Source organism: Nicotiana attenuata, chromosome 11, assembly GCF_001879085.1.
Source record: "Nicotiana attenuata strain UT chromosome 11, NIATTr2, whole genome shotgun sequence".
Taxonomy (NCBI): domain Eukaryota; kingdom Viridiplantae; phylum Streptophyta; class Magnoliopsida; order Solanales; family Solanaceae; genus Nicotiana; species Nicotiana attenuata.
In genome coordinates this window covers 20662808-20726463 of record NC_031999.1, presented here as the reverse complement: position 1 = coordinate 20726463, position 63656 = coordinate 20662808, and the positions used below count along the sequence as shown (strand labels likewise).

At 36.4% G+C, this 63656-nt stretch overlaps 2 protein-coding genes, 2 long non-coding RNA genes and 1 other non-coding gene across 5 annotated transcripts; 4 read left to right on the top strand and 1 right to left on the bottom strand.

The window, feature by feature from the left end:
• Positions 8590–10821, top strand: LOC109234222. The gene is made up of 3 exons (XM_019400110.1): positions 8590–8933; positions 9083–9332; positions 10311–10821. Exons 1-3 carry the CDS (start codon positions 8635–8637, stop codon positions 10638–10640), a joined length of 879 nt encoding a protein of 292 aa, XP_019255655.1. The 5' UTR covers positions 8590–8634; the 3' UTR covers positions 10641–10821.
• TRNAT-UGU lies at positions 11478–11549 on the top strand. Its single transcript has one exon. It is a non-coding gene; the product is annotated as a tRNA-Thr (tRNA).
• Positions 11526–14582, top strand: LOC109234221. Its single transcript, XR_002069165.1, has 2 exons — positions 11526–12078; positions 14041–14582. It is a non-coding gene; the product is annotated as an uncharacterized LOC109234221 (long non-coding RNA).
• On the bottom strand, positions 20961–21646 carry LOC109234997. The gene is made up of 2 exons (XR_002069288.1): positions 21574–21646; positions 20961–21149 (listed from the first exon to the last, which is right to left on the bottom strand). It is a non-coding gene; the product is annotated as an uncharacterized LOC109234997 (long non-coding RNA).
• On the top strand, positions 31876–38237 carry LOC109234220 (katanin p60 ATPase-containing subunit A-like 1). The gene is given in 9 exon segments (XM_019400109.1): positions 31876–32447; positions 32957–33496; positions 33624–33752; positions 34130–34321; positions 35044–35288; positions 36139–36212; positions 36215–36290; positions 36400–36487; positions 37712–38237. Coding segments are annotated over 9 exon segments (1959 nt in total). The 5' UTR covers positions 31876–32114; the 3' UTR covers positions 37994–38237.

The following is a 63656-nucleotide window of genomic DNA, read 5'->3' as shown; positions in this document are numbered from 1 at the left end:
TAAACCGGGAAAGTGCCATTTCATGGTACGTGAAGGTGATGTCTTGGGACAGCAAGGTGTCCAAGAATGTTTGCAAGGTGGACAAGAAGGTGGAAGCATATGAAAAACTGACCTCCACCGAATATCCGTCAAGGCATCCGCAGTTTACTTGGCTGCAGGTTTTTTCTGTCGTTTTATTAAAGATTTCTCGAAATTCATCTCCCTTGTGCAGGTTTGCTTGAGAAGGTGTTGCTTCACAATTTGTGATGCCTGTCCTGAAGCATTCGAGCAGGCTGAAGGCAGGTGGTGGACTGCATGCGATCATAGTTTGTCTCCGCGATTGGGAGCAACCATTTGAATTGATGTGGACGCAGAGCGACTTAGCTATGGAGTTGTCCTTGGCGAAAAGGAGAGAAACAAGATCTTCATTCCAGTGCTACTAGTTCGAGAAGCCATGAACCCAGCTCAGATGAACTATACGCTCACTTGAAGAAAGTTATACTGCAGTGGTAGTGGGCGTTTGACCAAGTTTCGGTCATATCTTGTGGGACCAAAGTCATGTACTACGATACATCAGCCATCAGGTACTGTTGTTTGTAGGAACTAAAAGACGCCAACCGAGATGATTCGGTGGGTCTACTGTTGCAGAGAGTTTTATTTGGTAGATCCGGGATCGTTAAAGGGACAGAAATCAAGTGCACGACACCTATCCAAGATTGAGAAAAATCCGAAACCATGTCGGCTGAAAGGGGGTGCAATACTAAAGAAAATTCCCGATGAGCAGTTATTGCAATCACCTCTAAGCACAGCTTGTGGTAATGCAGACTAATGTGAACTTTATTGAAGGGGGTGACCACACCAGAATGACACCAGACATAGAAGGGTTCTTGTCATGACGTGAGGCTTTTACATGTAGGGATGAGCCATTTTGTACGGGTTGTGCTGATCACTTGGTGCGAGATGTGTTCCTAGGTGAAGAAATGAGCTCTATACATTATAGTTGTCACTCTCGCCATTAATGGGGTCATTCACGGTGGAGACAGAACCGCTCAGAAAGTGCGCAATCAGTATTTATTGGCCCAAAATGATTCAGTGGATGCACACGCCTTTGTTAAAATGTGTGACAGTGCTAGAGAACCGGAAGATCCACGACAGAAGCAGGAGATTGCCTACTAACAAAACATTCTGGTAGTGATGCTGTTTCGAGTTTGGGGAATTGACTTTGGTGACGTTTCATACATTGAAACTCTATTACGGCTCATAGATACATTCTTTGGTGCATGTTGACTACGTGTCTAAGGGTGGAGGCCGATTGCATCTCCGACTAACGATGTCATGAGTGCTGGTGGTAACTTTGTCAAGATAGCACATCTTACTCGTTTTGGGAACTCAGAGTGATGATCAGCTGAGAGGTACGCATATTTCTGCAATAATAACTTGTATGAACAATTCTTGCAAAGTTAATGGTCAACATAAAGTCTCCACCTCCTATCACCTATAACGAGTGGTCAAGGAGTGTTTAAACCGAGAGGTCAAGCAAATTGTCTTGAGAAACGGTGAGTGCAAATAGAAAAGATTCGGGCCGGAAAGTTGACGATGCAATTATGGGCGTTACCGAATTCAGCATACAGCAAACTCCCATAGTGACTCATGCCGATAATAGAACTTGTGTATGGGAAGGCTGTCACTTGCGTCGAGCTTGAGCACAAGGCTATTGGGCAATAAAGAAAGTTTGAATATGGATGGGGACTTGGCTGGAGAGGAAGAGGTGTCTGCACTAGATGAGCTTCGATGAAGTTTCATCTTACATGCAATAATGAGAATCGCCTAAATGTACAAAGAGAGACGTAAGTAGGTGGATGACAAGACATTCAATTCGAGGAGCTTCGAGCCAGAGGCAAGAAGTTTTTTGTGTCATTCGAGATTGAAACTTTTTTCTGGAAGCTTAAATCTCGTTGTGTCGGGCCCTTTTGTGTGGTAAGCGTAACCTCATGGAGCGTGGAATTGAGAGATATGAGTTCAACTAGCATCCTTCTTGGGAATCGTCAGGGATAAAAAGATCACTGGGGTGTACTTTGCACGTCACAAGACCTTCGTGGATTTGAAGGATCTTGAGAAAACATGTTGATCAGTATCTGGACGTTTAAATCAGGCAGCCTGGATGGTGAGCAACCCATTTGAATATGTTATGAACCTTCGGCCTACGACATTAAATAAGAGCAGCTGAATGTGGGGGAACCCAACATATTTGTAGGTATTCAATTTTGATGTGTTTAGGAAGAGCTAACTCAATGCAGGTGAAGAGGGTGATGTCAACAGGCCATTAGAACAAAGGTAAGACTGTGAAAAAATGAAAGAAAAATTGCCCAGCGCCGAGCAGCGCACTTTGGACGCGTACTATGGGCCGCGCTATTGAAAGAAAACATTCTGCCTGGTCCGCGCATAAAAAAATGCGCGGCAGCGCATCTTTGGACCGCGGCTAACTAGGCTGCAATGCGCATTTGACGCGTATCTGGGTCGCTGGCTAAAATGAAAACTGTCTATCTTGCGCGGCATTTTGAGCGCTGCATGCGCTCTGACCGCGATGCCCATGAAATTCGGCGTTTTAAGTGTAGAATTTTTTTCTTATTTCTTTATTTTAGTTTTCTTTTCTTTTTCACTCTAATTACTTACGCCTCAATATATTTAACCACCTCCCAATTCACTCAACTCTCTCCCACCTCCCCACCATTCATACGACAAAATCCCAACCTTCACGTCAAATTCTTCCAGCGTTTCTCCCCCACATTCACCAACTTAATCACCCATCTTCTTCTCCACTATCCCTCTCCACAGGTATGAACCCTAGTCTCTCCTTCTCCTTCTCATCTCTCTGTTTTTCTATTTTTTTTATTTTTTTTTTATTTTTTTTCTTCATGGTTTGTGTATATATACACCTTAGTTTTAGTAGTTGTATGTAGTTTTAATGTAGAGATTTTGGTGCCATATGTTGTGGCGTTAGTAGATGATAAGTGTGGGGTGGAATCCCCCGTGATTGGTAATGTTAGAGAATGTAGGTGGGTGTGTCTTGCTCTATCATGCTTAAAAAAGAGTTGTGAAGGCCTAATGCCCACAATGTGTTTGTGGAAAGGTCCCAATGAACATGAGTATATAGTTTGTGACCCCGGATGCGTGTGAAGTCTGAGTAACCGCATTGAGTCACAAATTTTTGTTGGGCTGTGATAATGTGCTATTGTTTTACAGGTATCATGACTCTTTCCAAGAAACGACGTACCACAGGTGCTTCATCGAGCAGTCAAGCTGGCTCAGCTAGGTCGCGAGGGGCTGCCCCTGCACCCTCTTTTGATGCTACTAAGTTTGTATCGCCCAAGGCTCAGGCCCTATTTGCGGAAAAGGCTCGTCGAAAGCCTATTCCGGAGAGAGGTGTTGACATTCGATGGCTTCAGAAATTTTGGCCTCGTATGTATGATGAGTTGATGAGGCGGGGATTGCAAACATTCCTCAATGAGCCCGGTGAGGCCAATGCCATGGTTGTAAGGGAGTTCTACGCCAACGTGCCAGATCATAATAATGGGATAGTCACGGTACGCCGGCGAGCGGTGAATGCCTCTATTGAGGCAATACGGGCGACCTATCAACTGCCTCCTCCCCCGGAGACTGGTGATTACTTTCATGAGTATGGGCGCCACCCAATGACCGACAGAAAATGGGAGAGATTCTTTGAGACTATTTGTGTACCCGGCAAAGAAGTAACCTGGATGGACTATGGGGATAAGTTCCTTTCCTCATCACTCACCTATGAAGCCAAGTGTTGGCTGCACCTCATTAACAACCGCCTAACCCCGTCGCTCAATAAATCGGAGGTCAATGGGCCCCGAGCTGCTCTTATCTGGTGCTTTATCAATGGCTACGACTTTGATGTGGCTAAGGTTATACACGACGAGATGTTCGTCCGCAGCCAGGTAAAGAGGTATGGATTTTTTTTCCCTTCTTTAGTTACTCAACTATGCAGGGATGCCCATGTGCCAGAAAATATAGCTGTGGATGGGCTGGTCAAAAAGGAAGGCAAGTTCCGTGCGGATAAAGTAAAGACGGGCAAGGAGCCGGCAGTGAGAGAGGCAGCAGCATCAAGCAGCTCTGATGATGAGTCCGACGATGAGGATAGTGATGAGGAGTCTGAGGGAGCCGCACCACAGGCCCAGGAGCAAAATGTGGCAGCTGCCGGAACTTCTGCGCCTGCAACATCTTCAGGGGCTGCCCGGGTGTCTCGTTTTACTGCTATGGAGCAGGATATGGCAGGTCTACGAGCCTTCATGACTGAGTTGGGCACCCGTGTGGACTCTATAGCTGACCGACAAGTCAAGTCGGAGAAGAAGTTTATGGGTTGGCTACGAGCTTTGGGGCGTGCGTGCAACGTGAACCCCGAAACCGTCTCCGACCAGGAGTAACACCTCAGGGAAGTCCTTCACCTCTCTGCTCTTTCTAATTTACAGCCATGGGGACATGTCTGCAGTTTTAAGTGTGGGGTGGGGATTTCTTCAGTGTATGTTGTATGTAGTTGTATGAATTATTTCTTCAGTGTTTGTTGCATATTGACTTGAAAGTTTTGTCTGAGTAGGAATCGTTTGTTAATTTAGGTAAATGGCTCGGCCCGACGACGGATCCCTTTCGACAGGGTTCTTGAGGGATTGAGTCGAGAAAAAAAAAACTGAAAAATTGTAGGCTCTTCCTGATGACGGATCTTTTAGACGATTTTCTTGAGGGAAGTGAGTCTAGAGAAAATACCAAAAAGATTTTTTTCTTCTTAGGTAGTGTATCAACTCCCCCTTGGTTTTTCTTTAGGCCGCGGTTCTTTTCCAAGGGTTTTGACTTGAACCGGGCATAGGTAGTTTTTATTTTTGTTTTCTTTTTGATTTTGTAGATTAGGGTAATGGGCCACGAGCTATAATTGAAAGAGACCCTAGAGTGTAACACTTAGTCTTAATTGTTGAATCTTACTGAAGGTGCCGTAATTTGTATGTTTGTACTGAATTGAATGCTCGTAACGGAGCGTCTTGATGAGCTAATCTGAATGAGTCATATGCCATGTGTGGTGAGATTTTTGTATAGTCCATGCATTGTACTTGTGTCTAGATCTTGCCCAGTATGTGAATTGAAGCGAAATCTTAGGTGATGCTCGGTTTGAAAAATGATCTTAGGCTTTCTTTGACCTTTTTGAGCTTAATTGCTTATCACAAATAAAATCTATCCCTAGTTAACCCTTTTGAGCCTATAGACTTTTATTTGGCACCCACATTACAAGCCTATACCCTTTTTATTCTTAATTGACATTGTTTTGATCCTTTTACCTCTTAAAGCACTTTAATTGAAAAATGAGCGCTAACAGAAGTAAGAAGGAGCTAAAAGTGGGGTGGCTTTTGAGTGGAACCAATAGAAGGAAGAAAGGTGCACTTGTTTTGTGAAATAATACACCACTATCAAAAAAAAAAAGAGGTGAATAAATTGTCTTGTTCTTGCTAGTGGGTATAAACTAAAGTAGTGCTTAAAGAAAGAGGGAACAGTGTTGGGAGTGATTTTAGTTATGAAATTGAAGTAGGGATTGAAGAAATTGCGCTCAAAGTGATTATGTGATGTGTTAAAGTGCTTAGGAGGGTGAACCACTATTCCTGGATATATTCTACCCGTCCCTTAGCCCACATTACAACCATGAAAAAGTCCTAATTGATTTTAGACCGAGTGAGCCTACATTAGTAGAGATTTACATTAAGGGCAAGCTTATGGTACCATTTGCATACATGTGACTTCTTTTGTGAGTGTGAGTGATTATTCATTGATAATATCATGAAATTCGATTGGGTGAATTGATCTATATAATTTTGCTGTGATTATGAGGGCGTATGATTCGTGACGGAAAAGCAAATCTTGACTTCTGTGTAGAGTACTCTGAGGAAGTGTGAATATTGCAGGGCACTTGAGAGTCGGCTTTGAGGCTAGGGTTGTTCACTGCTAGGCGTAATGTATGTACATTATTCTAGGTGTAAGGCGTTAGGGGAAAAGGTTGAGTGAATGAATCTCTAGAGAGTATAGTTTGATTGCTCGAGGACTAGCAATGAATTAAGTGTGGGGTATTGATAATAGGCAAAATCTAGATGATTTAGCTATTATGTATGCTTTCGCTTGATTATATTCCAAGGTCATATTATGATTAATTGATGAAATATGGGCTCTAATTGTGAATTGTATATATCTCAGGGTAAGAAGCTTATATTATGCTAGAAAATGTGATTTGGAACCATTTTGGAGCAACAAAGATCCCTCGGAGTTTTGTATGGTTGAAGACAAGGCAAAATATTAAGGCCACAGCACAACTGGGCTAGCGCGCCCAAATGCGCTGCAGCGCTAATAAATGCGCGGCCAAGACAGAACCTCAGCAAACTAGCGCGGTCAAATGCGCTGCAGCGCTAGTCCAAAATCCGGCGATGGTTCATTAGGGGCAAAAGTGGAAATCTGGAAAAAAAATTCACTTAACCTATATAAGATCAAGCTCGCCCAAGGAAGTTTTTATCAAGATTTTCATAGGCTAAAGCAAGACAGAGAGAGGCAAGAGGCAAGGAGGAAATTGGATCATCAAGTTTTTCTTCTCTTCTCTTCGTTTTTGCTAATTATGATGAAATTGAATATACTTGTGATGAACAATAGTATGAGTGGCTAAAACCCATTGTTCTAGGGTCATGGGTAAAACATGAATGTTGTTGTTTGAGGTTTAATTTGACAAAGTTGGTTCATCATATTGGGTTGTTTATTTAATTCTGTTATTAATTATTTTGCTGAGTAGCTAACGGTGAAACACTATCTATGAATCTAGAATTGAACTCGAAAGTGGGAATTCTAGGTTGCATATAGGATTAAATAGAGCAGGTTCTTGAACCCGGGCCTCGGGGAACGGATTTGCAATTGGGATAGACATATACCCACTTGCCTTGCTTGGTTAAAATACAGGAATTGTAAATGCGTTCTTGTTAATCTTAATTCCATAGAAATATAGGCATTGAGTTAACTTGAGCAGGCGAGTAAGAACTCGACAGATTCTTACGAGTAATATAAACCTTGTCAATCAATAACCCAGATAAATCGATTAGTCATCTTAAGTTAAGGACACAACAAGATTGTTAACTAGCCCGTGACCCTGGAATATCCTCTCCTACTGTGTGTTATTCGAAACTGCTATTCGTTTGGTTAATTGCTTTAGTTAGATTATTTCTTGATAATTTAGGTAGTGAAATAAATATATCTTTATTTTGTGACACATCTCTTGAATAAGTAAAGTAATTGGGTTTGAATCAGTCAATAGTTGATCACAAGTCTTCGAGGGAACGATACTCTACTCACTACTCTATTACTTGACGATCACGTGCACTTGCGTGGGTATTTTTGGTCGCAACATCATTCAAAATAGCCAGAGTTTGCAAAGTCATTGAAATATAGCCACTATTTTGCTGCAACACTGAAAGTTCCAACATAATATACTGGAGATCGGTGCACCTGTGTATGCACTTCCAGCATATTATGCTGGAACTCCAACACGCGGAAAGTTCCAGCATAATATACTGGAGATTGGAGCACCTGTGTATGAACTTCCAGCATATTATGCTGGACCGGTATATTATACTGGAACTCCAGTATACTTATGCTGGAACTCTAGCATATTATACTGGAGTTACTGGAGTTCCAGTATAATATACGGGAATTCCAGTATATTTATGCTGGAGTATTTTTCGGATTTTGAATAGTGTTTTCGTTCAGATTTATCTTTACATGAAAAGTGGCTAAATTTCGATTACTTTTGAAACCGTGACTATTTTTGAATGACCACTTGTAAATCTGGCTATTTTTTGAATTTCTCCCGTATTTACGTGATTATAAAAGCTTCTCATTAAAGGTAGAATTGGAAGTTTAAGCTAAATTGTTTCCAAATTTAGAAATTGGTCCTTCTTTCTGGAACGGACCAAAAAAGAAATAGGTTCACATAAACTGGAACGGAGAGACTAGTAGTTACGGAGCCGATGGAGCTATGAATGTGAAACTAAGATAAAACGATTTGATTCTTTACCCAAACAGTCAACCAAATTTATTGTTTACTTTTCCTAACCAGCATATATCGACTATACACATAAAATCTATGTATATATTAGTAACATTTGTAAGCTATCTTTTAGTTTAAATGGTTGAGTGAACGCATGGGCGGACCTACATATGAGATAGAGAGGTCACCGAAACTCGTTAGTCTCGGCAAAAATAATGTATATATCTCTCGTATATCAGTGTATACATGAAGGGCCCTTTTAATAATTTACCGATGCCCAAAAAAATAAAAGGCTGGATGGCAGCTTTGGTTGAGTTTATTAACATTTTTGCTTCACTTTAGTGCCCCGTCATGCTCAAATCCTTGATTCGCCTCTGTGATTAATTTTTCAAAAATTTTTAGCTAGTGCAGATATCATGTGGGCTGAATGGAAAATGGTCGAAATTACGTGCAGCCACCAGTCCAGTTCCCTATGGGCCAACAAGTAATTTCAGCCATTGGTGAATGTTAAAATTAAAGATCCAAAAGAAAAATCATAAATTGATTTCTATGTTCATCTAAGCAAACGAGTCATGTCGTTCAGTGTAGCACCAAACTCCCATCCTAAAACATGGCAATTTACCAATTCATCAAACTTACAATTCTTTTCTCTTCCAACTAAAATCAGAGCTCTTCCCTCAATAATTCCCAAAGCCTATAATGGAGATGATAATTCAACAGAATCAGCAGCAGGAAAAATCAAACGTATGGTTCTTAGTCAAGAGGGAAGAACCAAACTTAACATTTTACCGGACAGGGAATTCTATGCCTACCCAAGATTTGTTACACACGTCGATGATCGTTTCATTTCCTCTTTAACAAATCTTTACAGGTACGAGCGTCAAATTTAGCCCATAAAAATATAACCCGCCCAAGTTTGAGTAAGTTAAGTTGGTATATGATTGATTCATTTATTGATTCAGTCCATTTTAAATCGCCTTTATTTAGCCCAACTCGACCATTTGACACATATATTTATAGGGAACGCCTGAGACCCGAGTTTGAGATTCTTGACCTTATGAGCTCATGGGTCAGTCATTTACCACAAGAGGTGAAGTACAAAAGGGTGGTGGGTCATGGACTTAATGCTCAAGAGTTGGCCAAGAATCCCAGATTGGACTATTTCTTTGTGAAGGATTTGAATCAAGATCAGAAACTTGAGTTTGAAAATTGTAGTTTTGATGCTGTATTGTGTACAGTCAGTGTGCAATATCTTCAACAGCCTGAGAAGGTCAGTAATTTAACCTAATTGATCCCTTAATTAGATGATAAAGATGGATGAATAATCCGAAAATGTCTAGATTTTTTGCAACTAATTTGGAAGAGAAGGATAGAATCAAGTGATACTACAACCACATAGAGGTAGCAAAATGTGTGGTTGATTATAAGCCACACATGTGCCAAATCGTAATATTTTTTTTCAATTTTCTTTTTTAAAATTCCCTTCCCAATTAGGAGGATCTATAGTGTTTCACTTCCCCTCCAGCGTGACTCGAACTCAGAATCTAACGGTCGTGGGTGGAGGTACCAAATCGTAATGTATTGTAAAATCTTTGGTGAAGCGTAAGTTAGCAAATCGTAACATGACTAAGGGATTGATCGTCACATATATTAGTACTACTAAATTTTGCATTAACAAGACGAGGCTTAGTTTATATTTTGATCATTATATTAATAATTATGTTGCATATTGTTTTTTTGTATTTTATTAACTTTATAATATAAAATAACAATATATATATATATATTCGAATCAAGTAAACGAAAAAAATTCTCTTGAGAATATTACTATTGCTTGTTTAGTTGATCAACCCGTGGGTATTACTTCTAAATTCTAATTTGTTTTAACTATTAATTAAGACTATGAGAATTAGATTGTTTTTAATAGAGCTTGCATATTTGTAAGAGGAGTACAAGTTTTATTTATGTGCCCTATTTTAGTATCCGTCTTCTTAATTTTTCAACATCAGGATTTATTAATCCATATAGGTCATGGGTATTAAAAATTCAGAACCAAACACATGTTTTAGATGATACACCAATATCTATAATTTAAACATATGATATGAACACGATACTAATCATCTGATAACAAATACAACGCTCCAATGATCTTTTAATAGAATTACAATTCTTGCATCAAAATTCCTAGACAACTCACTCACAAATTAACCAAACGATCTATAATAGTATTAATTAAAATTTTCAGGTGTTTGCGGAGGCATTTCGTGTTCTAAAACCAGGAGGAGTTTTTACTGTAAGTTTCAGTAACAGACTATTCTACGAGAAAGCAATTAGTGCATGGAGGGACAGTACAGGGTATGGTAGGGTGCAACTTGTGGTGCAATATTTCCAGTGCATTGAAGGATTTACACAGCCAGAGGTGATTCGAAAATTACCAACCGGAAAAGATGCTGCGGCTCCACAAAATAAATCGCCTCTAAATTGGATAATGCAGTTGACAGGGTTGTTATCAGCTTCATCTGATCCTTTTTACGCAGTTGTAGCTTACAGAAACTTCAAACCAGTGCACGAATGAATAATTTGTATTCAAATGTAAAGCTCCAAAGTACAATAGCTTAGCTTGAACCAATTAATTGATTACTTGAGAAGAGTTATAAGTTCTTTGTACTAGACTCGGTGTATTATAGTAACATTTAGTTTGTTGTATAGCGCAATCCGTAATCAGTAACCACAAATGATAAGCTAAAATTTTGTAACCTTCACTCCTAGCCTGGTTTACTAATCACAATGAATATATGACAAATGTCTTTCATATTCACTTGTATCACTTGATTATGGTTAACTAAATATATACTTTCACTTCAATTTCTCACTTAACCATATCAAATTATATGATTTGGTGTAATTACATACCATATGTGAGTAACTTTGATTACCGCGAATATGACTCAAGTTAGTTTTACCCTTTTACCCAATTTGACACGAGAGAACTGATCTTTATGAGTGACAAAAGAAAAGTGCAAACATCCTATACTCAAGTAATCAATTAATTGGTTCAAGCTAAGCTCCGTATTGCAGATTTGTATCGTTGCGATAAAATTAATGTGATTTTGATAATATAGAGGCTTTAGAGCCCATTTGGTCATGAAAATTGAAGATGAATTTTGGAATTTTTTAAAAATTTTAAAAATTCAAAAAATCTATTTTTCAAAATTTTTACTCAGATCACTCACTAAAATTTAAAAATAACCCAAAATTATAGGCATGCTCAAACACAACTCTAATTTTCAAATATCATATTTACTTGAATTTTTGGAATTTTTTAATTCTTCCAAACGGCCACTTAATAACTTAAATTTCAATTTACAGTCACAACAAATTTATTAAAGACTATTTCGATGCCAAGCACAAAGCCCCTATAGCTCAGTGGTAGAGCGTCAGTCTTGTAAACTGAAGGTCTGTAGTTCGATCTTGCATGGGGGCAAAGCATAATGTTTTTTGAACTCTTCCTTTCTTTTTCCCATTTTTGCACAAATCTCCCAAAGCCCTAGGTGATATATTTTTCCCTTTTTTGGTGGTTCAACGCTGTAACAATTTTAATCGAAATGGCTTCAATTCTCCGAAAAGCTCTGAGAAACCAATTTCAACCAAGAATTCTCACTAACCTTAATAAATTCGAACCAGCAATTTTCAGTTCTACACCACAAATCTTGGCCCATCCACCTTGCAGCAGACATAATCAGATACCCTTTTTTCTCCAAAGAGAAACAGTGGAATCAAAATTGAATCTTTACCCAAGTTTTTCTTTTGGTCTTTTTCTTAACCCAAATGGGTTTTTTCTTAACCCCATTTCTCCAAATGAGTTGGTTAAATCCGAGAACGATGTAAACGAAGACTCAGTAAAGATTTGGGCGGATAGTGTGAAGAAAAAGAGGAAGAGGAAGATGAACAAGCACAAATTGAAGAAGCTTAGAAAGTGCTTGAGGAGAAAGACGTAAACTTGTTTTAATCTGGTGAGGAATTTATTACTAAGTCTGCATCTTCGCCCGTGTTGAAATCCCTTTTTCAGGCATAGCGTTCATTGTTTCCCCTTTGTAATGGCCGAAAGATATTTCCTTTGCTGTTATTTCGAATGATTTCAACTCTGAAGAACTGATAGTAATAGGTCCAAAACAGAAGCTAAATCAACCCTTCCAATTTTTCTAATAATCTATGTTGAGGGGCATATAATTTGTGTTGTCGCCTTCACATCTCACTGATCGAGGTTTATGGATTATTTAATATTGTTGTGTTTGATATTTAGATTAAGAAAGATATAGAAATCTGGATGAATAAATGAATTATGGTTTCTCAAGCTTCATCTAGTTCACTTTAATGGAATTAATTGCTTTTGTCTGATTTCAGCTTTATAAATTCTTGTTCTTGTATCTGCTTAGTTGGTCCTCTCTTCTTCATTGTGCAAGCTTGATGATAGTTTTCGTTGATGAATTTCAGTATGGATTTTACCTTTTACGTCTGTGAGGTATCTTTGTGCTTTACTCCATTTCTCAACTTCCAATAGTATTCCCATATTGAATATCTAAGAACATGTCTGTGTAGTCGATATATTTGTTTTTAGCCAGTGGATAATGTGAACACTCTTGGGCATGGTCTAGCATCAATGAAGCTGGAGCGTCATAAGAGAGAAGGGTTCAAATTCTAATATGCACAAAAATAGCTGATTTCTTCTCATTAGCCTTGATTGGTAGAGTTACCAATGCATATATATTGGCTGGGAAGATGCAGGTAAGGTAGAATAATCATGGTGCGCAAGCTGCGTTTAACTATAGATCTTTCTTGAAAAGGTAAATATTTTTGTAAGATGCCTCGTATCTCGGAGGAAAGAAAATGGAACAAAATTTGTTTCCATTGCAAGTGCCCTCATGGGCGTGCAGCATCGGTGCTCTAACTCTAGGTCTTTACTCAGCTTCGGTGGTCATATTCCCTGTGCCATTTATGTGTAAGGGCTTTTTTGATTGAGCGATATAGGTAAGCTACTTAGGTTTTGCTTTGTCAACATAGATTGAAACCGTAATAGGGACCAGCTTAGATTGGATGGTGAGTAAAGATAGAGCCGAAAAATAAATGAGAGTGACTTAGATGTCAGTCCTTCCATGTTCCAACTAAGTCAAATATTAAAGCAAGTGGATGGGAAACTAGTGTAGAATTACTGGGAGGCGCAGAAGTAGCTGAAGGAAATTGAACTCCTAAAACTATCAGAAACTGATCTTAATGCTTTCTTTCTGCCCTCCGTTTGTTTGCTTGATAAGCTTTTTGTGCCCTCTATATATAACTCCCCTCATATCCCAGGAAATCTTCCTTGGAGAGCTGAGCTGATTTCCCATGCCCGCTAGAATTTCAACACACGTGTCTTGAGATTCTCGTCAGTCTTAAGGTCCAACTCTGTTGGAAACTTACTCTCATTAATCTGGACCTAGGTTGCTTTAGCTAGTCCCTTATAAAGATTTGTAGGCTAAGTAGGTTGTCTGGTAAAGTGGTCACCTCTATTTAGGACTTGTGGGAATTGGTTATATTCCTTTTACGAGGAACAATTGTCGAGTGAATATTTTACTTCTGCCCAAGAGGCCCCCATCCTTATCAGCTTCTCCTTTTCCTAATTTGATTAGTTGCATTCCCATCTTTCCCGGTTTGCTTGCTCACAGGGGCGAAGCTAAATATAGGCACAGGGGTTCAATTGAATCCCCCTTGGTGTTGAAAATTATACTGGCAAATAAGGCAAAAACAATTCTTTTTTTGTTATATATAAATTGTTCCATCTCCTTGACATAATTTTAGTGCAGTGTTAAAGGGGATTTTGAAAGTTGCTTTTAGATCACAGCTTCAAATCCCAAATGTGACATTCTAGTATTTTCTTGAATCTACTTGTATAATTTTCTGATTCTGCAATTGCTTGTTTATATATTAACTTGTAACAGGCATATTGTGAAGCCAGTTGAGAAGCGAGGGCATTTAGATATTGACCACTTTGGCTTGTGATGCTTAAAATCTGGCCCATGTCCCAGGGGTGTCTGAGCTACTTGTTTCAGCATGCTCAGATTCCCACTTCCCTACTTAAGCTATTGTTATGTTAAGTCTAGTTCGCTTAAACAACATGTTTTTACCAGAGATTCTACATGTTAGGTTATAATCTGCCCATCTACTATTTCCCCGGGGCAGTAGTATGTTCTGGGCAGGTGTAGCTTAACTGTATGTTTCTCATATATCAACTAATGTCCTAACCAAGAGGTGTGATGTAGGGCTGTTCATTTGTATCGGATATCCGAAATCTGAACCGATCCGCTCATTTTCGGATTTCCGATATTCGGATCGGATTTCGGATTGTGTTTTTATTAAAATTTCGGATATTCGGATCGGATTCGGATTGGTATAATTGTAACCCGATCCGATCCAAATTCCGAAATTATTAGGGCATGTATAAATATTAAACTTTAGTTTCGGATAGTCAGTACTTCCTTTACATCTTCCTCCTAGTTATTACCCCTGCAATTGGTGGATTTAGCTATATTGGCACCATAGTACTCTCATAATTGCAGAAACATGGATTTTTTTCTTACTGTATTGCCTCTTTTACAAAGAAAATATATATATATATATATATATATATATATATATATATATATATATATATATATATATATATATGTATATATATATATATATATANTATATATATATATATATATGAGTTTGCAACTTTGAGGCATAATAATCCAACCCGAAATCCAAAAATTCGATCCGATCCAAACTTAAAAATCCGATCCGATCCGATATTAATTCGGATCGGATTCGGATTGCATTTCGTAGAATCCGAAATCCGAAATCCGAATCCGAAATGTGCTAAATCCGATCCATGGCTATGGTTGAGGTGAATGCCATATTTCTTGTAAGGGGCAATGTACTTGATGTTGTAGAATATTCTTTATTAAATGCTACCGGTTGACAGACATTTATTTCATCTTTATGAGTATCATTCTTTCCGGTAACACACGGGATCGTTGCTTTCGGTTTCAGCTATCTTCTGTTTTCGGCTCCACATGTCACTTTCTCATGCGATCATTTAATATAACATATTTTACCCTATACAAATACAAAACTAATTCAAACATCCATTATTGCAAGTGGATGAATCAACTTGCAGGATTTATAACATTCCATCTTGGATGTCCATTAACGGATAATGTGTCTTATTAAAACCTTACAAAGAAAAACTCAGTGGAAAAAATCCTAGTGAAGGAAAAAAAGTACACATATCTTGTAATACGCATTAAGAGTTGCCTCATTAAAAACCTTACCAGGAAAACTCAAATGGGACAAAACTTTGGTTTAGGGAAAAGAGTACAACGTGTATTTCTCACAAACTGATAAAAATTTTATTTGATATCTCGGAGACGATGCATTCCAATCATGTATCTCAACTTCTCAAATGTTGATGACGGCAATGCCTTAGTGAACAAATCTGCCAAATTATCACTTGAACGAATTTATTGAACATTTTAGTCACCATTCTTTTGAATATCATACGTGAAAACGAATTTTGGTGAAATATGCTTTGTTCTATCTCCTTTAATATATTCCCCTTTTAGTTGAGCAATACATGCAGTATTGTCTTCATACAACGTTATTGGAATATCCTTTCCCAATGAAAGACCATATATCTCTTGGATATGTTGATTTATTGATCTCAACCAAACACATTCTCGACTCGCTTCATGAATGACTATTATCTCCGCATGATTTAAAGAAGTAGCAATCATAATTTATTTTGTTGAACTCCATGATATGACAGTACCTCCATATGTGAATAAATATCCTGTTTGAGACCGTCCTTTATGTGGGTCAAACAAATATCCTGCATTTGCATAACCAATCAGTTGTAAACTGAATTCATTTGAATAAAATAATCACATATCAATGGTCCCTCGGATATATCTGAATAGATGCTTAATACTATTCCAATGTCTTTGTATTAAAGAAGAACTAAATCTTGCTAACAAGCTTACAGAAAGTTATATCTGATCTAGAATTATTAGCAAGGTACAGTATTGCCCCAATTGCACTAAGATATGGTATTTCAGCACCTAGAAGTTCTTCATTATTTTTATGAGTACGAAATGGATCTTTATTTATGTCAAGCGACTTCACAATCATCGGGGTACTCAATGGAGGTGCTTTATCCATACAAAAGCGCTTCAAAATAATTTTGGTGTACATTGGTTGATGGGCAAATATTTTATTTTTCAAATGCTCAATTTGTAAGCCAAGACAAGATTTTATCTTTTTAAAATCTTTTATTTCATTCTTTCTTCAAACATTCTACCGTCTTTGGAAGCTCTTCAGGAGTTCCAATGATATTCAAGTCATCAACATACACAACTATTATGACAATCAAATCCAGATCCTTTTATAAAGACATAAGGCCAAATTGGTTCATTCTTGTACCCTTCTTTCAATAGGTATTGACTAAGGTGATTATACCACATGCGCCCTAATTGCTTCAATCCGTATAAGGATTTTTGAAGCTTTATCGAACAAGTTTCTCGGGAATCTTTATATGTTTCAGGCACTTTGAATCTTTCAGGGATTTTCATAAAATTTTGTTATTTAGTGAACCATATAAATAGGCCGTGATAACATCCATAAGACGCATATCAAGTTTACATGAATTGCCAGACTGATAAGATACCTGAATGTTGCATCCACTACAGAAGAATATGTCTCTATATAATCATTCCAGGTCGTTACGAAATTTTTTGTGCCACAAGTCGTGAATCTTACAACTTTATTTTTTTCATTTTTTTTCGCACAAAAAATTATTTGTACCCCACTGGCTTTACACCTTCAGGTGTTCGGGCTATAGATCTAAAAATTTCACGTTTTTCTAAGTGAAGTCAATTCTTCTTGGATAACATCTTTTCATTTTGGCCAATCATTTCTTCGTGTACATTCATCGACAGATTTCGGTTCAAGATCCTTATCTTATTGCATTATTTCAACAATTACAAAACATTGTTGACAACTATATCATTTCGATTCCATCTTTTTCTAGTTGAGACATAATTTATTAATATCTCTTCATTTTCAACATTTTTAGGTACCTGAACCTCTCCTGAGATTTTATCAATTGTTATATCTCGGGGCTCTTCTTGAGCAACTACCTCCATATTATGACCATCTTGATCAATTGTCCCTTTTCTTTTTTGAGGACTTTTTTTAATCTTTAAACCAATTGATCTACCATGTTTTAAGTGTGACTTAGACTCATTTGCTTTAACAGATTGTCCTACGAGGACATCAACTCGAATTGGAGCATTTGAAGCTGAAATATGAGATTTACTAATCCTTGGTAGATTGGTAAATGCATCTGGCAGTTGATTTGTAATACTTTGCAAATGGATTATCTTTTGAACCTCCCGTTCATATTAATTTTTGCGAGAATCTAAATAAGATAGTGATAATGCATTCCAGTCTGTATCCTTTTTCAGTTGCTTATTCTCATCCCCTAATGTTAAAATGATTTTCTAATTGTTCTAAGCAATTCGCAAATTAATTTCAAAACAATGATCCATTTGTGCTATAACTAATAATCCCATACTAATACCAGTATCAATTTGACCATCATATTCACAACAATTAAGAAATGTTTGGACGTATGCTTAGTGAAGGGAAAATGGAAAACATGCAGGCCTGCATATAATTGTTACCATTTATTAAGTATATTAGCCTGAAGGATGTGTCTAGTTACTAATTTATTTTCAACTGATAAATAGTATAATGGTACCAAGCAAATATTGGTGAAGGGATTATCCAGTAGCAGATGTAACTATTATCATCATTTTACTCTATTACGCATAGCAGTAGCACCAGAATAAGCTTAAAAGAAAAATACCTTGTTCTGAGAAAGAGAATATATTATATTAGTTAGTATTTTGATGGGAGTATTTGAGAAGAGGTTGCTTTGTCCCTCATTGGAAAAAGAAAGAAAGGAAGAAGTGTTTAAAAACACTTCTTTGTCTTACATGATTTGAATAATTTAAAGATGTTTTGGAGGGAACTAGAATTTGGCTATATTATTAATAGTCAAGATTGGGCACTTGGGCACTTGGTGCTTTGGGCCAGTTAAATAGCCCGAAATTTATTTCTTTTAGTCATCTATTAATTTTATTAATTAATAAAAAAACGTTTTAATTTTAAAAAGAGATGACTTTTGTTTTAGAAGGTGCCTATTGGCAAAGGTTGAGTCTTTTAGTCCTAACAGACACCTAAAGGGTTTGAAAAGAGGTGACTTTTGCTATTAAAAGGTGCATATTGGCAAAGGTTGAGTCTGTTAGTCCTAACAGACACCTAAAGGGTTTATAAATACCCTTTTCTTCTCCAAAACAAAAATTATCAGAAAAGCAACAAAGTATCTTCTTCTTTTCTGCTATCTTCAATTCACCAAATTTGTTCAAGTGGAAATTCGAGTTAATTGCTGGTGCTCGAGTTTCAGAGGCTTTGTAAAATCCTGGAGGAATTCTGCCATAATCCCTGCAGCAACGAAATTGGGAGGCTTAAATTCCTTAAGGACAGTGACTACACTATCAAAGCCTAATTATTTCGTCCCTATATTCTGTTATATTTTCTAACAATCTTAAGGAATTTAACAACACTGCAATGGAGGCTTCTGGTAGTGATTCTGGTTTCAACAAGATGTTCGAAGTGTTCAAACTGGATCGATTTGATGGCTCAAATTCACCCGCTGGAAAGACAAATTGCTGTTCTTTCTCACGGAGTTGGGAATAGCATATCTGTTGAGTTCTGATCTTACTGCAATGCCAGAACCTACTGCTGAAGACTCTGACAAAATTAAGGCGGCACGCAAATAATGTGAAGATGATGAGGTGCGCTGTAGAGGTTTTATTTTAAACTCACTTTCTGATCGTTTATATGATTTGTTCCGTCCTCACAAATCACCACAAGAAATCTGGAAAGCCTTGGAACAGAAATATACTGTTGTGAAGCAAGGAACGAACAGATTCCTTGGAATGAAATTTTTTGAATTTCAAATGATAGATGAGAAATCTGTCATGGAACAGGTTGATGAGTTGCTGGTTTGATATCTAGACTCAAAGATTTTAAAATCGATGTTTCTGAATCTCTTCAAGTGGCTGCTATACTTGCAAAATTACCAGCCACTTAGAATGACTATAGGAAGAAATTATTACATTCTTCCGAAGACTTTAATGTGGACCAGTTGACAAAGCATATTCGGATTGAAGAAGAGTCACGAAAACGTGAAAATAAATATGCTGCGGAAACTAGTTCAAAGGTGAATTATGTTGAGTCTAGTAAGGCAAACAACTCAGGAAAATCTGAAAACAAGGCTGGAAAGAAGAGAAAGTTTGAGGCTGCTCCAAAGGAAAATTCTTCTAACATTAAGAAAGGTCCATGTTATACTTGCGGAAAAATGGGTCATTTTAAGAGAGATTGCAGGTTTCGTAAGAGACAGAAAAATGAAGAAAATGCTAGACAGAAGAGGGTAAATAATGTTGAACAACAACAAGCTTCTTCTTCAGATATTGTTGCTATGATTTCTGCTTTTACCAACTTGAATCTGAGTATGGTAACTGAATGCAACATGACAGAAACTATGAAATCTGCAGATTGGTGGTATGATTCCGGTGCTACAGTTCATGTATGCAATGACAAGAGTTTCTTCAAACATTATGAAGTTGCAACAAGTGATGAAAAGGTTTTAATGGGAAATCATGACACCGCCAAGGTCTTTGGAAAAGGAACAGTTGAACTACAATTCACTTTGGGAAAGAAGTTGATTTTAATTAATGTTCATCATGTACCTGATGTTTGGAAGAATTTAATTTCTGCAAGTTTATTAAGTAAGAAAGGCCTCAAAACTGTTATAGAGGTAGAAAAGATTATTTTCTCTAAGAATGGTGTATTTGTAGGACAAGGCTACTCTTGTGAGGGCATGTTCAAATTAAGTATTAATAAAGTTGAAGTTTCTGCTTATATGATTGAGTCATCTATTAATTTATGGCATGCTAGACTTTCACATGTTAATTTCGATATGTTAAGTTTATGTCTAAAAATAAATTAATTCCTGCTGTTGAGAATAATGATAAAAAATGTGAAATTTGCATACAAGCTAAGATGACTAAGAAATCTTTTCCAAAGAATGAAAGAACAAGTAATCTACTTGAACTTGTGCATTCCGATATATGTGAATTGAATGGTCATTTAACTAGAGGTGAAAATAGATACTTTATTATTTTTATAGATGATCATTCTAGATATACACATGTTTACTTAATGAAAACAAAAGATCAAGCATTTGATATGTTTAAGAGTTACAAAGCATTAGTTGAAAATCAATTGGAAAAGAAGATTAAAATCCTACGTAGTGATCGAGGAGGCAAATATCTTTCCAATGAATTTTTTGTATTTTGTGAAGAAAATGGTTTGATTTACCAAGTTAGTGCACCGTATACCCTACAACAAAATGGTCTTGCTGAAAGAAAAAATAGAACGTTGGTAGATATGGTTAATGCCATGCTTTTACATGCAAAGTTACCAACGAATTTGTGGGGGGAAGCTTTGTTAACGACTTGTTTTGTGCATAATAGAGTTCCTTCAAAGAAATTTAAGGTTTCACCATATGAATTATGGAAAGAAAGAAAGCCTAACCTAAATTTCTTAAGGGTATGGGGCCGTTTAGCCTATTATAGAATTTCAGATCCTAAAAGGACTAAGTTAGGACCTAGAGGAATTAAAAGCATATTTGTAGGATATGCTGAGAACTCAAAGGCATACAGATTATTGGACATTGAGTCTAAGTATATTGTGGAATCTAAAGATGTTGAGTTCTTGGAAACAAAGTTCATTGGTGACTCTAATAATTCACATGAGGACACAGAAATTACTAAACAAGATGGTAATGCAACAAGCATTGGTGATAATGCAGTAACTCAAGAAAATTGTGCAGAACCTAGTTCTTCTTCTAACAATAAAAGAAAGGCAATTGAATCTCCTGTAGAACCAAGAAAAAGTCAAAGAGTTAGAAAAGAAAAAAATATAGGTTTTGATTTTATTTCTTCTCAAGCACTAGTCTTTTTGCTAGAAGGAAGTAGAGATGAAGTATTAAATAAAATACCCATTATTTTAAATTTAGAAGAGGATCCTAAAACCTATAGTGAGGCTATGGCTTCGCGGGATTCTTCTTTCTGGAAAGAAGCTGTAAATGATGAAATGGATTCTCTTTTATCAAATGGTACATGGGTATTGGCAGATTTACCTTCTAATACTAAACCTATTGGGTGTAAATGGGCTTTTAGAAGAAAATACAATACTGATGGTTCTCTACAAACATTTAAAGCTAGACTAGTAGCCAAGGGATTTAGACAAAAGGCAGGAGTAGATTATTTTGACACATATGCTCCTGTGGCCAGGATTACCTCAATAAGAGTATTATTTGCTTTGGCATCAATATATAATCTAAATGTCCATCAAATGGATGTTAAGACGGCATTCTTAAATAGTGATCTTGATGAAGAAGTTTATATGGAGCAACCCGAAGGGTTTGTGCTTCCTGGAAATATGAAGAAAGTTTGTAAATAGTTAAGTCCTTGTATGGATTAAAACAAGCTCCAAAACAATGGCATGAAAAATTTGATAGTGTTATATTATCAAATGGTTTTAAACATAACGGAGCAGATAAATGAATTTATTCCAAATTCACAAAGGACTATGGAGTGATAGTATGTCCTTATGTTGATGACATGCTAATCATAGGAACTAACATGCAAGGCATAAATGAAACTAAGAAGTATTTAACTTCTCAATTTAAAATGAAAGATTTGGGAGAAGTTGATACTATCTTAGGTGTTAAAGTTAAAAGACATAGTGGGGGTTTTGCCTTATGTCAGTCTCACTATATTGACAAGGTTCTTTCCAAATTTAATCATTTGGGTATTAAAGAATTTAATACTCCATTTGATGCTTCTAGCAAGATGGTTGAGAACCCCGGAAGATCTGTTAGTCAATTAGACTATGCCAGTGCAATTGGTAGTTTAATGTATGCTATGCACTGTACTAGGCCAGATATTGCCTTTGCAGTTTGTAAATTGTCAAGATATACTCACAATCCAAGTGGTGATCACTGGAAAGATATAGTGAGGGTACTTGGTTATCTAAAAAGGACAAAAACTTTTGCCTTGTATTATAACAGATTTCCTTCAGTGTTAGAAGGATATTGTGATGCTAGTTGGATAACTAGTGTTGGTGATAACAAGTCAACGTCTGGGTGGATATTCACTTTAGGTGGAGGAGCAATTTCATGGGCTTCTAAGAAACAGACGTGTATTACTCATTCCACAATGGAATCTGAGTTTATTGCTTTAGCAGCTGCAGGAAGAGAAGCAGAATGGCTGAGAGATCTGTTGTTAGATATAAAGTTGTGGCCACAACCAATGCTAGCTGTTCTCTTGCACTGTGATAGTGAAGCAACTATGTCTAAGGCATTTAGCAAAATATACAATGGAAAATCTAGACATATTGCTTTAAGACATGAGTACATAAGACAATTAATTTCGGATAGAATTATTACTGTTGTGTACATCAAGTCTAAAGACAACCTTGCTGACCCATTCACTAAAGGACTCGCGAGGGATATGATAATAAGCACAACAAGTGCTATGGGTCTGAGGTAATTTAAATTTGTCACTAGTAAAGGGAACCTTACCTTTCTTATTGTCCAACAATATTAAAGGTTTAAAAGGTAATAACAAGTTATAGTTGTGACAAATAGCAGGTACTGGAAATTAGTACCTAGAAAAGGAGGATGAGTATAAAAAATACTCTTAGTGAAGAAGCAGAGTTCGATTTAGGAACTAAAGAAGTCCGTGTTAAGGATTTGGTTAAATCTTAACCTATGTAAACACAAGAAGTGGTGCCGCTTCAATCAAAGTTTGGGATACAAAACTTGATAAGTGTTTATGAATTCAGGAAGTAGCACAAGGCCATAATTGGGTGCTAAAACTCACTGTGAACAAATTGTGAAGTTGGTACGATTTATGTGTATAAAGCTTTTCCGTCTTGTCAAATAGGAATTGTGGTTTAATAGAACTTAATCTAACCATCAATTGTGGTTTATACGCATGAATCTTATAAACAACATCAACCACTAACTAAGTGGGGGATTATTATATTAGTTAGTGTTTTGATGGGAGTATTTGAGAAGAGGTTGCTTTGTCCCTCATTGGACAAAGAAAGAAAGGAAGAAGTGTTTAAAAACACTTCTTTGTCTTACATGATTTGAATAATTTAAAGATGTTTTGGAGGGGACTAGAATTTGGCTATATTAATAGTCAAGATTGGGCACTTGGGCACTTGGGCACTTGGTGCTTTGGGCCAATTAAATAGCCCGAAATTTATTTCTTTTAGTCATCTATTAGTTTTATTAATTAATAAAAAAACATTTTAAATATTAAAACGTTTTAATTTTAAAAAGAGGTGACTTTTGTTTTAAAAGGTGCCTATTGGCAAAGGTTGAGTATGTTAGTCCTAACAGACACCTAAAGGGTTTGAAAAGAGGTGACTTTTGGTATTAAAAGGTGCCTATTGGCAAAGGTTGAGTCTGTTAGTCCTAACAGACACCTAAAGGGTTTATAAATACCCTTTTCTTCTCCAAAACAAAAATTATCAGAAAAGCAACAAAGTATCTTCTTCTTTTCTGCTATCTTCCAGCAACGAAATTGGGAGGCTTAAATTCCTTAAGGACAGTGACTACACTATCAAAGCCTAATTATTTCGTCCCTATATTCTGTTATATTTTCTAACAGAATAAACACAACTTAGAGATAATGAATTTGGTTAGAGCTTAGCTTCATGCCGATAACGTGTTATGAAATAAAAGCATTATAATAAGAACTATGTAATTAACTAGGACTAATAATAGAAGAGAATGATAATATTATAAAAGAAAGTTTCTTTCTTCGTTTCAAAATGTCTTTAATAGGTTCATCAATGAACCTATTTATAGAAATATTTTATTGTTACAAGGTGGGTGTGACCCCTATTGAGGACAAGATGCGGGAAGCGTGGCTTAGGTGGTTTGGTCATGTGAGGAGGAGCACAGACGCCCCAGTGAGGAGGCGTGAGAGGTTGACATTAGAGAGCCTACGGAGAGGTAGAGGTAGGCCAAAGAAGAGGTGGGGAGAGGTGATTAGGCAAGATATGACGCAGCTTCAGTTGAGCGAGGACATGACCCTTGATATGGAGGTCGAGGAGTAGGGTAGTAGAGTAGGTAGTCTAGAGTGTTCATAACAGTAGTATTGGCGCGCAGTCTCGCTTTCTGTTGGTAGTAGATTTTTATGACTAACCATTGTTTTCTTTCATTGTTGATCACCTTATTGTCTTGTTGTTCTTATTCTACTTTTATATAGCTTTTTGGTACTGCCCCTTCTTGTCTCATTAATGTGGTGCTTATGCTTTTCTGAGCCGAGGGTCTATTGGAAACAACCTCTCTATCCTTAGGGGTAAGGTCTGCGTACACACTACCCTTCCCAGACCCCACAGTGTGAGATAATACTGGATATGTTGTTGTATTTCATTGTTACAAATCAATCCTAAATCTGTTATGAATACAAAATCAATTCAAAACCTGTTATGAACACAAAACCAATTTAAAGCCTGTTATGAATACAAAACCAATTCAAAACCTGAAGATATGCATCGTTGCAAGTGGATGCAGGATTTATAACACAACTCATATTTAGTTGCTCTTCATTTTTTATTTCAATATTATTCATATTGATGTACCGTAACATTTTTCTAAAATTGTCATATTTGATTTGTTCAGTTATATCATTTCTCTTAATTTTTCTTTATATGAAATTATGAATATGTGAGGAGTTGTATGTATAGTTCGCTGTGAGACACCAGATTGAGCAATTTTAAGAATAGAATAACATAGGTTACCATTGTTGATCATCATGACATCAATAACCGTACCATCAAGAAGTCATTAGTATCTTTAGAAAACAAAAAACAAAAACAAAATTACTTAATGAAAATTTCAAAAAATATTATAAAACTAGATGTTAATAATAAAATAGATAAAACTCCATTTAAATTTGAAGACTAAAAGGCTTTATTAAAATGTGCAATTGTTGATATTCCTGTAAATCTAATATAAGTATATTTTTCACAATCGAACGAAGCGTGGGCAACTTCACGAAGTGATTAACTAATCCAATTACATAATTTGCTAAACAATATAAATTCACCAATATTAAAATATAAGAAGTTGATGCAATATTATGTTATGAGAGGTTTATAAATTAGCTTCCATTATTTCCTTTTCATTAAACATTCGGTTTTCATTATTTATACAATTGAACATTCATTATTTTCTCTCGACTCGAGAAAATAGCAAACATCATTCCTTTTATTAATAACTAGTATTCGCACCCGTGCGATGCGCGAATTGTATCAAAGAATATTAAATTGTAATCGGATTTATTTGAACATATTAAATTGTATTGTTCCTATAAATTTCCACGATCATTTATCAATAACCAATAATATTTATNAATATGGGACTCGGACGTATGCCCGGAATCGAAATCCGAGGTCCCGAGCCCGAGAAATAAATTTTTAAAAGAAATTATTTTTCTGAAATTTATATGGAAATTTGAAATAGAAATGGATTAGAAAGCGTTGGTATCGAGCCCGTATTTTGGTTCCGGCGCCCGGTACAGGTCTTATATGTGGTTTAAGCGCTTCCTGTGAAATTTGGTCGAAATCGGACATCGTTTGGCGTGTTTCGGACCTAAATATCTAAAAATAAAAGTTTATGAAGTTTGATGAAAAAGTGATGATTTTGAGCTTTGATTCCTCGTTTTTATGTTATTTTGGCGATTTGATCGCACGGTTAAGTTCGTAAGATGTGGTTGAGTTAGTGTGTGTGTTTGGTTAGGAGCCCCGAGGGTTCGGGAGTGTTTCGGAGGTGGTTCGGGGTGTTTTGAACTTAGTAAAAAGTTGCAGAAAAATCTGATATTTTGCCCAGGGATTTCCTTCTTCGCGATCGCACTCTTACCATCGCGTTCGCATAGCCTTGTGTCCTTCTTTCATCGCGTTCGCGTTCGGGCCCTCGCGAACGCGTAAGGTTATTTGACCATGAGGGCCCAGCTTCACTTTCTTCTTCGCGTTCGCGTGCATACCACCGCGATCGCGAAGCTTTGCTGTTTCCTTCCCCGCGTTCGCGTTAGGGTCCACGCGTTCGCGTAGACCAATCCCAGGACCCCAGCCTTTTTCCTTCTACGCGTTCGTGTCTTACCGTCCGCGTTCGCGATGCCCTTTCTGATAACCCTTCGCGAACGCGATCCCCTTCCCGCGAACGCGAAGGGCGATTTCGCCCTGTGATTTTTAAGTTTTAAAACAGAACAGTGACGGGATTTTTCACCCAAAAACACACGAACTCATCTTCTCCACAGCCCATAGGCGATTTCTAGAGCTCTTCTTCACCAAAGCTTCTTGGGTAAGTATTGTTTAACTTGTTTCCTTCATTTTCCTTCATCATTTATCAAATTCCTAGGCTTAAATCATGTAATCTAGGGTTGAAATTGGGGGAAATGGGTAGAGTTAGGGCTTTTCGATTTTCTTCGATTTAGACCTCGTTTTGGGGTCGAATTTGAAAACAAATTGTATATTCGGGCTCGTGGGGGAATGGGTGATATGGAATTGGTTCGAACCTCGTGTTTTGACCAAGCGGGCCCGGGGTCGATTTTGGAATTTTTGGAAGAAAGGTTGGGAATCTATATTTAGGCATTGGGTATGATTTGTTTAGCTATTATTGATACTATAAAGTCGTTATTTCATAGATTTGATTGAGTTGGAGCCGAATTCGAGAGGGAAAGCGGTCGTTGTGGATTGATTTAGCCGTGGAAGTTGAGGTAAGTATTTGATCTAACTTTGGCTTGAGGGAATAGGATTAGAGTATTGTTTGCTAATGGCTAATTGTCGAGTACAGTGTATAGGCATGGTGACGAGTATCTATATACTGGTGTCTAGTATGATCGTGAGTCCTTATTTGTGCTTATTCTAATTTTGTTGTGACTCTTCCTTGTGTGATTGATGGTTTCTATAAAATGTGAAGAGTATGAGAAAGAATTATGATTTGTGAACTCCTGGAGCATTGGCTCGAATGATAAAGTAATTATTTTGTAAGAAATGAAAGAAAGAGAAAGAAATGTGATTATTCCCTTGCCGGGCTGTATTCGTATATTGATTATCTCCCTTGCCGGGATGTGAGAGTTGTTGTTGTTCCCTTGACGGGATTTAGCTGTTTACTTGTGTTTCCCTTGCCGTGACTTCTATTACTGTTTGTCTATCCCCTCGCCCCATTGGTTGTGATTGTTGCTTGGGTGAGGAAGAGTGATAAAGCACGAAGGTTGATGCCGTGCACGATTCGTGTTGAGAATATGTTAATGCACGAAGGAACATTCCGTGCCATGTTTTAATTATTAATGCACGAAGGAACATTCCGTGCAATGTTTTGATTATTAATGCACGAAGGAACATTCCGTGCCATATTTTGATTATTAATGCACGAAGGAGCATTCCGTGCCATGTTTTGATTATTAATGCACGAAGGAACATTCCGTGCCATGTTTTGATTATTATTGCACGAAGGAACATTCCGTGCCATGTTTTGATTAATAATGCAAGAAGGAACATGCCGCGCACTTTATTTGATTGTTTTGGTAAGTACGAGAGTAAAAGCACGAAGGGTGATGCCGTGCACTTGTCTTTGATTTTCCTGATGTTTTTTTTTGCTGATAATTGAGTTACGTTGTCCTCTACTTCTATTTATTGATTTTCTTGTTGCTATCGGTTCAAGTGCATTAGTTGTCTTATTCCGTTATTAATGAGTTTCTTTATGTTGGCATTTTTCTTTATTATGTTACTTGTTATTATCGGCTCGAGGTATCCTTACGCAACATTATGCATTGAAATTAGGCTATAATTGCCACATGTTTATGTGATTTAATTGCTTCTTGACATTTAGCATACTAAATATTAAATTGCCTATTTGCTCCTTAAAGTCCATAATTAATTGCTACTTGTCATTACTTATTTTCTTCAGTGAGTCATAATTATTGTGTACTTGTTGTCTTATGAATTCGTATAAATTTTTGCGTTTGTTGGAGTAAATTTCATTTGGAAGGACTGTTGATTTAATGAAATGGGAGCGGGTGGTACGCCTACCACAAGATATTGATGAGATGGGAGCGGGTGGTACGCCTACCACGAAAACATTGAGAAATGGGATCGGGTTGCACGCCTGCAACGAGATGTGTACAGACAGTGAAATCTGCTTTTATTCTCTTTATCCGTGTTAGAGATAATTTATTGATGTTCCTTATTATTCTCTTTAACTAGTATTCGCACCGGCGCGATGCGCGAATTGTATCAAAGAATATTAAATTGTAATCGGATTTATTTGAACATATTGAATTGTATTGTTCTTATAAATTTCCACGATCATTTATCAATAACCAATAATATTTATTTGTGTTATTTAATTCATCTTATTTTATAAATTAAAGTAATACATCGCCATTATTTCTATCTCCTTCTTTGTGCATTTTTTCTATTTATTGACGATTAATTTTTCAGTTAGTTACCTATAATTTAAAGAATACCATATTTAAGATCTAATTGAGACTTTGAATTTTACAATAATGAGATAACAATTCTAGTTCTTTTGACCAAACCCTCGGTGAAATACAGAATTGAATTGTTACATGCTTAATGTTAAAAAAATTGGTAACCGTCTCTATGAAGAAATCATAAAGTGAAAGCTAATCAGTTGTGGCAAAAAGAATATTTCAACCAATTCATGCACTGATAATATGACTTTTGTTTGGTGTAAGTATAACAAATTTTTTTTCTCCATAAGCTTATTCAATAGATAAATTTTTTGAATTTAATGTAGTTGATGAGCCTCATGAAATGACACATACATACTGTATGAACTTCTATTCTATTATGGTTAATGCCGCCACTAAATTTGTTCAACGAATAGCAGAAAAATATTAAAGAAGAATGAAACCTTCTTGATGTTTGCATTTTCTGCATTTCAAAAACGTCTATTGCAAGCTAATGCATCATAAATTCACCACTGCTATCCATCATCTGATTATAAATAAAACTAACTCCAATCACACAAATTAAAAACTGACAATAGTAATTCAAAAGCCAACTATAACAACGCTCAAATCTAATACTTTATGAAGGTAACAATGTATTACTATTAACCAATAGCTTAAACACCCTAATAATAAAATAGTAACAACAATATATTGCCAGTGTAATCAACAAATAGAGTTTGGTGAGAGTAAGATATACGCAAATCTTACCCCTACCTTTGTAGGATAGAGAGACTATTTCTGATAAACTATTTTGTACAACATTAATACATCCAAATAACTCGAAAAATACATTGAATTTATGCAAATTTCCTTGTATGTTTCCTTCAAAAGAACACAATCCATTTTGCTACTACAAAGAGATTCCTCCATATATGTATATTTTAAATAATATCAAGAAGAAAAATAAACTTTGAATGGAGAGACTTCTACATTTGAAATTATTTGTATGTAAATAGCATATGTACCTCACCTAATAATCTAAAAGGAACAATCTATATAGCCTACCAACTTACCAAGGATACCTTTTGGTTGTAAGTTTGTTTTTCCTGCAGCCAAAAATTAAATATCATAGTATTAAGCATACTGGACAATATTTTCAAATTAAATTATAAAAGTAAATATGATGATAGAAGAATATCAAAAATTAATTAAGAAATTCTTTTACAGAAGAACATCTAACCTTATGTTGCTAATTTTTTATTATAAATGCTCTTATCTAGAAACAAAAGAAAGAAGCGTATAATTTCTTTCAAGTACAGAAGATGGTGTTCTTGATCTTTGGTACGTAACAGATCATCTACAAAAATAAATTCGTATGATTCAAATATCATAAATTAAAAATACTAAACTATGGACTGCAAAAACAAAGTCCATATGTTCCAATAGACTGCAACTTATTTCACCCTGAATCTAACTCATCCTTCTTACAAAAATAACAACAATTTATCACAAAAAACAATCTTGTGATACAAATATTAATGCAGTTTATTAAGTTTTAATACATTATATATGCCTATTTACTACTGAATATAAACCCTTGAATTGTAATCAAGTTCTTTAGTGTATCCTTCGAAGAATCCGGGTTTGACCAGATCTAAAATTTTATTGTCAAATATATCTATCCACATATATAAGTAAAATAAGTGTCATCTTAAAGGACAAATTAAAAGTGAGCATGTACTTACCTCGCATTCCTTCTCTTCATCTACGCCTTGAATAGTATTGAAGTCGGGATCCTAATAAATATAAAAAAATTATTGAGTTCGAAAAAGACTTAAAATAATAGAATTAACAAAAATCTGCAACGTAACTACATGTTTTTGCTATTGATTACCCCATGAATATGCATATAGAAATTAAAAAAATATACGAAGAGCAAATAAAAAAATTCAGATTTGAAAATAAAAAAACGTAGAAACAAACGTGATATATGCTGTAGTATATCACTGGGAAACATATTTGAGCATACATATGTTTGGTGCACAAATTCTTCAATTGAGTTTTGGTACTGATTATCCCATCAATACAGACATGCAAATTAAAAGACAGAGTTACCAAAACAAATTATCGATAATAACAAATTTTTAATACCTTTTTATCTTATAGAACCTATTCAATCGAGAAAGTAGTGTCTAAATTGTAACAATCTGCTTCTTCCATAATATTGCATTCTTGAAATTTTTATAGCCTTAATTCAATTTTTGCAGAAATTTTATGGTTTCTTGAATATTTTATAGCAGTGGAAGATTTGAATTTAAGAACACTATCAATCGGAGAAATAGAAGTTGGGCGGCAGTTTGTTTTTGTGAGTTTCATGTGCGTATGTTTCATGAGTTATGCGTGGTTGAGCAACTGTCCATTATCTTTAGATTAGGTTTTGTAGAGAAAATTTAGGAAAAGTGGGTTTAAAATATGTAACTTCTTTTGTTTTAAGAAATATCCCAACAAACGTGGGACTCTATGTAGATGTAAACTAAATTGAAAGTTTTAAACTTTGTGAACTTCTTTAAACAAATTAAAAAAAAAACACAAAAAACGTAAAAAAAGAGAGCAGTTTTTTAGGTTTAACGAATTAAAAAAAATATCCCAACAAACATGGGATTGTAAACTAAATTGAAAGTTTCAAGCGTAGTGTACTTCTTTTAAAAAAGAAAAAAACAGTTTCTTTAAACATGGCCTCCTTTTGCGTTGGAGGTTTTTAAATTATTTTTAAACTATCCCAACAAACGTGGGATTGTAAACTAAATTGGAAATTTCAAGCGTAGTGTACTTCTTTTAAAAAGGAAAAAAACAGTTTCTTTAAACATGGCCTCCTTTTGCGTTGGAGGTTTTTAAACTATTTTTAAACTATTGGAGGGCAAATTTTTAAACTATTTTTAAACCTCCAAATTAGTTGAAGGTTTGTCCTAAAATTGGCCACATGTTCATTTTCTGTTTTTACACTTGTCACAATAACATGAGTTTGACTCTCCTATTCTATATATATACATTTTAAGTTAACCAAAAAAAAAAAAAAACACGAAAAAGCCCATTTCAGCAAGACTTTAGCAAAAAATTTTCTAAAACCAATGCACCTATATTTTGAGGGGACAACCGAGTCATCAAGTGGAGTTAGAGTTCTAGCTATGGATTTAGTAGAATATATATTAAGAAATTCACTGCATAGCTTTTATAAAATCCAGAACCCAAAATCTAAACCGCCTCTGTATCTTGTTCCTTAAGTGGAAAGTCTTGTTCTTGATCATCTAGTAAATAAGCAGTAGTGTTAATTGAAGAAGAAGATGGTGGCGGTGGCTCCTGATTCTAATTGTAGCAGAGATGAGAAGATGAAGAAAATCTTCGACAAATTCGACGTGAACAAAGATGGCCATCTCGACATGACGGAGGTGGTGGAATGGGTCAAGGCTTTAGAACCCGAATTGAATAACAATGTGCAGAGCATTCAGTTCAAACTTTCAAGCTACCTCACCCCCAATTACTACGCTGTCCGAGCTGGTAATGTTAGCCTAAACTATATTGGCTTCACCCGCATTTATGCTCAAGGTTTTCGTAATGTTGATCATGACTTCAACTCTCTCGGCCTCCAATTTCAACCCAATTCTGCAATTCAGCAGGTAATAATTCTTTAATTTTTTTGGTTTTTTTCCACAACCCTTATGTCACATGTAGGAGTGGCAAACTGGTAGGGTCGGATATGGGACGGGTTAGAAAATGGATAGTGCAAAAACAAACAAATTATCTTACCCAACCCATATATAATACGGATAGAAAATGTATTAACCGGCGGTAATATCCATGGCTTTATGATCACTTTTGGAGAGTTTCTTGTTTCCCAGTCTTGAGGAACCCCAAGTTTTTACAAATATAAAAGTTAAACTCATTAGTTATTCATTTTCTAAGTGACCGTTTTTAAAAAAGTTCATTATCCAACCCATTTTTTAGTCGATAATATGGGTGAATAACTATTTTTTTCAGTCCGTTTTGCCACCACTAGTCACAGGTAAGCAACTCGATACCAGTAGAATATATGGATTTGAGGCTCTAGCTAGGGTTTTAATAAAGGCTTTACTACTTGCATTCCCAAATTAATACTGTAATGTTTGCTTTAATTTGTGTGTGTTAGTTTTCAAGGAGTGTCAGTCTCTCACCCACAAAACAAATAGAGAAGAAGAATACGACACAAATATCTAACCAAGTTCAGGCAACGCCACAAATGTCTAACCAGGTTCAGGCGATGCCACAAATATCGAACCAAGTTCAGGCAACGACACAAGTGTCTAATCAAGTTCAGGCAACGGCACAAGTGTCTAACCAAGTTCAGGCGACGCCGCAAGTGTCTAATCAAGTTCAGGCAACGGCACAAATATCTAAGCAAGTTCAGGCAATGACACAAATGTCTAACCAAGTTCTGGCAGAGACCCGATTATCTCTACTTCAGGCTGCCCAAGTTCTGTTAATGAAACCATTATCTAACCAAATTCAGGCAACGCCACAAATATCGAACCCAGTTCAGTCAACAACAAAAGTGTCTAATCTAGTTCAGGCAACGGCACAAGTGTCTAATCGAGTTCAGGCGACGCCACCAGTGTCTAACCAAGTTCAGGCAACGGCACAAATATCTAACCAAGTTCGGTTAGTGTCACAATTATCTAACCAAGTTCAGGCAAGTATTTCATGAAGCTTCAATCTTAAGTAGTCGCTGGGATTGTTATATTATTTTCTTTTCCTTTTTCCAACTTCTTTCTTTTATTAGGTTACAAAGCTTGTGTTTTTCAATGAAATTTTTATAGGGGGGAAACTACAGTTTTGCTGGGCAGGTGAATAATTACAGAAACACACTGCAACAAGCGGTACCAACACTGAATAATTGCAGAAACACAGTGCAACAAGGGGTACAAACACCTCAGCTGCCTGGGCAGGTGAACAATTATAGAAATACAGTGCAACAAGTGGTACAAATACCTCATCTGCCTTTAATATTATTGGAGAACATTTTGATAATTTTGCTTTTTAGGCACCATCTAGGCTCAAATCACAAAGTATTTTACTAAACTCCAATCTTAAATAATGTTTAATCTTCGCTCTGCAAGGCCAAATTGATTATAGATGAAATTTAATATAAAAGCGGTAGACTTTACTGCTCTATAAAATTCAGTAACCATGCGTGAAACTAACACATAATTTTTAGAGCAGTTGGTGTAGCGACACTGTGCAAAAACTGCTTTACTCTATTTGTACTGAGCTGAAACTTTAAGTTCTTTATAATATTCACAGCGTCCTTCTTTACAACTATCAGAATGCTGTAGCTGGCGTTAAGCCAAAAGGAGAGTATAACGGGCCTGATCCCCAACTGGCTGCTAGTCTTGAAAAAGAAATATTGGAATCTAATCCAGGGGTGAGATGGGATGATGTTGCGGGACTAAATGAAGCAAAGAGGCTTCTACAGGAAGCAGTGGTACTCCCACTGTGGATGCCTGAATACTTCCAGGTACTGCAGATAGTTTATTCTGATTTTTAGACTACTAAATAATGATACATCTGTGTTTGGTACGACGGAAGTCATATTTTAGGAAAATATTTTTCATCCTTTTCCGGTGTTACAAAAGGGAGAATGATGTCATTTTCTTTATAACTACCTTAACTTTCAACTTCATATTCATCTTCTCCAACTAACATTTAGACGTTACTATTGAATCTTACTTCTTAAAAAATTTCATCAAAATACTTCCGAATTTGTTAATTTCATTATTATTAATCTGTAATGATATATTTACAGAAAATATTTTTCATTGACCAACCAAATACCGAAAAAATTTTCTAGGAAAAAATGGTGAAGCATTTTCATCTGTTTTTGGGAATAAGTGTTTCTTTGGAGCAAAATAACTTCCGCCATTACCACACACACTTATGTTTCCTTTTCTTTTGCCTTGTTACAAACTGTTCATTAGATGTGGTAACGGTCCTTGAAGTTAATTAAGAAAATAAGCTGGTAATAGTTTTTGCTATTGAAAACTGAATTGTCTCATATACCTTGTCATCACATAACGAGGATACAAACTGATCCAACGAAAGTCGCAACTTCTTGCTATGTACATGTTTTGACTTGCAGCTATGCACATGTTGTAACTACATGGCTCATTAATAAAAAAAATAATGAATACTTATATTATGAAACTTCTATATAGTTCACATATTCAATGTTACTTGCAGGGAATCAGGAGACCTTGGAGAGGAGTTCTTATGTTTGGTCCTCCTGGCACAGGGAAAACACTCTTGGCCAAAGCTGTTGCTACAGAGTGTGGGACAACATTTCTGAATGTTTCTTGCTCTTCGTTGTTGGCAAAATGGTACGGGGAGAGTGAACGACGGGTACGGTGCTTGTTTGATCTTGCTCGTGCTCGTGCTCCAAGTACGATTTTTATTGATGAGATTGATTCTCTTTGCAGTGCCAGAGGGTAAGCAATCTGTTCTTTCTAAAATGATTTCATATGCATGTGATAGCTGAGGATTTCTCTCATTGTCTTGCTGTTGTGTAAGGTTTATTTTCATCACCATATGTGATAAATTTGACTACTGGGCATAGATTATATGTTACGGGTCTACACGTCATAGTAACTAGACTTTAATCATCCAATAGACACCTGATTGGTGATGGACCGTATATTAGTTTGATGACCAGTTCGTTCTTGCTTTTTTCTGAGTAAATAAGTGAAGGGCCTCAACTAATCCAAAGCCTTGCATAGGAGCTGCAGAGAGCAGAGAAGGTTAAAACAATTTGAAACCTTAATAGAATACCTAGTAGAAGGAAATTAGAGGCTGTATGTTTTATCGGAAACTGGATCATACTGTAGTTTCACTTGAGCAGCTTAGTCTTGTCTGAACTGATAGTCCCATCCATACATACTGGCAAGTCTGTTTTTCAACCATAGAGATTTTTATCAAGCTACCAAATAATGCGTCTGAGCAGTACCGGTGACTTTAAACTGATATTTGCTAGATCATAGATTGTTATATTATCTTTATCAGGTCACCGATTAATGTGTTATCATAAAGATTTATATCTGTATTTTAAGTAACTTGATTGTGAACAATTTTTGTAACATTATTGCATCCTAAATATTTGGTCCTGCTCCTCTTTCTTTCACCTACCTCGTGCATTTGCACACATCCTGCAATAACATTTATGCATGTGCTCAACAATCAACATTAATTTGAGCATAAAATGTTCTTAAGTGTGTTAAACTTATTATTTTTTAGTTTTACTTCTAGTGGTAAAACTTCATGAACTCTGGACCTGTTTCTCAGGGCTCCTGGAGAGAATGAAGTATCCCGAAGGGTGAAGTCTGAACTTCTAGTTCAGATCGATGGGTTGAACAACTCACTAATAATACAACAGGCAAACCGGTCACAGTTTTGGCAGCAACAAATTTCCCCTGGGGTCTTGATGAGGCACTAAGGTTAACTTTACTCCTTAACTTCCTAGTCAATATTAGCTTTTTTAGTCTGATTTGTTTTCTGTTTCGTATCTGGATCTTGGCTAATTGGTGATTCACTGTACTACTGTAGGAGGCGGCTAGAAAAGCGGATTTACATCCAGCTTCCTGATTTTAAGAGCCGTAAGGAGCTTATAAAGATAAACTTGAAATTAATCACGGTAAGCTCTCATTATTGGTGTCGGCTAGTTTCTTAATTTGGAGGTACTGTGCTTCATTGTCTTGAAAGAAGTTCATCTGCTATATTATCATCATATATCTCTACTTAATTTGGAGGTACTGTGCTTCATTGTCTTGAAAGGAATGAGTATGATCACACTGAAAATTTTCAACTTACAAAGAGAATATACATACCATAATAATTACAAGGTTCACTCATGGATGTCTCATGGGGATCAGATCCATGCTTGTAGTGCTATGTAGATAGAGCACAAAGGTTCCGAAACTAGCCAAAAGTTTACACATATTTTATGGTGTGGTCCTAACAGACATTGTTCCTTCTTTGGCTGGTAGCATAGTGAATTCAACAAAATGAGTAGGAACATGAAGATTGATTTGTTGGTTAATATTGGCCAGCTTGGTACTATCTTTAGCTAGAAGGTGTGCCACATAGTTTGCTTCCCCGAAGCTATGCCTGATGATAGGGCTCTCCAGCTGGATCATTAACCACCTGCAAGAATCAAAGTAGGTTATACAAGGGAGAATCATTTTCAAGTAGGTTTAACACCTCCATGGAATCTGTCTCCACTTCCAGTAGCTTTAAGCAAACTACATTATGTTATTGCCGATTATATTCAGTGATTATTAATAGTATTAGCAATGATTACGATATTAGGATATATAAAAGAAAAAAAGAAAAAGAAGAAGAAGCTAATAATAAGAGACCTTTTGGTTGCATCTCAATAGAATTTTTAAATTACTAGAACGACAAGGGTGGTGCTGGAAATCTGTAAGAACTTTAAACATAAATTTATTGTTACGTTGTTACTTGAGCTAATCGTCATCCAGGATTTAGAGTTTGTGTGATCTCATTATATGTGTAAACAAATTTTGAATTTTAATTTTTGCTCCGGTTTTCCGATTGATATGTTTGTTGTTGTCCTTCTTTTATCTTTTCCGAGCCGAGGGTCTACCGGAAACAGCCTTCTTGAAGGTAGGGGTAATGTCTGCGTACACTCTACCCTCTCCAACCCTCCCCAGACCTCACTAGTGGAATTATACTGGGCTGCTGCTGTTGTTGTTGATGCGGCGTTTGAGCCGAAAGAACTGTGTTAGTGGAACCATAGAACCGGCCCTAGATTTGTCTTTGATTATTATTGCTCCTCGAGATTGAACAGAAAAAATTGTTGATACTAATAATCTGTATCATGTATCATGAATGGCAGTTAGCTCCTGACCTGGATATTGACCAAGTGGCACGAAGAACAGAAGGTTACAGTGGAGATGATCTAACAAATATCTGTAGAGATGCTTCTTTAAATGGGATGAGACGTAAGATCGCAGGGAAAAACCCAGATGAGATTAAGAACATGTCCGAGGCCGAGATTTTGGAAATTCCAGTTATGATGGATGACTTACTAGAAGCTCTAGTTAAAATACAACCCACAGTTTCTAGAGGGGACATTGAACGACATGAGAAATGGTTTTCAGAATTTGGATCAACGTAGAAAATCAAGTAAATGGCAAGTTAGGAGTGCTTAGAAAATCAAGTAAATGCAAGTTAGAAGTGCTTTTTTTTTTGTGTCCAGAAAGATACAATTATTAGTGAGTCATTGGTCATATGTCGCAGTTGTTATTCCTTCAGTTTTGTGCTCTACCTATTTTGACATTGTCGATTGTCTGTATGTATATGAAACTGCGAAAAGGCTCACCATCGGCATGGTTTATAACACCGCGATATTTTACAATCTACTTGATGTGATTCAGATTTAAGAAGCAAAAAGGGATCACCCCATTGAAAGTGTCTTACCATGAACAACCTTTTGTTCAATTAAATTAATCAAAGGAGAGTTGTTCAATTTTGTAAAATAAAAATAATAAATAATTTTGGACTTAAATAAACGATAGAAGCTCAGATATTTCGAATCAGCAAGATATCTAGCCTCATGGAAATGAGATTAAATGATGCATAGATATAGAAATTAACCCTTTTCTCTTTATTAGGAATAGGGAGATGACCAAAGAGACGATAACGAAGACCGAAGATCCAAAAGATAGAGTTGTAAAAAATAATTTTCTCCGCTTCATTAGGAGCATAAATCAATACATTTGGAGTAATTAATTAACATAGCATATTTGTTCTAGTCTCTTTCATTACTTTGCTTTTGCATAACAAGAAGCATAAAAGATTCATATAGTCTCTCTAGCTAATTGCAATATCTTGTTGAACATTCTTCCAAGCAGCTTCCCATCAGTTTCGAATCTACAAATTTGTTAAAATATGTCACAGATTACATTATATAAACTTCATGACATGTCAGCAAACATAGCGAATTGTTGAAATAAAGAAAGTTAAGGAAAGAATTATACCTTCTCTAAACTTGGAGCAACGTTCAATTGAACAAGTAAAATTACAGTTCAATACTTGAGGAGTAACGGAAAGTTGGCATTGTTTCAGGCAATCGTCAAGGCAATGGGGAGTGCTACTTAAGGCACATGCAAGTATACATTTTGCTTTGCAAGATATTCCATCGTCGCCAACAGCTTCATTATTTGTGGTTTCAGCATTTGCTAAAATAGACACAATAAGGAAAACTGCCACTAGAACTTTTATAAAATTCATGATTTGTAATATGATGCACTTCCTCTCCTCGATTGATTTTTTTTTTTTTACTTTGTACCTTGGATGTTTGATGAAAGTAAAGTACTGCTATTTATAGTAAGAGCTCTTTGTTAAATTTAAGACAAATTACACTATAATCTTATCATAAAAATTAGATTACACCAAAATAAATTATTGGGTCAGGCCTTTCATGTTTTTCAAGTTGTGTACAGCCTGTACACATCTTCCAAAACATGAAAAGCCTGATCCAATAATTTATTTGGGTGTAATCTCATTCTTTGGATCAGATTATAGTGTAATTTGTCTTAAATTTGACATAGAGTTCTTACTATAAATAGCACTACTTTGCTTTCATCAAACATCCAAGTTACAAAGTAAAAAAAAAAAAAAATTCAATCAAGGAGAGAAAGTGCATCATATTACAAATCATGAATTTCAACAAAGTTTTAGGGGCAATTTTCCTTATTGTGTCTATTTTAGCAAATGCTGAAACCACAAATAATGAAGCTGTTGGCGACGATGGAATATCTTGCAAAGCAAAATGTATACTTGCATGTGCCTTAAGTAGTACTCCCCATTGCCTTGACGATTGCCTGAAACAATGCCAACTTTCCGTTACTCCTCAAGTATTGAACTGTAATTTTACTTGTTCAATTGAACGTTGCTCCAAGTTTAGAGAAGGTATAATTCTTTCCTTAACTTTCTTTATTTCAACAATTCTCTATGTTTGCTGACATGTCATGAAGTTTATATAACGTAATTCCTGACATATATTTTGACAAATTATTTGTAGATTCGAAGCTGATGGGAAACTGCTTGGAAGAATGTTCAACAAGATATTGCAATTAGCTAGAGAGACTATATGTATCTTTTATGCTTCTTGTTTTGCAAAAGCAAAGTAATGAAAGAGACTAGAACAAATATGATGTATTGATTACTCCAAATATATTAATTTATGCTCCTAATGAAGTGGAGTAATATTTTTGACAACTTTATTCTTTGAGTCTTCGGTCTCCCTTATCGTCTCTTTGGTCATCTTCCTATTCCTAATAAAGAGAAAAGGGTTAATTTCTATATCGATACATCATTTAGTCTCATTTCTATGAGGCTATATATATATATATATATCGTTAATGATGGGCTCATTAGTGTCATCCGTTAAAGTGGTATTTACTTTTTATCCAGTATTTTCAATGCTTAACAATAACAGCCACTAAGTTTATTAAAATTAATATAAAAAGACTGTGTTACCTTTTTTTGTACTGATCATTACGACAAGGACTTCTCCCAAGTCGAAGAGAGACTAGTTCAAATTCTTCTGCAATAATGTTTTCAGTTGTACAAGTTGGGCTGGAACTTTTATTGAACTCTGGTTAAGAAATATTAAAGAAGCGAGTTTGAAGGGAATTGTAATCCTTCTGTATTTGTTCAAGTAACGTTCTTAATCTTGAATTCTCTAGTCCGAGCTCATTGACTTCTGCTATGGCCGACTTAAATTCATCATGAACTAGTCTCACAGACGGCGACACATGTCCTGAACTTAGAATTACAAGTTCAAAAGTTAAGGACACTTGGTCATGAACTTAGACTAACAAGCTCAAAAGTTAAGGACAATAGGTCCTGAACTTACAGTTACAAGTTCAAAAGTTAAGGACAATAGATCCCGAAGTCCTGAACTTAGACTAACAAGCTCAAAAGTTAAGGATAATAGCACCTGAACTTAGGCTAAGAAGCCCAAAAGTTAAGGACAATAGGTCCTGAACTTAGACTAACAAGATCAAAAGTTAAGGACACTTGGTCCTGAACTTAGACTAACAAGCTCGAAAGTTAAGGACAATAGGTCCTGAACTTAGACTTACAAGTTCAAAAGTTAAGGACAAGTAGTCCTTAACTTAGAGTTACAAGCACAAAAATTAAGGACAGGTGGTCCTGAACTTCGAGTTCCAAGTTCAAAAGTTAAGGACATGTAGTCCTGAAGTCCTGAACTTAGAGTTGCAAGTTCAAAAGTTAAGGACATGTAGTCCTGAAGTCCTGAACTTAGAGTTGCAAGTTCAAAAGTTAAGGACACTTGGTCATGAACTTTATGAGCAGAAGGGTGTTTTCGTCCGGGCAGGTAAAGTTAATTAAAGTAGTGGCTAAAGACTAAAGATATTTTAAACAGTGGCTTAAAAGTAAATACATGTGTTATTAGTGGCTAACCGTACACTTCCCCCCAATTTTGGCAAACATAAGCGATGATATCAGTATATGTGTATATCTAAAAGATGAAAATGAACCTTTTTCTAAAAGTAAAGGACAATTTAAACTAGAAAGGTTTTAGAACAGACCCGATCCCCATCTCCCCCCTCCCCCCTGGATGGGACGTATTTACCTCATCTCGGTTACAGGGAGAGGTTCACTATGATGTGGGTACTGAACAGATAAAAGATCGGGATAGTCAGGATGACCTATTTCAACATCAGATGATCCACATCTTTGCTCATGGATTATCAATAAACCTAAATTTGATTCTTCCTGGGTCGATGCCCGTGTGGTTATTGGGATAGAGTGTAAATTCATCGGAGCTTTTTAGTCATAGTGAGACCTTTGAGAAATCACTTTGCGGGTCTTCATCATAGATAAAGAGAGGAATACGGGAGAAGATCTTATTTAAAAGAAGTGATACGATTCCATCAGTCAAAACATTTTTGGTTTTACCGTCTCTTGCTACTTTTACACTTTGCCTTTGGTCTTTATTTTCCCCAGATCTTTGACGATCTTCCGAAGCAGAAGCAAGCAAAAAGTTGATGTGTATGTGACATCTTACCTCTACCTTCCCCTTTTTATTTGATAATCGATTGATCCCTAAGGTCTAGTTGGGCACGCTTTGAAGTACCGATAATAAGCCGTTTGATATTATATTTCGTCACTTAAATATTATGTTTGTTTGTGGGAGGATTCAAACTCGTGATATGCTTAACTCACATGTCACGTGTTATCTTCTTGACATATCATTTTCCCAATAATTTTTGTCAGTAAATTACTAGTTTGTGATCGAAGCATAATTGATCGAATTTATTGGTTGTCGCTATGGTTAAAAAGATTTCTGATAATATGACGTCCTAATTCTGGACATTCTAACACACTGTTTGGATCACTGTTCCCCGTCGTTTTATAATGTATCGTATTGTACTGTATTGTATTATATCGTATCGTTTTATGAATACAATGTTTGGATAGATTGTATTGTTTGTTGTTTGGTTTGACTGTATCGTACTGTACTGTAACTGATAAGTTTACTAAAATACCCTCAATTGTTTTAAATATTTAATTTATCAAGAATTACTCGTAAAAATTATTTAATAAAATCCCTTTCTACTAATTTATCACTAATTATGTATAAATTAAGCAAACAAATTCATGCAAATTCTATCGAAATTAGTTGAACAAGTTACTAATATTAAAAATAATAATAAGTACACTATATTCATAATTAGATCATAAAAATGTTAAGTAGACTCCATTCAGACAAAAGTAAACAAAACCTTTACCTGAAGAGTATGGAGAAGCGACAGAAGAACAAAACGAGTTTTTCACGTATGTAGGTTATTACATAGGTTATAGTTGGGATGCTGTCTTTGAGAATTTATATAGGTTATTACACTTCATGTAGAATTCTATTATAGAATTATATGAGAAAGAGACTTTGCTATTATTTAAAATAAAAAAAGGTAAAGGGTAAAATAGAATTATAAAGTAATAAGTTAGAGCAATATTAGAAAGAAAAATAGGAAACAATTCCACCACACCAAATCGGTTGTTTCAAAAAATGGGAGTCATTGTTCCGGAACAATGGATTTAACAATACAATACAACCAATTTTAACTAAACAATCAAAACAAACATTATTCTAGAAAAACAATACAATACAATACAATGGATAACAACCATCCAAACAAGCTGTAAGTAAAAAAGAGTCTACGTTTTCTCCGTACAAGAAAAAACATACTATTTTCTTAACTTCTTCCATCCTCTCCCTCATGAAAAAACAAAAAACCATGAAATTGCAAGGAAGTAAAAATTAAATTTTAATAACTTCTTCCAGCAAGTCGTATCATAAGGATAAAATGAAAATATTAAAATTAATAGTAACTTTTAAAGTGAGAAATATAGAGGGGGTAAATTTGAATTTTCTCCCCTTGAGTATTTAGACGTGTAGAATTTATCCAATTCACGTAGGAGCTCCGTTAGCTAACGACGAGGTTAGGGAGGAATCTAAAGTTTAACAAAGAATAAAATTCGAAAATCATTTCTATTTTGATTCTATAAAAATTCAAGTTTCATTTTTGAATGAAGTTAGACGATACAACTCTTATTAGTTTAATAGTTTACTTAAGAGTTACTCAATGAATCTTTAATTCACAGGCACAGGAGGTCAAATTCCGATTGTTGTGAAAGTTACTGAATGAATCTATTTCATTCTAATTCGATCTAAGAAAAAAAAATTCAAGAGGCCCATAAGTATCAAAATAAAGATAAAGATGACTGCGCCAACTGATATTTTGGTATTATCGCCACAAAGAAGAGCTTTCGGATTTTCCAGAGAAGATGGGATCAGAACTATAAAACATTTCGTATTGTAAAGGGTTTTAAATTTGAAAATTAACATCTTTTCTAACTTCAATGCAAATATTGCCCAAACACAACTGTTGTATATTGCACAGGGCGAATATCAAATAATAAATAGTACTATCAATTTATTTGTCTAAATGCAATCACAGGGAAAAAAACGACGGAACAATTTTGCCACCTTCTATTTCGTGTTGGAGTTTCATGCTTTTATAATAATATCCCTTTATTTTTCTTTAAAATAAAAACCATGAAGTGAAACACATGATAAGCTTTTGTACTTGTTACAATTTAAATGACTTCAACTAACTGCCATATTAATTGCGACCATTATAAATAAATACCTTTGTCATTCACAAGTTGGCGGAGATCTGTTAAACATTAATTTGTGGATTGTATTGTGTTAGACATTTTTGATTTGTTACGTTAAATTGATGCACCGTACATTTTGCTATAATTTTCATATTTGATTTGTTTTGTTATATCATATTCTCTTAATTTTTCTTTGTTGAATATGCATGGGTGTAACAAACTAAAGGCAGGCAGACAACTCTCTTCACTAGAACTGATCGATTATATTGAACGTTAAACTGGAATTACAAAGCAAACGCTAACTAGAGCAGGGAAGATTGCAACAGTACTAAGAAGAAAGGAGATGAGAAAGACTGATACAGAATTTGGGGTGGGAAGATACGAGAAATGCCTTTGCACATAATTCACGATGCCTACTGATAGTGTTACCATGTACTATTTAACAAATACAAATTTCCCTCAACCCGGATCCCAGAGCAACCTTTGTGAAGGCCTGACCCAATTGCTTTTTCTCGGCCCAATATCAGTTTGTGTGACATCTTTGTTGGTATCCATATTGGGCTGGGCTAGATTATTCATAGCAATACCCTCCTCCTCAATAAGAACCTTGTCCTCAAGGTTCGAGTACATCAACACTAATAAGGAAAGACAATTGACATATGTTTGCGTTTCACACCGTAAAGAACATTTTGAATTATCTCTCAAAAAAAATCCCAAGACTTTTATCAGGACTTCTACAACCACCAAAGGAATTGATGCAATCCTTCTGGAGATATCAACTAAATCAAAAATAGGACTTGCATAATATGCAGTAAAAGTAATCCATCCAATTTGATGAAATATACTTAAGACCACTTCCACTACACGAGAACTTGAATATTTCCTTTGAAATAATTCAAGCATCTTAGCCATGGAGAGTATTTGAAGGACTTCTCTGTATTTTATAATTGCAGCAACTCCTACGGATATGCTGGAATTCTTTCCCCTAGGAGACGTTGGTATGAAAAATAGGTGGAGAAGCTGTATTATAAATGTGTCATCCTTGTCTTCCTGGTCACTCCTTTGAAGGAAACATAGCAATACCTGCTTGTTAGTAGCAACATTGAACAAGGCACCCAAAGTGGCATGAACATTGCAAATGATCTCTTCCCTTGATTTGCGCGTAACGGGTTTGAATAAACAGAAAACATGCTGAAATTTCTGGTCCGCCACCAAGTAAACTCCCCCGCTAGCTAAAGGAACCCAAAAACCTATTACAATATACACATAATTCCAACTAGTAGTTTCCGGGGCGTCAACAATAGCCACAACAGGTGCACTTAGCAGTTTGCGTCGAAATAGTAACTCAAAATCATAGGTACATCCAACACCACTACTCTGTAAAGAAAGCAAAATATTGGCATCAGTTCCTTTCCTATAGGTAGCTGAACAATGGGTCCTGGATCATAGGGGTAAAGGTTAAAGCGTTGAGTAGCAACAACAACCTCCCTAAATAGCCTTGCGTCCTTACACATTGCAAGAATAAGAGCAGAACATGATGCTGACTTCCCATCAATATAAACCAATCATCCCAAAGTGTAGTTGTTGGATCATAAGTAGAAAGAATAGTACTGCTTGTAAACATATTCATGTTAATAGAAAAGGCTATAGGGATATCATGTATGCCCGGATCAAATTGAAGATTTGAAAAGGTAATATAAACGACGAAACCTGCAAAGGAACAAGAATGAAGTTGCAGCTTTACGCGCCAATTAGAGTAGGTGTTTGGTGAAAGGATTGCTAGAGTCTTCTTGAGAATATTGCACCCAAAATAAGCAGGAGAACTCCATGTCGTCCATTTGTTTTGCCTTTGCGCATCCATCAAATGGCTCCCCACTTTCTGCTCCGAAAGCTCGCACTCAATCTTTGCTGACACAATAAATTCAGAGATTTGCATCTTGTCATCATTAGAATGAAGTTCTTTTACCGGAAGGCCATGCTCATACTCCATAAAAGATCTATCAGGAGGTCGATTTTTAATATCCTCAGGTACCTGGAAACATTCATCAAAATACATGGCATCAAAGGACTCAACACCCAATTTAACTCCGCCTAACATCTCGGAATCATACAACTCTGCAAATAAACCACTCCATCTATTTCGCATTGCTTCAAACAGTCTATGTGCATATGACGCAGAATTTCAAGGAATATGCAGAAGATATTCACACCATAAAGCAATGATATATTCCTGCCCTATGTCGAACCACTTGTCCACATAACTAGAATTTGATAGTCCAATATCCCTTGCATCCGTAGCCCAATTAACAGAGTGTGGTACCACCGAAAGTACTTGACTGGAAAATGCTAAGGTGTCTGCCAACGGGAAGTTGATTCCGTTAATTAGTGCAGTCCTATGTTTAACCTTAAACTCGCATTTAGCAAAAGAAATCAGAAATGAAGTCATATCGATAATATGACTAGGCAACTCGTATATATTGTTTTGGGAATTGTCAGCAAGCACATTGCTTCCTCTGATTTTCCATCATCCAAATCATATTCATCAGAGAGTACCTTGGTGCAACAGTTATGTCCCATTTTCTCGAACACCTGGGGTGGCGATCTTCACTGAATCTTCAGTGTCTATGTCGATTTCCCTTTTAGTAATGTCAGCAAGCGCCTTGCAGGCATAGTTCCATGAATATTCCTCCTCACCAATATTAATTTCCAGTGGTCCATCCACATTACAATTGTGTCATGATCCGGATTTCCCACCCTCGGGAGTCGTGATGGCGCCTACTAGTGAAAGCTAGGCAAGCCAACTAACTGAACTATTTAACCTGTCTTCCATTTTCATTTTATTTAATGACCTAGCATCAACAATTTATAGCAACATAATTTAACATGCGGAAGAAATAAATTTCAAGTTTAACAATACTACTAATACCATCCCATAACAAAACCACCCAAGATTTGGTGTCACAACTTCACAGACTGTCTAAGAGTACTACAAATAAGGGTCTGAAAGAAATAACAAACTACTGTCTCTAGAACTACATAAGAGAAGCAGGAAAAATAGATGGAGGGAGACGCCAAGGCCTGCGGACGCCTGCAGGACTACCTCGGGTGGCCTGGTAAGTAGGAGCTGAAACCTCACTACGGTCCGAAATCTGCAGCATTGGGATCTGCACAAAATAGTGCAGAGTGTAGTATCAGCACAACTAACCCCATGTGCTGATAAGTGCCTAGCCTAACCTCGGCGAAGTAGTGACGAGGCTAGGACCAGACTACCAAATAAACCTGTGCAGTTATATAATATACAACGGAATATAAACAGAAATAAACAAGTAAAGATGGGAGGGGGTACATGCTGCGGGGTATATCAGTTTCAACAGTAAATCAAGAACAAGGCACAAGGACAACTTAGAATTTACAACGAAACAACAAGGAACTTATATTCCATCCATAAACACTTTGTATCAACAATTGTTGCGGCGCGCAACCCGATCCCAACATATAACAACACTGTTGCGGCGTGCAACCAGATCCATATCATTTATCACTGTTGCGGCGTGCAACCCGACCCAATCATATCATTTTTGCGGCGTGCAACCCGATCCAAATATACAATCAACATCAACCATAACAAGAGTCCCGGCTAGGGATCAATAAGAACTACACTATCCCGGCAAGGGAGTCAACAATAAGAATGAACACATCCCGACAAGGGAAAAATTAGCTATAAGCAAACTTGTTCCAACATCTACTACTTCAACTAACACCAATGCTCGACCATGAGTAATCTCTACGAGAATAATTATAAACCTTGTTCAACATAGAGAGTCAACAACTTAGGCATTCGTAGTAGTCCTCAATAACACAATAATTTCAATTTAAGACTCACGGTCATGCTCGACACCGACGTATAGATACTCGTCACCACACCTATACGTCGTACTCAACACATAACATGTAGCATACAAGATCAAACTCCTATTTCCTCAAGCTAAGGCTAGACCAAACACTTACCTCGATGCCACGAACTCAGTTCAAGCCTCAACTATAGCTTTACCTCGTGATTCCACCACCAATTCGCTCGTATCTACTCACAAGTTACTTGATTACATCAATGAATGCTAAATAAACAATTTCTAATGCATGGAAATAAGTTTTCTAAAGCCTTTCCCAAAAGGTCAAAAAATCAGCCCGGGCCCACATGGTCAAAACTCGAGGCTCGAACCAAAACCCGACTACCCATTCACCTATGAACTCAAATATATAATTTGTTTTGAAATGATGTGAAAAAGGGTTATTTTTTGGCTAAGTATAAAAAGTTGCAGGCTGTAGTTATGGGAATTGCGAAGGGAGGTTGGGAAATGCGAACTGGGAATTGCAAAGGGAGGTTGGGAAATGCGAACTGGGAATTGCGAAGGGAGGTTGGGAAATGCGAACTGGGAATTGCGAAGGGAGGTTGGGAAATGCGAAGCCTGCAGGCCTGCAATTCCTTAAGTCCAAAATTTCACCCTGTGGCCTATCCAAAACTCACCTGAGGCCTCGGGGCTCCAAACCAAACATGCACACTGCCCTAAAAAAATCATACGGACTCGCTCGTGCATTCAAATCACTAAATTAACATCAACAACTATGAATTTAGCATCAAAATCATGAAACTTTCTCAAGACTTCAAATTTCCAATTTTCTCAATAACTATCCGATTCACGTCGTTTCAAGTCCGTCTCTTATCAAATTTTACCGACAACACATATAAATCATATTGAACCTGTACCGCGCTCCGGAACCATTATACGGGCCCGATACCATAGGTTTCACATAACATTTCACTTTCAAAACCTTTATATTTTTCAGAAAACAATTTCTTTCAAAAATTCATTTCTCGAGCTTGGGACCTTGGAATTGGATTCCGGGCATACGCCCAAGTCCCATATTTTCCTACGGACCCCACGGGACCGTCAAATCACGGGTCAGGGTCCGTTTACCCAAAATGTTGACCAAAGTCAACTTAATTCATTTTAAAGCCCAATTTTATCCTTTTTCACAGATTTTCACATATAGACTTCCGGCTACACGCCCGGACTGTGCACGTAAATCGAGGTGATGCTGAAAGAGGTTTTTATGGCCTCGAAACACAGAACTTAATTTAAAAACAAGTGATACCTTTTGGGTCATCACATCCTCCACCTCTAAAACAATCGTTCGTCCTCGAACGGACATAGGAAGGAAGTACCTGAGTCGGGGAAAAGATGGGGATAACGGCTCCGCATATCTGACTCGGACTCCAAGGTCGATGCCTCGGCAGGCTGACCTTTCCACTGAACACGAACAGAAGGAAAACTCTTTGATCTCAACTGACGAACCTTGCCGGTCTAGAATAGCTACCCGCTCCTCCTCATAGGACAAATCCCTGTCCAACTGGACAGTGCTGAAATCTAACACGTGGGATGGATCGCCGTGATACTTCCGAAGCATGGACACGTGAAACACTGGATGCACGACTGATAAGCTCGGCGGTAATGCAAGTCTATAAGCCACCTCTCCCACTCGATCAAGAATCTCAAACGGGCCAATGAACCTAGGGCTAAGCTTGCCCTTCTTCCCGAATCTCATCACGCCCTTCATAGGAGACACTCGAAGCAATACCCGCTCACCGACCATGAAAGCCAAATCTCGAACCTTGCGGTCGGCATAGCTTTTTTGCTTNAAGGTTCTAAAAGAAATAACAAAATACTGTCTCTAGAACTACATAAAAGAAGCAGGAAAAATAGATGGAGGGAGACGCCAAGGCCTGCGGACGCCTGCAGGACTACCTCGGGTCGCCTGGGAATTTGAAACCTCACTGCGGTCCGAAATCTGCAGCACTAGGATCTGCACAAAAAAGTGCAGAGTGTAGTATCAGCACAACCGACTCCATGTGCTGGTAAGTGCCTAGCCTAACCTCGGCGAAGTAGTAACGAGGCTAGGACCAGACTACCAAATAAACCTGTGCAGTTATATAATATACATCGGAATATAAACAGAAATAAACAAGTAAAGATGGGAGGGGGTACATGCTGCGGGTATATCAGTTTCAACAGTAAATCAAGAACAAGGCACAAGGACAACTTAGAATTTACAACGAAACAACAAGGAACTTATATTCCATCCATAAACACTTTGTATCAACAATTGTTGCGGCGCGCAACCCGATCCCAACATATAACAACACTATTGCGGCGTGCAACCCGATCCATATCATTTATCACTGTTGCGGCGTGCAACCCGACCCAATCATATCATTGTTACGGCGTGCAACCCGATCCAAATATACAATCAACATCAACCATAACAAGAGTCCCGGCTAGGGATCAATGAGAACTACACTATCCCGGCAAGAGAGTCAACAATAAGAATGAACACATCCCGGCAAGGGAAAAATCAGCTATAACCAAACTTGTTCCAACATCTACTACCTTAACTAACACCAATGCTCAACCATGAGTAATCTCTACGAGAATAATTATAAACCTTGTTCAACATAGAGAGTCAACAACTTAGGCATTCGTAGTAGTCCTCAATAACACAATAATTTCAATTTAAGACTCACTGTCATGCTCGACACCGACGTATAGATACTCGTCACCACACCTATACGTCGTACTCGACACATAACATGTAGCATACAAGATCAAACTCCTATTCCCTCAAGCTAAGGTTAGACCAAACACTTACCTCGATGCCACGAACTCAGTTCAAGCCTCAACTATAGCTTTACCTCGTGATTCTACCACCAATTCGCTCGTATCTAGTCACAAGTTACTTAATTACATCAATGAATACTAAATAAATAATTTCTAATGCATGAAAATAAGTTTTCTAAAGACTTTCCCAAAATGTCAAAAAATCAGCCCCGGGCCCACATGGTCAAAACCCGAGGTTCGAACCAAAACCCGACTACCCATTCACCTATGAACTCAAATATATAATTTGTTTTGAAATGATGTGAAAAAGGGTTGTTTTTCGGCTAAGTATAAAAAGTTGCAGGCTACAGTTATGGGAATTGCGAAGGGAGGTTGGGAAATGCGAACTGGGAATTGCGAAGGGAGGTTGGGAAATGCGAACTGGGAATTGCGAAGGGAGGTTGGGAAATGCGAACTGGGAATTACGAAGGGAGGTTGGGAAATGCGAACTGAGAATTGTGAAGGGAGGTTGGGAAATGCGAACTGGGAATTGCGAAGGGAGGTTGGGAAATGCGAAGCCTGCGGCCTGCAATTCCTTAAGTCCAAAATTTCACCCTGTGGCCTATCCGAAACTCACCCGAGCCCTCGGGGCTCCAAACCAAACATGCACACCACCCTAAAAACATCATACAGACTCGCTCGTGCATTCAAATCTCTAAAATAACATCAACAACTATGAATTTAGCATCAAAATCATGAAACTTTCTCAAGACTTCAAATTTTCAATTTTCTCAAATAACTATCCGATTCACGTCGTTTCAAGTCCGTTTCTTCAAATTTTGCCGACAACACATATAAATCATATTAAACCTGTACCGGGCTCCGGAACCATAATACGGGCCCGATACCACAGGTTTCACATAACATTTTACTTTCAAAAACCTTTATGTTTTTCAGAAAGCAATTTCTTTCAAAAATTCATTTCTCGGGCTTAGCATACGCCCAAGTCCGATATTTTCCTACGGACCCTCCGGGACTGTCAAATCACGGGTCCGGATCCGTTTACCTAAAATGTTGACCGAAGTCAACTTAATTCATTTTAAAGCCAAATTTTATCATTTTTCAAAGATTTTCACATATAGACTTCTGGCTACATGCCTGGACTGCGCACACAAATCGAGGTGATGCTGAAAGAGGTTTTTAAGGCCTCAAAATACAAAGTTTAATTTAAAAACAAGTGATGACCTTTTGGGTCATCACAAATTGCCAACTATTAAGGAAGTAAAATCAGTAGGGCCCGAAATACTACCAACCAGGGATTCTAACATCTCAGGAGGGACCTCGGAATTGTTAATAGGACTTAAGTTGCCATCATCCAAATCAGAAGCAGTCTTCAATTCTGCGACCTCCTCAGGTTTTGCATTATCTAAATTGGATTCCATTGTAACAGGAAGGACTTCAGGTATAGATATAGGTCCGACGCAACTGGAGTCAAAACAGGCCACACTCTCTACCGAACTTGCGAAGCTCCGTTGTCGAAATCGCGTAAGTAATTTCTCCTTGAAATGGTTCCAATCGTAGAATTGTTGGTTACGGTGTAGCCAATCGAACCAAATGAGGGCATCGCCTTCAAGGTAGAAGTAAGGTAGAGGTAACCAATATTCTTCAGAGAAACCCAGGAAGGTGAAGTACCGCTCGGCTTGAGAAACCCAGCCCTCTGGGTTGCCGCCGCTGAATTTATCTAAAACCACCGTTGCCATTGGAGTTCAAATCGATGAAAGCACCAATGTAACAAACTAAAGGCAGGCAGACAACTCTCTTCACTAGAACTGATCGATTATATTGAACATTAAACTGGAATTACAAAGCAAACACTAACTAGAGCAGGGAAGATTGCAACAGTACTAAGAAGAAAGGGGATGAGAAAGACTGATACAGAATTTGGGGTGGGAAGATACGAGAAATGCCTTTGCACATAATTCACGATAGCCTACTGATAGTGTTACCATGTACTATTTAACAAATACAAATTTCCCTCAACCCGGATCCCAGATCAACCTTTGTGAAGGCCTGGCCCAATTGCTTCTTCTCGGCCTAATATCAGTTTGNTTGTTGTTGGTTTGGTTCGGTCTGGTTCGGTTTTTCGGTTCTTAGTAAGCTAATGATAAGTCGATAATATTAAAACAACACTAGACAACAATCTGAAAATAATTTGCCAAATTTATGCTTTTTATATATTTCTTTGAGAACTTAAAGTTTATTTACATGTTTATATGAAAAGAATGAACAAAAAACAAACTATAAGGTTGCTTTCTCAAGCTTTAGCCATTGTTGTCTTGCAATTTGAATGTGCTTTCTTTACTCTTGTGGTGATTTTTTATTTACCTCTTCTTTTAGGCAAAAGTATGTGCGGAAGGTTAGAGAATTAGAGTCTATTAATGAAAAGAAAATTGATCGAATCCTATTGTTTTGGGCTTAGGCAATCTTTTAAGATATAACAGGATAAACCAAAATATAAAATTATTAACAAAAAGATATTATATTGTATATAAATAATTATTAAGTTTTGTATATAATTAATTGGTTTGGTTTGGTTTATTTTTCGGTTTTTAAAAATAAAACCAAAACCAAACCAAATATTATCGGTTTTTAAAATTTAAAACCAAAACCAATACAAATAAAAAAAAATATCGGTTTACTTAATCAGTTTGGTTCGATTTTCGATTTGGATCGGTTTTCCGTCAAATCGTGAACACCCCTAGGAGTAAGTTGCATATTATTGTCATCTTCCCGTTTCTCCTCAAGAATTGAACTGTAATCTTACTTGTTCAATTGACGTTGTTCCTGTCACATCCTTTTTTACCCCAAAAAGAAGATATGTATTACGTCATGAGTTTTGTGGGTTAAAGAATTTTTACAATTAAAGTGATACATTTTGAGATAGGGATTATTTTTGTTATTCAGAGTCGCCACTTGGAATTGATTTTTTGGTGTTCCAAGTCACCTTTTATTTGAATCCCTAGTCAAAGGAAGATTTGACTCTTTTATTATTGGTCTGCAAAAACAAAGTTCGGATAAGAAATTTTGTTGACCGGGGAGAAGGTGTAAGGCGTTCCCCGAGTCCCGTGGTTCTAGCACGGTCGCTTTATTAACTTAAACTTGGCTTGAATTAATTTTGGACATGTCACACCTTTTTTTTCCCACACAACTCTATTACGTGGTTGAGTTAGAAGAGTTTTTCCAATTGAAGTGACGTTTTGAAAAGGGATTATTAATTATTTGGAGTCGCCACTTGAAAATGAGTTTTGGTGTAAAGCATTAAACTAAGTATTAATAAAAAAAACCATTAATATGTAAGCTACATTAAATTAAAAAACCAAAATACTCTTCATAATCATAAAAATGAAAACTGTCAGAAGAATCAAAACAAGCAGACACCCTTTTGAAATGACCACATTCAATCAGTGTTATTGTCTTAGAGAAAGAAATATTCCAGTAATATGATTAAAGAAAATAGTATTAACAACGCAGCATCAACAATAGCAAGCATACCAAACAGTGATTACATGACTTGAACGTCGGGTCGATACCTTGACAACAGTGGTAAGGTCTTAAGAATAACGAAACAGACGCCGAGAATCAGCTACAGCTCTTTGGTACAGAGAAATCAAAGCAATCGAGAAAGAACCTGACGGACCTCGACCGAAACTCACCGGAATCTCAACAGTGATCTTACAACTCGAATTCGCCGGAGAAAGAGAACGCGAAAAGGAAACCGCCAATAGAGTGGTGTTACCTGCCGACGTTTTTTCGCAACAGGCTTTGACGTTCGATCAGATATTCTTTTAAATTAGTTTTTCTCTCTCTCACTGTTTTTTTTGTTTTCAAAAAAAATTGGCAGATGTTCCTTTGCTCAAAAATCTCGTTCTTCTTCTTTCTAGTTTTCCTTTTCAAAAAAAAACCCCTCTTTCTTTTCAAGTGTGCTATATTTATAGAAAATATATGATGTGTTGTGTAGTATAACAGATATGTTAGTTAATATTGAGATGAGCGGGGAAAATAGAGAATGGGACGTGAGGAAGTGGGACATAAAAGGTGGGGATTGGGGTGAGGAGATCATGGGAATTAGTTGGGATAATCTTTTTTGTATCTTTCTAGATCTTATCCTTTTTGTTGTTTTTTTTCTTTTTTTTTTTGTTTGTTTGTTTTTGTTATTGTTTTGTTTACGTTAGTTTGCTTGTACACAAACAGATTATTGGTAGCTAGAGGTAGGACAATCACTTTCACTTGGGGTATATATATATATATATATATATTATTATTATTATAAAAGCATGAACACAATGTCGGTTTACAAAAATAACCTTATAATATTAAGCATAATAACTTATAATAAAAGGACATAATTGGAATTTTAGATATTAGACTTATAATCTTATTAGTTTTAGGATATAATACTACGCATTAGAAATCCTACTTCCTACATGATTACCTTTAGGATTCCTATTAGTATAATTACTTTTGGCCGGTCTAATTCATATAAAATTGAACAAGTAAATATCTTTAGTCGTGTAATCATATTACTTTTAGGATATACTTCTTAAAAATTTCTATTACTAATTTAATTTGAAAACATATTATAATGTCCTATTACTAATCTAATTTGAGAATGTATTATATTGTTCAAATCTATAGAAAAAGGAGAGTCTATTTTATTATAAAAGCATAAATACAATATTAATATACCAAAATGAACCTAAAATATTGAGCGGAAGAACCCATGGGGAAAAGACATAACTGCAATAACCTATTTTTTGGACTACAATATTTTCTTTGCTAATGTTTAATATTTAAGATTTTAAAATTAATAAAATTTTGTCTATTAAATTCTTATTAAAAATATTTAAGAAGGTTTAGTGAAATCAATTTCATAAGAATCCTCCGTATTGACGATACATTCCTACTCCATAATGTCCAATACCAAAAAAAATAAATTAAATGGACTGCATAAAGAGTTGCAATTGAGAAAAAAATACCCCCATGATAATATATTTTTATATTTATTTAAACTATTTTCCTACTCAAATAATATTTTTTTAATCAATTTTTTGTATAATATTAAAAGATACCCAATTATTAAACAACAACTAAGAAAATATTTAAGAATATAAATGTGTGAGAAAGAGAAAAAAATGGTTGGTAAGAGTCAGTACCACTAATGATTCTACAAACATAAAGATCTAAAAGTGAAATGTCATATCAATCTTTTACTCTTTGAAAATAAAATATATAGTAGATAAAATTATAATTAAGATTAAATATTCAAAACAAAAGATGAATTAATATTAAGATCTGAATCAACATAGAATAAATTATTTTTTATGTTAAAACTAAATAATTAAATTTTTTAGTTAATTATTTAGCAAGAGAATCTAATACAATTATTTTTTAATTCATCATATGAGTAGAATTCTTATTCATACAAAAATCTTAGGATACATAAATTTATTCCATAAAAAGAGCGTTAGAACACAAAGTAAAAAGGTTAGTATATTATTAAGAATCAAAGTGCTATACATGTGACTGAGGAAGCACAATCAAAGCTAAATCCTAATCAAGAACAAGCTTTCAAGACTATATTATAAAGAGTCGACTCTGGTAATCAAGAACAAGCTTTCTATGTCATGCATTACTTGCAAATATCATATCAAGAAGCATGACACTGTTAGCAATAATAACAAGTGGTGTACCAACAACGATTTTATTGTGATGCCACCCACTTTAGATTTGATATAACTATTTAAACAACTTAAATAGCTATCACAAATATATCAAAGCAGAGCGATGGTGCTAATTTATAAGAAAAGCAAAATTGATAATATGGGATGAAGCACTTATGGCAAAGTGTCAAACGATCGAAATAATTATCCGGAGTTCTTATTAATGAACCGTTTGGTGGAAAATTAATTATTTCGGAGGTGATTTCTGTTAAGTACTACCGGTAGTTTCAAACCGACAAAAGAAGAGATTGTAAAAGCTAGCTTGCCAAGTTATACTTCTGCCTCAAATGAAAAAGATTTAACTGACAAGAAATATAAAGTAAGAACAGATCCAGTATTCAATGTCTTCTTGCTTCGTGTCGGAAACGAAAAAGAGCATCCAATAAATGATGATTTGATTTTTCCTGAACACTTGGTTATCAATCCCAATAGCATTAGTAGTGCATTTAATAAGAGAAATATTTTTATCATTAGATTAAAATGCAGTTTGTGCAAATCGCACGACAGAACTAAAAAGATATCTTAGCTAGCAGAAATGAATATTGTCACGACCCATTTCCAAAAAATAGATCGTGATGGCGCCCAACACCGTTGTCAGGAAAGCCAACGCGGAAAAGGTAATTAAGTTCTCATTTTTACTTTTACCAAAATAAGTACAGCAATTCATAAAGTTCAAGTCAAATCAGAGATGAACAATAATGTGCCAAAATAGTTATACAACCCCAAAATAATAGTCTACTAACGTGTGTGCCAAGACCTGGTGTCACAAGTAACGAGCAACTAGTATATATACACACACACACACACATATATTTGTGAATTTTTTTTCTTTGTAAATAGAAAAATAAAATATATACTTTAAGAATGTGAGTATTTTTTTTAATTAGATCGAATAAAATCTATTAAGATAAGATAAAATTTTAAAACATCAAGATTAGCTCTAAAAATTTTTTACACTAAAATAATATATAATTTGGGTGTGGTAAAAAATTAATTGTTCACAGGACAAATTGATATTTATATACTTTTTATATTTTTACCTTGCCGCTTCTATATCCAGATTATTAGGAAAATTAATTTTTTTTGAATAATAAGATGTCATAACCACACTACGCAAGCGAATGCGTGATCGAGACGAAATTTATTAATTTTGTCTTAACAACGCTATGCAAGCGAATCCGCAGTTATGACAAGGATTATTAGTACATTATTACTTTTGAAAAAAAAGTTACTAAACTTAAAGAAATTACTAAAATATTAAGTACCGCGCTACGCAAGCGAATCCATGATTTTAACAAAAGAATTAATTAAATTAGAAATTAATTAAACTAATGGATGTGGTATGAGATTATTGAATTAATTTATTGAATGTTAAGCATCACGCTACGCAAGCGATTCCGTGAGGTAAAGCACGCCTACTAATTGCCTATCGTTCAAATTAATTATTAAGGTAATTAAATTACACAGGTAATTAAGTTACATAATTATTAAAAGAAAATACGATGAATCGAAAAAGTATTTGAAAAGCTTGTAATTAGAAATTTGGACCAGCTTTGTTTGTTGGATTTAAAATGGCCAATTCTATTATTTTTGGCATTAAGCTACCTTACTATTAAAGACAAACGACCCTGCTAGCATGTTTAACCTCATAATGGGCCTGGCTGAATTTGAGTTCACTTTGGCCCATACATATTAAAGCCTATCCACAACTACAAATCAACTAATAACCAACTAGTAACCCATATGTCACGACCCGGATTTTAGCTGAATAACCCATATGTCACGACCCGGATTTCCCTCCCTCGGGAGTCGTGATGGGGCCTACTATAGGGAGCTAGGCAAGCCAAAACTTAACTACTTACTTCATTAACAAATTACTTCTTTTTAACAAATATAAGCGATAACAAGAAATCAGCGAAACTTTAAATAATTAAGCGGAAGGTAACAATAAAATATCTGGAATCAACGTCTATTACAACTTCTATAACCTCAAGTACCCAAAATCTGGTGTCACAGTGTCACAGACTATCTAAGATTACTACATACAAGGTCTGAAGAATAACAGTACACTGTTTCTGAATAAAAGAGAACGAAACAGGAAATAGAGATAGAGGGAGACGCCAGGGCCTGCGGACGCCTGCAGGTCTACCTTGGGTCTCCGGGTGAACTGAAGGAAGCCCTCCAACTACTGTCCGACAGCTGCTCCGGAATCTGCACACAGTGCAGAGTGTAGTATCAGCACAACCGACCCCATGTGCTGGTAAGTGCCTAGCCTAACCTCGGCGAAGTAGCGACGAGGCTAGGACCAGACTACCAAATAAATCTGTGCAGTTTAAATATATACAGCGGAAAAAGAAATACAAAAATAACCAGTCAATGTGGGAAGGGGGGAACATGCTGTGGGGGAGATAACAGTTCTGAATAGAAAGGCATCAAGTAAAGAAAGGAACAACACAACTCGAATATCAACAAGGAACAGAAATCAACAGTTTGCACGGCATCACCCTTTGTGCTTTTACTCTCGTCCTCACCAAAACAATTATTTATCAAAGATGTGCACGGCATCACCCTTCGTTCTTTTACTCTCTCTCCTCACTATGTAATCAATATAATCAGCACGGAATGGTACATCGTGCGGCACGGCATCACCCTTCGTGCTTTACACTCTTTCCTCACAATATCAACAATGCACGACATCACCCTTCGTGCTTTAACACTCTTCCTCACCCAAACAAATTTCACAAACAAGGGGCAAGGGAATAAACAAGATCATATAGAAATCGCGGCAAGGGAACAACAATTAAACAATTAAATCCCGGTAAGGTAACATTTCAATAACTCTTTCTCTATCTTTCACTTATACTTCATAACTCACTTTACCACTTGAGCCAATGCTCCAAAGGGTTCAATCATCTCATATACTTTCACAATTCATAATATAACTCGAGCCAATGCTCCAAGATGTTCAAAGGTCACAATTCCTTCCACAAACTTCTCACAATAACTAGAAATCATCACCAAGGCATGAAGAATACAACGAAATCAAGATATTCACAATATAAAGACTCACGGTCATGCTAGACACCAACGTATAGATACTCGTCACCATGCCTATACGTCGTACACAACGAATAACACATAGCAAATAGGACTCAACTCCTAATCCCTCAAGCTAAGGTTAGACCAAACACTTACCTCAAACTTCCACGACCAACTCAAGCCTCAAATACCGCCTTTCCTTTCGAATTTGGCTCCAACACAATCGAATCTATACATAATCGACCTAACAACATCAATAAATGCTAAACAATCCAATTCCATTGCTTAATTATAGCTTTCTAATCATCCTTCCCAAAAACCCAAAAATCGACCCCGGGCCCGCTTGGTCAAAACACGAGGTTCGGACCAAAATCAAATCACCCATTCACCCACGAGCCCAAATATATAATTATTTTCAAAATTCGACCCCAAAACGAGGTCTAAATCACAATTAATCAAAAAGCCCTCGTTCTACTCAAATCCCAAATTTTCTACCCTTACTCACATGATTTAGGCCTAGAAATCTAATGGGTGTTAATGAAAATTAAAGAAAATGAGTCTAAGATTACATACCTACGAATTTGTGGTGAAGTTCCCCTTCAAAAATCGCCCAATTTGGAGTTTGGATGAAAAAGTTATGAAAATTATGAAGACTCCCATTTTGCTTCTGTTTTAAAATCACCGGACAGGCCTTCATCACGTTCGCGATAGGCCTGTCGCGTTCGCGATGAGTCCAACTTTGGTGGCCTTCGCGTTCGCGACATCAGGCTCGCGTTCGCGGAGCTTTGGCTCCTCGAGCCTTCGCGTTTGCAGGCCAGTGGCCGCGTTCGCGATGCACAAACTTCCCTTCCCCCTGCCCAGGCCCAAAGCCTTCGCGTTCGCGATAGAAGGACCGCGTTCGCGAAGGGAAACACCCCCCAAAACTTCGCGTTCGCGTCCTGTGTCTCGCGTTCGCGTAGAAGGAGATTTCCTTCAGCCTGACCACACCCTTCTCGTTCGTAAGAGTCCTTCCGCGAACGCGAAGAAGAAAATATCAGAACACCAGAAACTGAAAAACCTGCAACTTTTCTTAAGTCCAAAAACCTTCCGAAACTCACCCGAGCCCTCGGGGCTCCAAACCAAACATATGTACTGACTCAACAATATCATACGAACTTATTCATGCGATTAAATCGCCAAAATAACCTCAATAACAATGAATCAAACCTCAAAATCAAGAACTTTTCTCAAACTTCATCAAGTATCAAATTTAGCAATTTAGGTCCGAATCACGTCGAACGACGTCCGTTTTTCACCAAATTTTACAGAAACATCTTAAATCATTTATAAGACCTGTATCGGGCGTCGGAACCAAAATACGGGCCCGATACCAACACGTTCTAATCAAATTTCATTTCAAATTTCCTTAAACAATGTCAGAAAATAATTTCCTTAAAAAAATCCACTTCTCGGGCTCGGGACCTCGGAATTCGATTTCGGGCATACGCCCAAGCCCCATATTTTCCTACGGACCCTCCGGGTCTGTCAAATCACGGGTCCGGGTCCGTTTACCCAAAACGTTGACCGAAGTCAAATTAGCTCATTTTATAACCAAATTTTATAATTTTTCATAGATTTTCATATTTAAGCTTTCCGGCTACGCGCCCGGACTGCGCACGCAATTCGAGGTGACTCTAAATGAGGTTTTCAAGGCCTCGAAAACATAGAATTTAATTTAAAACAAGTGATGACCGCTTGGGTCATCATACTAAGCATCTTAGATAACATTCTCTTATTTTTTTTCTTTTAATATGTGCTACTTACACCTTCTGTCGTTTGTGATCTCTAAACTTGTTTAATCTTATATAATCACATATTCATCTTAATATACTAATCTTGTGGATGTGTTGATCCTTAGATGCCCAACATTCACTTCCGTATAGCATCATGCCTTAATATACTTTATTTCAATCCCAACATATATAGATGTAATTTTCATTGATTATGTACTTAAACTTGGCTAAATTTTCGTTGCCTTGCTAGTATTTATCGTAACAAAAGTATTCACCGCTAATCTTTAAAAAGTAATCAGACTTAATGAAAGAACTGAAAAAGAATTTTAGGTTTACGTACTAAACGTTTGTGGTTGATAACAATTTTTGTGTTCTAGATATAAGTAATTGTGTTTTAGACTTCAATGAAAAGTAATGTTTGACTGACTCAAAATTTATAAGACAATTAGTTTTAAATGTTGAAAATAATTATCACTATGAATTTGAATTATATACACCGAACAGTACAGTACTTCACTGCTTCTACACTTGAAAGAGAGAACACTTAGGGTGTGTTTGGTACGAACGAAAAATGTTTTCCAATTTTTCCATGTTTTATTCGCTTAAATGTTTTGGAAAATATTTTCCTTATGAACTCATGTTTTCCTTATCAAAAGAAGGGAAAACATTTTCCAAAACTCCTTCTCAACCTTCCCCACCCTCACCAACCCACCCCACCCCCTCTCTCCAAAAAAGTTTTTTTTTCTTTTCAAATTTCAGTTTTTTCGTTACCACCCACCCCCACCCCCCTCCCGCAAAAAAGATTATTTTTTTACCTTAATTTTATTTTATTTACACATTACTTACTTGTAACCCGTCTAATACGACCAAAAACCATTAACCAAAATGAAACATCAATTAGTACTTCTCAACATATTATCCGTTTGCGATCAAATTCGTCCAAAAGTAGACCTCGAAAATAAACAATTGAATCAGACCTCAAAATCAAGAATAATACTTTTTTACTCAAACTTGATAATTTTCATTCATATCACACGCCCAGAGGCCTAGTAGGGATTCTACAGTAGGCTATTTACGAGCATCTTAGCACCTATTTTCCAAATTTAGCACAATTTAGGCGTCGATCCGTAAGTCACGTCAAAGTTCGACGTCCGAGTTTTCTTTTCTACAACACTCTCAAGGGAAATTTACAGAAAAACATTCATAGTTTACATCAAGATTATAAGACCATATTGCCACAAAGTTCTTCCGGAAGTGTTGAGTTCTGGTGTGTAGGACCGGGCGCCTGTGAATCAAAGATTACATTTTACTGCGGGCGAGATTACTATACTGCTATGGTACCAACACGTTCTATAATCAGTTAAGATCATTCATTTGTCGAGTCCAAATTCCGTTGAATAACTCAATCAATGGTTGGACCTCCTTGCACACAGAAGAGAAGGGAGATCGAAGTGGCAGTACGAAAAACAATTTCTTTAAAAATTATTTCTCAGGCCGGGACCTCAAGAATTCCAAAAAAAGTGATTAAATCGAATAAAACCACCGAGAGTTTAAGTATACCGCCCAAACTAAAAAAAAAAGATCCATAGTACCCATATTTCCTACGGGGACACCTCCAAAAAAAGGGACCGTCAAATTCACGGAAAAACGTCCGAGGTCTGTTTAACACCGAAAGACATGGCAACCTAAAGTTAGACCGCACAGATCAAGTTCAAAACTTTGCACCAAGCAGATTCTGCATTTTATAACCAATAATCCTTTTTAGTAAATTTCATAGATTCATATTTAAGCTTTCCGGCTACGCGCCGGACTGCGCAGCAGCTGGCAAATTCGAGGTGACTCTAAATGAGGGTTACCTACTTCGACCGTTATCCGGGTCCTTCCGAGATGGAAAGGGGCTTATCCAATTCAAGAATTTGTACAGACCCTTCCCTGGGTTTTTAAAACCAAGTGACCGTGGGTTGACCAGCATGACCGCTGGGTCATCACATTAAGAGGTCCCACCTCTAATACGCTAACCGGTTCGTGGTGAAGGTCCGCCCAGATCATCAATTTGGTTTAGTTTCGGTCGTTATGAGTGTAGAAAAAATGAGACATAAGAAGAAGGAAGACCTGAGTCGTGGAAAAAGATGGGGGATAACGGCGGGCTAGCCTTTTTTCGCGAGAAACATAAGACAAACAATCAAACTATGCTCCCAAAGACCTCAGCCTCTTTTTGACCTACTTTTTATTTGTCAGGCATAGTCTCTGAGGGTGTGTTTTGGTATGCCCACATGTCATGACGGGCGACCCTCGCGCCTAATATAAACTCCCAAGGTCGAGTTATTTGTGATGCTATCCCGTATTGGTGCTTTGGTGCAGCTGTTTTGATGCAAGACCATTCA

What these genes read in the sequence shown, in the direction of transcription:
- LOC109234222 (XM_019400110.1), top strand. Translation starts at nt 8,635, where the DNA reads ATGTCGTTCAGTGTAGCACCAAACTCCCATCCTAAAACATGGCAATTT. An exon ending in TCTTTAACAAATCTTTACAG is followed by an intron (nt 8,934 to 9,082) that starts GTACGAGCGTCA and finishes ATATATTTATAG; the next exon opens with GGAACGCCTGAGACCCGAGT. An exon ending in ATCTTCAACAGCCTGAGAAG is followed by an intron (nt 9,333 to 10,310) that starts GTCAGTAATTTA and finishes TAAAATTTTCAG; the next exon opens with GTGTTTGCGGAGGCATTTCG.